Raw genomic sequence first — 72,089 nt, forward strand, 5'->3', positions numbered from 1 at the left:
AGAACCCCAATTAACATAGATGCCACAAGAAATTTTGAATTTGATAATACTATCCATTTGTTCTTAACAAATGAAAATGTTCATAATCATAACAAAAAAATGCTATATACATTGAAACATCCCATTGCACGTAGTATTGCAACAAAAGTAGGAAGTGTACATCAAGCAGAAGATTTTTCAAATGATGAACTTGATCCAGAGATATTGATCAACAAGAATTCAAAGGTGATGTTGACTTCAAATATTTGGATACAACTAGGACTTGTAAATGGAGCTCTAGGATATGTTCGAAAGATTATCTATAAACCAGGAAGTTCTCCACTTGAACCACCGTCATATGTTATGGTTGAATTTCACAATTATATAGGAATACTATTTGAAGATCATCATCCAAATATAATTCCAATAACACCAATACAAAGGGTCTAAACATTTCAACTACCATTAAGATCGACATGGGCATTGACTATACATAAATCTTAGGGGTTGACTCTATTAAAAAACACAATTGATATAGGACCAACAAAAAGAACAAGATTGACATTTGTGGAAGTGTCTCGAGTAAAGTCTCTGGAAGGTCTCAGAATAATGCCAACATTCACATATGATCATTATGAAAAATGAAACTTGGTAGACAACTTGCAAAGTGAAAGACTGAAGAAAATAGATTAAATTTTTTAGAAGATAATTGATGTAATATATCTTTGTTGAAATTCACTTCCATGGCTTTTAAGGGCTTCAATATAACATATTATACCTCATAGCTTCTTCTCATAATATCTTACATAAAAATACATCTATTGCATTGTATATAAATAAACTTAGATAAAATACAAACAACGGTAGCATCCTAACATTATAAAAGAAAAAAATAGAAAAAAATAATAAGAAAATTAAACATAAATGTTAAGCATTACATAGCAAATGTTTTCTTTCCTTCAAAGCCAACTCCATCAAACACATGAAATACTGATATTGTACATAAATAAATAATAAATTAATTATAAATAATATGACATAAATTACCATTAATAAACCGTGTCACTTATATCAAGCAATTTTTTTATAAATTTATCTAATCAACTCAATATAAAGTTCATGAAATTCCTTAAGGGACAATCACAAATTAGTTATCCCACAAAGCCAAAAAAAAATGCTTGTTCTCAGTTATTTAATAAGAAATGAAATATCTATATTGTTAGATTTACAATCACCACACCAAAAAAACAAACAAACATCTATGTAAAAATATTATCATTGCATAGTAACAAACTCTTTATCATTATTTATAAATATCAAATATTCACTAAAATATATTACTTAGATTTCTTAAAATATAGATATGCTAATGTAGATACTATATTTATCTTTGTATATAAAAAAATAAATTATTCCATTACTTAACTCTTAATTATAGCATAATATTCATGTCGGAAGATAAAAAGATCTGTTATCAAAATTGTCATAAGACAACATGAATTCTGTAGCCAACCTGAAAGACAGCTTTTTTCAATCAAGTGAATAGCTGCTGACAAATTTTAACCCCCAGCAAAAATTGTTAATCGTCAATCAAACGAAATTCCGAATCTCGGGATGGACAAAAATACAAAGGGATATAATTCAAACTAGTACAAAACATCAAGTGGAAGAACTTTCATAAGGAATCTTTCACATTCATTTTTCCATGGATGCCCACCAACAATCTAAATACAGATGCTTTCCGTTTTTGATGCCCAAAAAATTAAGGTTTTATTTTTCTTCTACAGTAAAAAAAAAAAAAAATATCAGTTTTTGCAGCATGATGCGGCCTCACGGAGATTTGAACCCTGGGTCGCAGGTTCGCAAATCCGCGTTTATTTTCTTGGCAGTGTTCTTAAGCTTAGGGTTTCTGAACGCTCTTCCTGCCCGGGTTAGTTTTCTTTCCTTTTACGGCAAAAGCTAACTAAAATCATTCTTATTCACACGCTCAGTTTTTTTGTAACATTAGAAGACATGGAATCACTTGTGGGCATTTTCTGTTCGAAGAACAATTAAACCGTTTGTAATTTAGTCGTTGCCGTTGCTTTCATTGCCTTCGATCTGAAGTATGCCGAGTTTCTGTAATTTTGAGAATTTTCGTTGTTTTTATTTCACAGTACTTATTTGACAACCTCGTAAAGCTGTGACATGGAGACTTATTTTTTCCCTTTCTTTTTCTTTTATCAATTTGGTTACGAGCAACCGAGAACGTGCCCAAACAGCTTCTAGGGATGAATAGATCTTATATACACTCACTTGTCCTCTAGGCCTATTCCTGGACGTGTTATTATACGCACTTGTCTGTAGGCCTATACCCTGACGTGTTCCATTCTATTGTGATGTGGGAATTTGAACTTGAGTCGCTTGTTTAATATGACTTCTTGCAAATTGGCAAATCTTATTGTTGAAAATTTTCTACAAAATGAACCAGATGGCAAAAAGGTAGCCCATAAAATATACTTAAATATGCTGACAGTTGCATAACCATTTTACTAACATGAAATTTTTTGATGGCGCTGCATTTAGTTTCCATATGTTTTAAACAAAGAAGTCTGCAAGCTAGTAGAGCCTTCCAATAGACATGTCTTCTCGCCACAAACTCTTCATCTCCATCGAATATTGTACCCTTCAAATCCTCTACTGCAACCTCTCCGTTTGTGTCACATGCAAGGCACTATACTGCATCTTCCTTTCTTGCAATCAAACATCACTAGAAAGAAAATTATCCACACCTCTATTCTTTTTTGCTTTTCTCTTTTTTGGTATCTTTTCAATCTCTTCTCTTATTTCATTCACCTGCTGCTGTAACTTAATAAATTCATCTCTCATTCTATCTCTTAATTTCCTCTCTCTTCTCTCAAGCACAAGAATCCTCAGAATCCATCCAATGACAAATTCCATTTTCTTCCTCCTCTTTTCCATCTTCAACTTTTAAAATCCTCAACACAATCTGATCTTAATGCAAACTGCCTCATGTTTGGCGATCTATTTACACACTCAAGAAAAATTGCTCCACAACTTCTCTATGTAGCTCCTCTTGCAACTTGCTCATACATTCGCAACAAACTCGCATACGTCTATCCTCTACCCAACAAAGATTTTTGGAAGACACGCCTCTCACTTCCTCTACCCACTCTCTCTTAGTGGAGGAACTATGTGCACCTTCTACCCAGCCTCAACCTTTGTTGGAGGATAGTAACAAACTCACACACTCCACTCTTAGGTCCTGGCGCGAGATTGCTTCACGTTCGAAGCTCTATTTGCACGCTCAGGAACTCCCGCTTGGATACCATTGATGTAGGGGACTCCCATACACACCCAAATGCATGCTCTGTTACACTAGATGAAGGGTTACTCTACCCAAGATTAGTCCACCCAATATTCATTGATAGCATAACAAATAGAATAACTAAAAAAATTGAAGAAATAACTTGCCTCTTCTATTTCAATAAAATGAAATACAAATTTTTCAATACAAAAGATTAGCCATTTAGGCATTACAACTATGCAAGCTGGAGCTACAAGATACCCTTCTACACCCCTAGCTACTACTCTTTATCTTTGAAGAGAAGAACTCAACTTGGAATGCTTAAAACTCTATTCCAAGCCTCTATTTATAGTTCTCTAATGCCTCTTACAATTCTCACTACCCATCTAAGAAAGCAATACATAGCAATCAAGAAATGCACCACATAGCCAATAGACGACCTTTCAACTTCCCTAGGAGACCACCTAAAGAGATGTCTTTTCAATTTTCCCAAGTGGTTGCCGAAAAAGGTTTCTTTTCCTATTTTTATGTAACCATTCGATAAATATGAGTGCATGAATTTTCCCCTTGTTCCCACATCCAAAAGAGTATTTTCATGATTTTAGGATTATAGACGATAGAAAAAAGTGTCTTTTCTTGAAAATTATAATTGCCATTGAACATAGGTCACACATATTAAATAATTTTCACCCCCTATGTCCCCTTGGGCACTTTCCTAGGTACATGGAGACCTATATATACTTGCATTTATTTTTAACCGGCTAACCATAATAGAAAATAAAATAATAATATTTTTTGGAAGATACAGTATTGCCATACACCCCTGGATGTTCCTGCATCACTCTCATTATCACTATTTCTGCATTATAGAAGGTTGAAGAAATATGATTAATGACCAATATTATCAGAGCACCCTTAGTTTTACAGCTGTCCATGGGAAGGTTTTACTACAGCCATGTGATACCTATGGGATTCTGACATGTATTGTGTTTATTTTTTCAAGAGTTCACATTCATTATTTAGGTTGTTATTGCAGGGAAATGGGTTGGTTGTGCCAGTAAAGCAGCAACTATCTTATATTAACTACAGTTTGTATCACCAAAGGTTAGCTTTAGTTAGTACTTAAGAAATTAAATTTTGTGAAATTATATATGTTGTTTGTGCAACACTTTTCTATTTGCAGTGCATGTTTGAAGTATCTGACACTTTTCACCGGACTGTATCTTTAAAATTTTCTGCAGTGATATTTTACTACAAGAAGTAGAAGCATTGGTTGCCCGCCATCGAGATAAAATGTCTGTAGGTTACCATTTTCATGCCTTATATAGCAATTCACATCAACTTCATTTGATTTTGAGCATTTTTGTTTGAGCTCATTTCACATACTTTTGACTGGTAGATTTTAATATCTGGCTAGGCAGATGAAGATTTTGAGGTCAATATCAGCTGGATATTCAGCAGAGATTTCGGTTATCACTTTTGCACATGGACAGGAAAAGGCTGAAGATGATCAAAAGATCCGCATCCTTCTTGTATGGTCCACCTTTAGAACATCTTATTTGTAAAAAAGTATAAGAGAGTAAATTTGTAATTTTAAATTTTGATCTATTGTTGACGTCACAAGATGCAAATTATGTAAGTTTACTGAAAACAAATTTTCTCTTGCTTCAGAATTTTGGACAGCATGGTAGGGAAATGATTACATCTGAAGTTGCCCTTAGATTGCTGAATGTTCTGGCTGGAGAATATCATTTGCTTGCCCTAGATGAAAATGCTCAGAATGATATTTTACAAAAGCTCATAATTAAGGTATATACCAATATCTACCAAAAATATCCTTGTTTGGATTTTCTATATCATTTACTGATTTATTTGCTGAAGGGTGTGGAAAATATTTTACATGGTTTTCCCTGTTGGAAATCGTAAAACTTTGTGTGCTCTAGGAAATGGTTCTGTGAATGCTTTTATGCGAACCAGACCAGGGATGCTTTCAGCATTTTGTGATGTATTTTTAATTTTGAAGTTTGTACTACCTATGGTTTGGAGACAATTGCATATAAATGGCAAGGCTTGCTTGATCCATATGCAAACAATTTGTTGTATTGGCATTTTTGGTATAGCTGTCCTCAAGATGAATGAAAGCTCAATGTGACTAATTTGCAGGCAAAGTCCTTTTTACTGGTTTACTAGCATCAACTCCATTCTCATGGCTATCCTCTGTGCTTACTTTCTTCAAAACAGTAAAGATCATTTGTTTGGAAGTATTAATTAAGTATAATCTTCTAGTAAATCAAATTCTTTTAATGTTTTTTAGTTATATAACCTTACGATGTAGGACTTTTAATTAACTCATGAAATACCTAGACATTTTGGTTGCTTAGAATGCCAAGACTGAATACAAATTCAATCTGAATCAGTCATCACTTTCTGGGGCTAAATTTATAGGAAACCTTTTTCACCTTAAAGAGCATTGTTACTATGGCTAAAGAAATTGAAGTTGCAAGATATTTCAAATTGTACAAAATTTGCCCAGTTTAGGGTTACAAGAGGGGTTGGCAGATGCCAATGTTCTTGAATCTTTTTTCTGTAAATTTGTGCACTGCAATTTAACTCTTCCCAGGACTTCTTAAGAGGTTTCTTATATTTTATGCCCACTGAATTAGCAATTCCAGAGTTTTCTCGACTTTTATTGTCTTTGAGAAAGCATATGCACAGTAAAAGATACCCATCAAAGTCTAAGAACTTTACAATTACTAGAAATAAATCATAACAAAAATTTACTGTTGTTCTTCAGATTTTCTTACAACTTCCCATCTAGCTTCTATCCTTTCAAATTCTTATACCCAACTTACAACTTATTTATTTACGAATGCTTTACTATCTGGTGCTTGTTATTTTCAACACTCTTCTTTCTTTTTTCCCATTGACCTACTTTTGGTCATCTGTGGACATCAATAAAATTTCTTTCCTTCTTTCTTTCTAATAACTCGTTACAAAGATACTGATCTTCATGATATCACCACTGCGGAAGTCATATGTTCCTCCATAACCCATTTCTACACTTGGTATCAGAAGACCTTATCATACTCCCTCCCTGACATTGCATACCTGAGTTGCAGTTGTTGATTATAATTAGGGATGGCGGATTCCAATTGCCATGGGCAACATTGGAATCCGCCCAAGGGGGCCAGCCCCTTCCCCAACCTGTAGAGCTGGGCCCTATACCTCACGACATCAAATGAAGATCCCACGCTACACTCAAGCCAACATGCCACCATGTATTGGGCCAACCCTATCCTAATGCTTTCGGTTAAATCCGCCCAAGGGGGCCAGCCCCTTCCCCAACGTGTAGAGCTGGGCCCTATACCTCACGACATCAAATGAAGATCCCACGCTACACTCAAGCCAACACGCCACCATGTATTGGGCCAACCCTATCCTAATGCTTTCGGTTAAATAAATAAATTGAATTCATTAAATCATAATGCAAGCCGACATGATTAAGATTATTATTCCCCATATAAATAAACTCCAACTTCACTCTATCATTCACTCATTCAGTTTTCATCCATGTGAAATATATGTGCCTACCAATGCGAATTCAAGAGGAAGACTACATCTGAAATTAAAGGGATTTATCCCTGTCATATCAGCGAACTACACATGGCAGTTATGGTGCGAAATTCATTAATGAAGAGAGTGAACTAAGGGATAAGGTTGCTGTCCATCAAAGAGCAGACTTCATACATTACCAACCTAGGGTTTGGACCTGATTGCTGTTGGAAGGGTTAAAGGTGCAGATGTGACCACTTGATGCTTGCGAAAGTGCAGTTTTGTGGAGACATTATCAGTCCTAAGTACAAACACCTTCAAGTACTTGAGATAAGTGTTGTAACCCTCATATGAACATAATTCATAATCAGATCTAAGGATCTTTTCTGGCTGGGTTTTTCCTCCTAGGAGGTTTTCCCAGGGTAACCATGTCTTGTTCTTATTTTGTTCATTTCTTTGTTATGCCTAAATCTGGAAAACTATAAATCTTTCACTAATCAACTTAGTTAGAAACTAAATTCTGGTTTTCTAAGTTATATTAATCTGAAAGTGTTAAAAACTAACAGTAGTCCCTTTGCTGTTACCTGTTGCTTTACTGCCAAAAGGCTGTCAAGTTTTTCAGCCAGTTCTTACTTATTTCTTCCCAACTCCAGTAGAACAATAACTCTGTCAATCACTGATTAATCTGAACAGATTTATATTTTTATTTGATAAGCTTCTTCTAGCATATGGCCATACACTCTCTCACAATCTTATCATATCAGACTTGATGCTCTCCTTGATAACTTGATATTAAGAATGAAACAATCTCAAAACTTGTTACCTTCTGATGCAACACAAACTTGATGCTTTATGACATTGCTCAATAAGCTTCTCAGGCTTGATGACAAATAACATGATCAAATAATGTATGCCTTTGCCCAATGCAGGCATCATATGTATGATAACATAAAATTATCACTACATGTCCTTGGCATAAGACCTTGCACCTTTTTGATAGAAACAAGTCTGAATTCCTTAATAACAAACGTGCTACTTCATTATCCAATAGGTATATGACTACTGTGGGACTAACCCGTACAATTCTATGTTTACAAATTTCAATCAAGCCTTTATCACCAAGTTCCAACTAACAGCATGATATGATCGATATTGACAACATTGACCTTATATATGCCGAGTGAATAAACCAATATAACTTTTAGTTGTGGACTTGAAACATGCTTCAATTGAGAGGAATCATAATGATAACTTTAGGTTTAAGTCATTCAAATATTGGACTTATTTTAATATGGTCATTCAGCTTCAACTGTTCAGCAACTACAAATACGTTTGCATGTTGCCCATGTTGCTACAGTTCCTGGTTTTCTGGACAGTTGGTGCATTGTTCATGAAACATTTACATTTTAATACATTCCACATCAGGCTCTGTCTATGCCCTTCTAATGTCACGTCTAAAAATTTCATTACTGTCCAAAAGTACTCTGATTACAAATACATGTTTTTTTTCTATCTGCAAATTGTTTTTTGACATTAGGCTTCATGAGTTTCTATCACAGTCCTTCACACTAATTTGCTCTGCTATCATTTCTGTTGTTCTCTTCATCCATTCTACTGTACTTAAACTAGAGGTATATAATATGCCTCCATTATTCCTTCATCAATCTGAGTCGCTTGTCCTGTATAGTCTGTGCTCTGCCACAGTTTACTGGACTTTCTAAGTCACAGTCAATCAATTAGTTGTCTTCTGTCCAGTCTTTCTGGATTTGACTTCTGCAGGTCCAGGTTTTGACCTGCTTATTTAGAAACCAAAAGCTTCATAAATTTATGTCACATACAATCAATATCAACCATTGCTTGATCCCTGTACTCCTTTTGTTACAATTTCTTCCTCTGCTCCATTATTAAAAAAATTTCTCAGTAGCAATCTTCCAGCCACTGTCTTTCAACGACCTGGTCATTCTCATTGTTCTTGTACACGTTATGTCCCACTATAAATCTTTTCTAACCAAGATTTAGACATTATTTGATGTCCTCACTAACTGCATCTTATTTTGTCCAGGTGCAATCTTCTAGTTCCATGCTCTGATACCAAATGTAAGCTATTAGAGAGGCTGTGTGTAAGTATATAAGAGACAAAGCTTAACACAAATAAAATGAAAAAGTACACATCAATTTCCAGGAGCTTAACAGCAGCTGAATTCAGAATAAATGTAAGAATTGAGCATAACATCCCACAATTGACAGAAAATAAATATGCACATACGTATAGTAGGTCATATATAGAGCATCAAATATCCTGGGTGGATTCTTCAATGGAACCCCAGAACACAAGAAAATAATGAAGAATATATAATTGATATAATGGATGTCACTGTATAGATATAGGTGGGGAAAAGCCATCTATTTATATCCCTATTCTTAATTATGGGCAGGGAGAGTAAATACTCAAGGGACTTTTGTGTTGACATCAATCCCAAGGTATACCATAAGTATTGGTAACCCTATAAGCATGACAAAGCAAGATTTTCAACTCTAAGAAGTGACTGTTGATCTTCAATTTTTTTAATACTTTTCACCTAACTTCGGCTTTCTCTAATTCTAATGCTCTACCGTACAACTAAGTTGCCAGTTTGGGTTTGGGCACTGGTTCGGGTTTGAGAACCTGGTTTGTTGGTTCAGCAAAATTTTGAAAAGGGGTTTGGGTTCGTTTTGGGTTCATTAGTATAAAAACAATGTAAAAATTATATCTATATATATATAGTTCAAGTATCATTGTTTCAAAAATTGGAACTATAGTTTTAAAGTTTAATTATCAAATGGATTCTCTAAATCATCAACATCATCATTCTCATCGTCCTCATCATTGACATTGACATTAGATGAACCAATGCCAATGCCAATGCCACTTGCACTTGTACTATTAATGTTCTCACTTTCCAAGTTCTTAAATGCAACACGCTGAGAAGTGGAAGCATCCAAGTCAGTATGCTCTATATCCCACATCTTCGACTCCCCTTGCTTGTAGTCATGTTGCTTGTGTGAAAGGAGAGGCAAGTTGGAATGCACATATACTAAGTTCTCCAATATTTTTAATTGCAATCTATTGTGCTTTACTGAGTGGATTAAAGAATATGTGTGCCAATTTCTTTCTGATACAGATGAACTAGCAACCTATGAAGAAAAATTAAACAATTAAAGTTATAAAATTACTAGCAACCTATGAAGACAAACTAAACTATAAATAAAACAAACTTGTGATAAAATAAATATTCTTTAGTTAAACTTGTGATTAAATTTTTGATTGCGAGGGGCTGCAGGTTTTGGAAGCATGTGCCATGGAAGTACCACCAACTATGAGCATCCTTCTTAAACCTATGATGAAGAGCATCAACACTTAGCCATTTGCGTTCACAAAATCAGTGAACTCATTTGTAATCAAATCTCACACATCATCTATAGGGAAGAGTCTAAGGAATGTTGCCTTGTACCCCCCAAACACTTCTAAATCTCTCCATGGTGCAAGCCTTCTTGGTTGATCAAGAAACTAATTGCTATAGTACTTTGGTGTCAATGCATAGGCAAGAAAATGTAAAGGAGTGGTCAACTTATTCCACCTTTCTACAACAATCGCTTGCAATTGTTTGAAGAAAGTCTCTTTAGGGTCTTGCTCTTGCTCTTTTGCACTTATGATGCACTTCATCTGCTCAAGCATTGAGTTGATGCCATCATAAACCTCTACAATGCATGGCCTATTCATGTCAGTGTAGGGAATTATGCTCATAATGGGTTCGGTGAAACTAAGGAGATACTTCACACGATCCCACCATGATGTTGAAGTTGTAGCTTCAGTCGGAATCCTAAATATCGACACTGTAGATCAAATGTGTAAGTGGCCTATCTGCCTTACACATTTGATCAATCAATTAACCTTATTAAAACTATTCAGACTTCCTTACATAACCATACTTCATCATTCATGTCAATTCATTTGACAAGTATTATGATAAGTTTGATTATCTATTTGTGTCACAAAGTTGATTATTGTTTATTGAATATATTGGTTTAGTTATGTATTACCATTGTATATCGGGTTAGTGAAATATCCTGATAACTATCATTAGTTAAGTTATCGATTTGGTTTACATGCATCGGACTCTTGGTGAAGAGTCGTGACTCCTTCGTGGGTCTTATATTTGTATGCATTCATTTAGATCGATATGGAAGGGTGAGATAGAAGAGAACATATAAGATAGAAAATATTTATACTACAGCTCTGATACCATGTTAATTCAAATCAGATCCAGCCTAAGGAAAGATCAGATCAGATTTATAAAAGCGAGATTATCCTTCTACTACTGTCTTCAAAATTATCGTCTCCTATCAACATCAAGATGGTGAATGGGATTAGAGTTGAAGACAGACTTGAAGGAGCATCTAACTTCGTATTTTGGAAGTTCATAATCATGCTTGCCTTGAGTGAAAACGAATTAGATGAATTTGTGAAGAAATTTATACCGGAACCAGAAGAAGAAGATGAAAAGCTTCAATGGATGAGAAAGAACAATAAAGCCATGAAGATGTTAGTTGACTCAGTGAAAGACCATATTGTGCCAACTATCTCCAAGATGGAGACTACCTACGACATGTTCAAATCATTAGAGAACATGTATGAGATAAACAACACAAGCCGATCTCTTGCTCTAAAGCAACAACTCCATCATGTCAAAATGACTAAAGGCGAATTCATCACCTCATACTTCATGAGGATTACTGAATTGAAAGATCAACTCTCTACTATAGGTCACACAATAGAGAGCAAAGAACTAACCATGCTGGCACTAAATGGTCTCCCCTCCTCATGGGAGGCATTTATTCAAGGGACAAGTGCAAGATCAAAACTTGCAAAGTTTGATTGATTAAGGCAGGATTGCATTCAAGAAGAGTCTAGATCCTCTATAAGAGGCATTGGCCAAAGCTCAATAAATGAAGACATTCATGTTCTTGCCTCCCACTCCACAAAGATGAAGGGTAAGAAAGGACACTCCAAAAGAAAGAAAGATGAGGAATCAAATGGTGCTCCTATACACAAAAGAAGGAAGGACATTTTAGAAATCCAATGCTTTAGATGTGACAAATATGGTCACTACGCAATAGAATGTCCAACCAGGACTATGCCTCAAGCCTCTATTGCGGATGTTGGTGAGACTATTCCACAAAAGGATTCAGATGGATTCATATTCTGATTTGAAAGAGATAAGTTTTCTTTTGAATGAATAATGTTCATGAATTTAATATGCAGTTTTTTGTTAATTCATGCAATTACATTATGCATGTTATTTGTGAAATAACTTTGTTAGTAGATGTTCACTTACGACAAGCTGCATTTGGATATCTTGTGTTTTAAATTTCTTCAATTTACTATGAGAAATTTGTCCCTTACATTTAGGACATCTTTAGAATCACAGTCTGTTGCTTTTCAGGCTATAGAGTTTTAAAGTTCTATTTGTGATGAAGAGATTGAAATTCAGGAGGGATAGCAGAGGACTTCAGTGGAGATCTTGAGGTTTTCCTGCAGAGGTGAAACAGTTCACTTGTGAAAAACCATAGAGGCACTTGTGCTGGTAATGATAGCATCTCGGGTTACAAAGCCAAGATTGAGACAAGAGGGCTCTCTAAGTGAGAGGGAGCATACTGAAAGGGGATTTTGTTCTAAATCTCAGGATGATCATATTCCTGGCTAGGACTTGATCTTATGAGAGTAGATCCATGGTGGTTTTGGATATAGCACTTCCAACCGTATGAGGATTATACCAGATGATGAGAGGCTCCTAAAGCAAGATATCTTCCATGATTGGGACCATGTGAGCAAGGGATGCTTCTGTGATAGAGGGAGTAGCTAAGAGGATGTGCTTCTATTGATATATGAGGATCTTGATTATATTGGTTCAGAGGGAGTGGACCATGTCAAGATGGTTTCTCTAGTGATCAGTCAAATGACTATGATTCATGAGATGGAGACCTATGTATGTAGGGTGGAAGGCCTTTATGCTGACTCCTAGGTCATGATATTCCTGGATAGATAAATACTTGGTGAGCTTAGAATACACCAAGAGTGATGCAGACTCCAACCTTGTATTTCATGAAAGGTCAAAGCATGTGTAGATCAAGTTATAGACTTGGTGAAAAGGTATGATATTCAATTGAGATACATTAGTACTAATGAGCAAACGGAGCAGACATTCTCACCAAGCCTCTCCAGGATAAAGTTTGTGTACTTTCGAGGTAAGCTTGGTATGGAAGAGAATAAAGCCCTGGCTGAGATTGAGTCTCAGCAACATCAATTTGTTTATATATATATATACTAATGTATTCTTCTTTTCAAAAGATGTTTAAAGTGTAAACTCTTGATTAATGCATTTCTCTTTGAGAGAGACTTGAGGTGTAAGCCCTTTTCTCACCCTCTGATATGGTTCATGGTGTCGTGTGTGACTCCATGACAACATTGGTTTAGTGCTTGATGAGCCCCTGTGAACATTATTGTGAGGTGACAATCTCTCAATGATGAACACTTGTACATCTCACCATTATTGTAAGGTGACGATCTAACAATATTGGTTGGTTAAACCATTATGGTGGATATCATGTGATGTGATATCTATGGATATGCCATAATGGTCGATATCTCGAGAGGTAATATCTATGGATATGCCATAATGGTGGATATCATGAGATAAGCTATAATGGTGGTGTTGTGACGTATTCACACATCGCCCCATTGCAAATATGGACCCCTACTTTTTTGCTTTCTGGGGTTTGTTTCTAGGTCTTTTAGGGTTTTGTCTATTAGCCTTTGCATGCTGAGTGTTGCCAGAGGGATCACTAAGAGAGCAGGCTTTGTTTTAGCTTAAGGTGAGGCAGTGGATGCTCCGGGTTAGGGTCATCTTTGAAAGTCTTCCGTAGGACAAAGTTTTGCTCTTGTTGCTAATTGTGTCTTGTTTGAGTTTGAGGAGGTCAATGAAGCTTGGTGAGTGAATATCATCTTTGAAGGTCTGAGTTAAGTCAAATTGGTGAGTGATGAAGTTTGGAATGTCATCCTGATCTTCAAATGTCCTGAAATTTGGCTGTCTGGAATGTCATCCTGATCCTGAAATTTGACTAAGTTTGGAAAATTGAAGAATCCTCCAAAAACTAGATTTTGCATTATAACTCCTGGACGTCCGAAACCACTCTCAAACATCCTGACAGTATATATGGAATGTAACTTAAAGTATAAGAAATCTTATACTTAAATGTTATATTCCATATATGAATCCTGTCGGAGAGACCAAAATGTCAAATTTTGCTCCTGACCCTTCCAAAGGGTCTAGAGCGAATTCCTCTATAGGACATTCTACTTTGATCCAAACTTAGAACTAACTCATTCCCAGGCATTATTGAGGGCAAAACACTTATTTGGAGTGAAGAAATATGAAAATGAAGTCAGGATTTGAGCATAAGGAGGAATTTCGCTCTTGACCCTTCCAAAGGGTCCAGAGCGAAATTCATATGAGACCCTTTTTTTCTTCACAAAACCTTGAAGTGAATGCTAACTTGGATTGGAGGATGATCGGGAGAGGCCTAATAAGTTGTATCCAAGCCAAAGAAGGGAGGAAAAAGGTGAAAATGAGCCTAAAATGAGAATTTCGCTCCTGACCCTTCCAAAGGGTCCAGAGCGAAATTCACTTTTCCTCTATTTTGCTCTTTGATATGGCCAAGTTTTGGATTTTTGAGGCATGGTTGAGGAGGCTTTGATGCATATTTGCCTTTGAGAAGAGGTTTGAGGCGATGAAGTGGTAGAAATCAACCCAAAAGGAGAATTTCGCTCCTGACCCTTCCAAAGGGTCCAGAGCAAAATTCCCTATAGGTCCTGTCCTTGGCCTAGGTCCAAAGCGAAATCCTCAGTTTGATCCCCTATCTTGCCTAAAATGATGAAAACGACCTTGTTTTGAGCTAAAAGGATGGCAGATGGATTTGATTATTGTGAGGAGAAGTGAGTTTGATCAAGCTTGAAGGCAAAGAGAAGCAATGGAGTGTGAAATCAACCTTAGTCAAGAAGTTCGCTCCTGACCCTCCCAAAGGGTCCAGAGCGAAATTCCAAGAAGACACCCATTTCTTCTTTGTTTGGACCAAGATCTTAGTCCCTTTGGCGTATTTGGAAGTAAATCAACATGTTTTTGCCTTAGGAAGTGAATGAGGGCGAAGGGAATGAAGAATCAAGCCTAAATCTTGAATTTTGCTCTTGACCCTTCCAAAGGGTCTAGAGCGAAATTCTTGCAAACACCTATTTTTCCCTTGGAGAAGGTCAAATCCTTGGTTTTATGGCGTGGATGGAAGTGAGATGATGTGTCCTTGCCTTTTGAGGTGGTTTGGAGTTGAAGGAATGAAGAGTCAAGCCTAGAACAAGAATTTCGCTCCTGACCCTTCCAAAGGGTCCAAAGCGAAATTCCCAAAATCTCTCTTTTCCTTCCATTTTGTGTCAAGCCAAGTGTGGATCAAGGTGGATTGAACTTGAGGAGACCCTTAGACATGCATTTGAATGGCTTGAGGCCACCAATGATCAAGATTTTGAGCTAGAACAAAGATTTCTCTCTTGACCCTTCCAAAGGGTCTAGAGCGAAATCCTAAATAGGTCCTGTCCTTGGCCATGATTTTTAGCGAAATTCTCCTTTTTGGCTATTTTGAGGGTCAAGCAATTGTTGCATGCATGGGAGAAGGATCCAAATAGAGAGTCAAGGTAGATCAAAGTGAGAAGAATGGAGCTAAGTAAGAGAAATCAACCTAAAAGGAGAATTTCGCTCCTGACCCTTCCAAAGGGTCCAGAGCGAAATTCTTCAAACCACCTATTTTCTCCTTGTGTGAAGCCAAAACATTGATTCCTATGGCATGGTTGAAGGTGGAGTGAGGTATTCTTTCCTTGTAAGGTGAATTGGAGTGAAGGAAGTAAAGAAATAAGTCTAAAACTTGAAGTTCGCTCTTGACCCTTCCAAAGGGTCCAGAGTGAAATTCTCAATTTCACCTAATTTGCTCATGATGAAGGTCAAGGTATGGATTCCTAAGCCTAGGTAGAAAGAAGACTAGTGTATGCTTGCCTGGGAGGCATTTTGGAGTGGAGAAATGATAGAACTTGAGGCTAATCAGGAATTCCTTAAAAACTCCATTTTGCTCCAATTTTGCATCAAACTTGGTGTTGGTTGAGATTAAGGGGATCCTTAGACATGCATTTGAACAAGTTGTCCAATGCAAATTTCGCTCCTGACCCTTCCAAAGGGTCCAAAGCGAAATTCTCTATAGGTCATGTCCTTGGCGGGTCAAATCAATGATGTCTTCAGGGGAAAGCAGTTCAAAGGTCAAGTGAAGTGCAGGGCTAAAGGAATATGATTTGAGCCAAGAATGCGAATTTCGCTCCTGACCCTTCCAAAGGGTCCAGAGCGAAATTCCTAAGTAGTCTAATGTTTTGCCTAGGTCCTTGAGTGAAACCTATTCCTTGGCAATTTTGGAGGTTAATGACTTGATCTTGGCGAGGTAATGTTGAGAATAAGGTTTGATTGAGCAACTTTGTCAGAATTCGCTCCTGACCCTTCCAAAGGGTCCTGAGCAAAATTTTTATAGGGCCTGTCCCTGGGAAGGATTCTAAGGCAAATTCTATCTCGATGCCTTCCTGTTAATAATTTAAGGTAAGAAAAGCTATGAACAGGATAAACATATCATGTGTACTTGATCGTCTTTTGGTTTGTTTTGCAGATGGGAGGAGACCAGGCCAAGACAAGGACGACCTATTCCAACCCATCATCATCAAGGACGTCCCAGATGCATAAAGGAGGACTCAAGGTGTTTTGAAGCGTTGGAAGACTTCAAGTGTTCGAGGAGTTGCAAGCTAGCCTCAAGACCTCATTCTACCACATGATGACAAAGAAGAATGACACTTCAAGGCAAGGGATGCTACTGGAGAAAGAAGACTTGATAGTAAGGAGGCCTCATCAAGCATATGGGAATCAAGAGGGTACACTTTTCATCAAAGTACATCAAGGACGAAGGAAGATCAACCAAGGCACAAACGTTAGACAAGGTGGCATCCCAGTCACTGCTCCTCCAGTCGGATTGGTCCACCTCAGCATGTCCAGAGTCAATGTACCTGACTCATCGGGGACAACACAAACTTCGAGGCACCTACCCCTGTTTCCTATTGGTTCTCAAATATTGAATGTAATTTTCTCATTGGCTAGGGAAGTTTGTTATAACAAACCCTAATTAGGGTTTCTGTCTTGTAATCCTAGCCATTGATTCTAAGTCAATCAGAGCTATCAATCTGTAAAGGGCTCTCTATATAAAGCCCTGGCTCCTCATTTGTAAAGGTTAATAGTTAATCGTTAGAGAATAGGAAATAGTTAGAGAGAATAGTCAATAATTCGTAGCATTTTAGAGTAGAGTAGAAAGAGAAGGCAAAGATTGTTGCCAAGACATTGTTGCAAAAGACTTGTAAACTTCATTGAAGAAATGGTGAATTCTATGTGTCCATTCAACAATTTGCATGGTCTCTATACTTCTCAAATTTGATTTCATGTTATTAGATGAGTGGAAGAAATGTGTATGATTGATGGTGAAATTTGTATATCCATACTACTAGCAGTTTGTTGATTGCAAACTATGATTGATGGTGAAATTTGTATATCCATACTACTAGCAGTTTGTTGATTGCAAACTTGCCTTGTGTAGTCAACCGGAATCATTCAGCTTAAGCTTAACTTCAATTATCGCTTCTTCATTGATATGCATCAACCTGACGGTATCTATGCTTGTAGCGGTGATTTGAACATCATAAAGCCATCCTTAGAAGATCGCACAAACCTTGTGGAGATGATCCTAATATGTCAAAGGAAGACTTAGTTAGAGTTTCATCAAAGGTCATCCATTGCTCTTACATTCTTAGTGTTAGAAATAGATCCCGTTTCAACCCTTATCCGTTTTTCCTTTTTCAAAATCAAGGGCCAGTGAAATTCTACGTTCCAGTAACATCCAAAGCAAATCAAACGCTCAGGTCATCGAGTGTAAGTCCCCTTGTGATTCCAGCAAAATCACATCATACCGCGAGAAGCTTATCCACGCGTAGAGACCCTACATACAAGAACCTTGGAGTTACTCCTATTGATCCTTTGGCAAGATCTTCAGCAGTCGGGAAACTTTGTTCAAGAGAGGATAAGGTACCTTGGTATTTTATTCTGTGTTCGCATGTGCATGAAAAACACATCAATAGGTGGATATTACATAAAGAGACATTCATGGTGGATTTCATGTGACGTGAAATCCGTGGACATGCCATGAAGTAATATATTTGAATATGCCATTAAGGTGGATATCATGAGACGTGATATCCGTGGACAGGCCATAATGGTGGGTATTACCTTAAGAGATTTATGGTGGATATCATGTGACATGATATCCATGGACATGCCATAACACTTGATATCACAGTGAGGTGATATCTTTCTCTTCCACATATAGATGTAGCTATTGTGGTAAATCATCACTATGGAGTGATGTAAGGATGAGAAGGATTCCTCCCTAGCTAAGAGGGAGTGTTGAAGTTGTAGCTTCAGTCGGAATCCTAAATACCGACATTGTAGATCAAATGTGTAAGTGGCCTATCGGCCTTACACATTTGATCAATCAATTAACCTTATTTAAACTATTCAGTCTTCCTTACATAACCATACTTCATCATTCATGTCAATTCATTTGACAAGTATTATGATAAGTTTGATTATCTATTTGTGTCACAAAGTTGATTATTGTTTTTATCTAAACTGATTCTATCTATCAAACTATTGAATATATTGGTTTAGATATGTATTACCATTGTATATCGGGTTAGTGAAATATCCCGATAACTATCACCAGTTTAGTTATCAATTTGGTTTACATGCATCGGACTCTTGGTGAAGAGTCGTGACTCCTTCATGGGTCTTATATTTGTATGCATTCATTTAGATCGATATGGAAGGGTGAGATAGAAAAGAATAGATAAGATAGAAAAGATATATACTACAGCTCAATACAACAAGGAGTTAATACTAAGCAGTTGATGTCTATAGCAGACCGAACATATAGCCTACATAGCAGATAGATTGGTTTTCCACCGTGCTTAGTTTGAATTAACACACGAGTCATCCAATATCCTTTACCTAATTCTTGTTGCCCTCTCAGTGCTGCTTTGCTTCCATATAGCCCGATTTTGGCTAATCGCCATAGTACAAAGTGCCATGTTAACTTTCACAAGTTGTCTCAAGACAATTGTGTTAGATGCAAAATGGGTCTCTGCAACCTATAACAAAAATTGAAGCCAAAATGATTAAAAATTAAAGACAAACTTTAAATAAGAATACTTATTACACAATCAAATTATGAGCATTTAAAATAAAAAAATCAGAAAATGTAAAATTAAATTACTATTTCACTTACCTTCAATAGCTCCAAACTTGAAAAAGATCTAAAAATCCCTTGAGACATGTGGTGGTTTGTGATGAACATTTGGATGTCCTTAGCCTCTACATACACCTCTTTGATCCAATCAATTTTATTCCCATTTTAACTTGCTCCTATAGACTTTTTAATTAATAATTTCACACAACACTCGATGCCTACCTTATACAAGACTAACTTTATATAAGACTAGATACTTAGATACTTGAGAAAACTCTAACACGTGATCTAACTTTATATAAGACTTAAGAAAACTCTAACACTCGATGCCTCAAATGAGTTCGCAAGGCCTCTATTTATAGCATTTGGAGGCCAATGGGTAGAACATACATATCCTATTAAGACAATGAAATCTAGTTCATAGGTATATCCCACCAAATTACCATTGTGTATTTTCTTTATTGAGTATTTACTATGAACCTAGATTCTCCAGATAGGCTCTCTCTTTAGAGGAAAGTGAGTCTTGGATGCAGGCCATGTAGGGGGAGATGATGGCTTATGACAGTTGTGACACCTAGTATCTTGTTAGTTTTCTCAAAGGAAAGAAGCCCATTTGTTGCAAATGGTTGGTCAAAAACAAGGCTAAGCTAGTGGCCAAGGGCTACACCCAGAGTGAGGAAGTTGATTTTGGTGAAATTATCTCTCCCGTTGGCCAGTTAACTTCTATCTATTGTTGCTGCTTGTAATTTTGAAATAGAGAAAATGGATTTTAAAACTACTTTCTTGCATAGGGATCTTGAGGAGGAAATTTATATGCAACAACTTGATAGTTTTGTTGTGAAAGGAAAAGAACACTTGGTTTTTAGGGTAAAATGGCCATTGTTTGGTCTTAAACAATCACCCAAGATGTGTTACCAAAAGTTTGATGCCTTTGCATTGAAGTTGGGTTATGTTAGAAGTGAGGAGGATCATTGTGTTTATATTAAGTTTATTAGTGATCAAATATTGATTATTGTCTTGTATGTTGATGGCATGTTTATGGGTAACAACAAGGCAATGATTATGGAGCTCAAAACTCAGCTTTTTGGCACATTTGATATGAAACACTATGGGGCTATTAGATATATCCTTGGGATGGAGTTTAGTAGGTATCGGGTTCACAAAAAGCTTTAGTTAAGTTAGGGTAAGTATGTTGATACCATTTTGCAAAGATTTAATATGCAAGGCTGTAAACTAGTAATTATTCCATTTCTGGTTGGTACTAAGTTGAGTTTAGGCATGTTTCCTAATTTTGATGATGGTTTTGAAGAAATGTCTAAGGTTCCTCATGCTAGTGTCATACGTACTTTAATGTATGCAATGGTTTGCACTAAACCAGATTTAGCCCAAGCAATGGGAGTTTTAACCAAGTTTATGTCTAACCCTAGTAGAGAGAATTGGAATTTTGCAAAAAGGGTGTTTAGATATTTGCAAGGTACTTATGATTATTGTTTGGATTATCATGGTACTGATGACGTGTTCAAGTCATTGGACATACAAGGTTTTGTTGATGCAAATTGGGAAAGTGACTTGGATAGTTGGGGGTCCACTAGTGGCTATGTTTTTACTTTATTTGGAAGAGCAATGAGTTGGATGAGTAAGAGATAACCTACAGTTGTGTTCTCCACCATTGAAACAAAATATATGGCTGCTACACTTGCCTCTAAGGAGGTAGTATAGTTACAAAGACTTGGTATAGGTATTGGTTTTTATTGCAGTGCAGTGAGGATCGAATGTGACAGTTAAGAGTACCATATGTTTGGCCAAAAATCCTTTGTATTATACTCGTACCAAGCATGTTGATGTTCAATATCACTTTGTGGGAGAAATGGTTGAGAATGGTAAGGTCTTGATTGAAAAGGTTTACACTTTGGATAATGTTGTAGATTATCTTATGAGGTCAGTGACCACAGATAAATTCTCTTATTGCAAGAAGGCCATGGGCCTTGATCATTGTATTTAAATTCATTATTTGTGTCTGATGGTTACAATTGCAATTGCAATGTATACTGTTAAGTGGGAGAATGTTAGGATAGGTGACATTAACCTTGTATTCCTGAGTCATTTTCATGTGTCTCCATGTTTTTTGGAGAGTGTTCTAGAGGACATGAGAGATAAAATATTTATTATTTATTGCCTATGACAAATTGGTGCATCCCATAGAGGTAGACACTTGTTAGTGACCATTACAGAGCATTCTGGGGAATATTTCTACTAGGCATCCACTTTTTGGGTAGGGACCATCCAGACTTGCATGTGGTTGCATGTCAATGCACGTTGAGGTGCCATATTTTGCATGTTGTTGCATGTTCTAGAGTGAACTATCGAAGCCGTCGAAGAGTAATGGAGCACCAGGGATTGACTGATTGTGATTGGTTATGGTTTAGGCACCCATGTGAAGGCCATGTGAACATTAATTATTTCTTACAATGTTTATGGGCTGTCCATTAAGAGAGGCTTGGTTTTTTTAGGTGGTTTTAGCTTGTTGTTTTGAGATTCCACAGTGTTTTTCCCTCCCACAAATCTCTATAAATTGGAGTCTTGGGATAGCAGTTTCATATTAAGTTGTAGGTAATGGGGTATTGATGAATAGTAGTGAAGAGTATTGTTGTATACATCTTGTTGAAGATTAAGAATATACTTGCCTTCTTTCTCGTGATTTTAGTAAAAGGTGCTTTAAATGCACACAGTTCTAAGCTAATGCATGATAAGAAAGATTTTGGTTATAGTTTTCCTTGCGATGGTTTGGGATGGGGCGGTACTTGTGATATTTCGGCTTGGGATTGCTTTTTATTTAGTAGTTTTTTGGATGTTGAATATCATTGGATGGGTTACTTTCTATTGTAGAGTTTTTTAGTGAAAGTGTTTCTCCACATAAGTCTAGTATTATCTTTGGTATTGCTGTTTCTATGCTTTTATGTTGAATGTGCAATCACATTATCTACTTGGGTAATCTTTGCTTTCAGATTTGCAAACACTATTTTTAAGTTATTATTGGAGTTTGCTTCACCTTGTTCTCAAGATGGTTGTATACTAGCTGTTGAGTGGAGCATTTAGCAGATACTTGGTATTGTTACGGAGGTGATGGATTTTGATGTTTGTGTTTCGGTTGAGGCATGATGGAGGATGGGAGTGTTGTGGTTGAGATGATGGGCACTTGGTGGATTTTGTAGGTTGCTTTGTTGAGCCTGTGAGCATATAGGAGCTGTTTGAGTCTATTGACATTTTATCTCTAGTGGTTAGTTTATTTTGTTAGAACCCCTTATACTCTTGCAATGTGAATATCAAGTGCAATGTTAGGATTAGGTGTGCTATTCACCTTGTATATTCTAAGGTCTAATGGTTCGTGGATAACTAATTATATACGCTTTTTCAAAATTCATGGTTTGAGCAATGAGAAGTCCATGTTGGGGTGGGATATATATAACTGTTTTATTACTCTTCAAGGATTTGGAAATATTGTTTATAATGAGACATTGAATAGGGGTTACATAGTCTACTTTTAAGAACATTTTTCTACTATTAGTTGGCATGAAGCTGTAATTATAACTTCATGGGGGAGTGCTTAGGAGTTATATAAATGAACTTGCATCATGGAGGTAAAAGATGTGTATGGTAGTTACATTCTACTTTGAAGGCCATTCTCTGGCTGTGGATCATAAGAGTTTTTACCATGGTATTTTGGGACCTTGTTCTGCTTTGTCGCAATGTCTTAAGGTGGCTTTTGGGTCTTCTTGAGTCTATATATTGAAGGCTTGAGCTAAGGCGTCATGTATTATTTTCTTCAGGGTTCCATTGCTGGTTTTCCTCAAAAAATGAAGAGTGTTGATCTCCCCTTTCTCTTGATAGAGCACTAGACCTTGAGAATTTATTGAAACTGTTGGTTGTTGCTGAATAGTACTTTGGTCATGCTTTGGAGGCTGAGTTTTTTTGGGAAGGATTTTTCACAGGATATATCTGTGTCACTCATGTAGTTGCTTTTATTCTTCTCCTCCTCATTTTTGTTCTTGTCTAAGTGCTGTTTATATGTCAGAATGTTGCTGATTTTTTTGTAGATCAGTTACTGTGATTTTCTCCTTGTAAAAGTAATGTGGAAATATTTTTCTGTTTACTAATTAAGTTTTGTTTTGAGTTTAATTGCTAAGAGTTTTGTGGGCATATTTCCTTACAGCCTTGGACTTATGTAGACTTTTCTGCAAGTCCAAGGACGAGTCCCTTGGTTGGCATATTGACTTTCTAGTCCTGGGCAAGTTTGTTTTGATTTATGCTTACGATAGGGCAACAATAAAAATATACAAAACATTACTTATTAACTTTCAAATAGTTGGTATTTATTGTGGGTACAAAATCAACCTCTGGACTACCTTAACTTATTTGTGAATTGATGTACACTTATCATAAACAAAATCTTCCAAACTAACATATAACTTATTGTAGTGTTAGAAGTTAGAACAAAGTTCTTTGTATCCTGTGCAGAAAATGGCGGTGTATTCTACTGCAGAAGCATGCTAAATATCATTTAAATCTATTGGAAAGACAAATATTGCAGCCTACAATACTGAGAATATTGTAGCTTGTAGAACAATGCCTATTTAAGATAAGCGACATTTGGTTATCTTATAACCAAGTTTCACACTTCATTTTCACTCTTAGATTCAAATCTTTTCTTTACGTTTGATGTATGTTATTGACTTAATTGTAAATGAATAGGTTGTACCAATGGAAAATTTGAATGGGCGAAAAATGGTTGAGGCAGGGAAGCTTTGTGAAAGGAAAAATGGTGGGTGCCAATAGTAGTTCATAAAAATTCTGAACCCAGAAAATCATTACATGCATTTTGTGAGATAAAGCTGTATGTTCATTTACAGGAAGGGGAGTTGATATTAACCGTAACTGGAGTGTAGACTGGGGCAAGAAAGAAAAGGTATATGCTTCTTTCTGGTTACATTTTCTTAATAATTCTAATAAAGAATAGGGATATGTTAGTCAATCCAATTTCTGTATCAAGAATCAAGATAGTGATTGATTTTATTTGAGTTCTAGAATCTATTGAATATTTTGACATGTGATGTGACTCCATTTAATTTCTATTGTGTGTTCTACAGTCAACTATGATTGATTGCTGAAAGTTATTTATAAAGGCCATACATGATTCTATGATAACAGGAATCTCATTTCATAGAAAGCACTTTGTAACGAGTTTACCAATTTGAAAATTTGTCAAAATGTATTTGAATTGTCACAGTGCTATGGTCCCTTATCTTAAACTGTTGTATGCACCTCATGACTGTAGGACTATGATCCTGCAGAAGAATATCCTGGAACTGCACCATTTAGTGAGCCAGAAACAAAAATAATGCAAAAACTTGTTCACTCTTTCAAGCCCCACCTTTGGGTGAATGTACATTCTGGCATGGAGGTATTTTTCTTTCTTTCATGCTTCATTTTCATTTCATTCCGGATGAGGTATGATTTTCATTTGTGATTTAATGGAAGGTTCTTCCGCAATTCAGATTTACCTCATAGGGGACTAACAAGATACTTTGTGACATCTGTCATATTTTAACACATATATAGCTACACAACTGTGTTTAGGGCTTTGAAGTAAATTTCACTGTTTGTTTGGTCTTTGATCATGGAAAATGTTAAGGCATATGAATTCCTTAAAATATCAAGGAGGATATTTTAAACCTCGTTAGTTCCTGGAAAGTGCACATGTATTCTAGAATCCAGGAAATCGTTAAGAGGAAACAGACAACAGTGATGAGATATAATCACGGAACATAGATTTCTAGCTAAGAATTTTTGTAGGGCAAGACATTATGTCAACATCCATGGACGACTTGAGAGTTAATATGACTAGCAGTTGCAAGGAATGACACGTGAAGGGTGTAGACAAGGCATCTCCAGCCTTGAGTAATATATTATGTTTAAAGAGAGTAAAAATTTGTGCTGTTGAAGTGATTCAGAATCTACTATACTGCTATTAGTGATCATAAACTCTATCTATTTTGGATTGGACTTTGCTGCATGATCTTGAGCTAGAGTTCAGTAAGACTTGTGATGGAATGTTAACAAAAAAGCTAAGTTGCCAGTTCGGGTTCGGGTTCCGGTTCGGGTTCGAAGAACCCGGTACGCCGGTACGGCAAAATTTTGAAAAGGGGTTTGGGTTCGTTTGGGTTTGTTAGTACAAAAACATGTAAATTTTTTTTATATATATATATATATTTTGATATTTGTGAAGCCTATAAGCATGAATTAAAATATGCATGTCACATAGCATCATATGAACAACAAAACAAACATAAACTTGTAATCATAGCTTCATGATCATACCATAATTGATAATAGCATCACATACATCAAGTTTAATATCAAAATGACAAAATATTCAAGTATCATTGTTTCAACTTTCAACAATATAAACTTAAAGTTTAATCATCAAATGGATCATCTAATTCTTCATCCTCCTCCTCCTCATTGACATTGACATTACATGAGCCAATGCCACTTGCACTTGCACTATAAGTTGGCTCAATTTCCGAGTCATCAAGTGTCAATGCAATAAGCTGAGAAGCAGGAGCATCCAAATCGGTATGCTCTGGCTCTATATCCCACATCTTTGTTTCCCCTTGTGTGTAGTCATGTTGTTTGTGTGAAAGAAGACGTAGGTTGGAATGCACATATACTAAATTCTCCGCTCTTTTTGATAGCAGCCTATTGCGCTTTACTGAGTGGATGAAGAGTATGTGCTCCAATTTTTTTCTGAAGCAGATGAACTAGCAACCTATGAAGACAAAGTAAACAATTAAAGAATAAAAATAAAATTACTAGCAACCTATGAAGACAAAGTAAACTATAAATAAACTAAAACTTGTAAATTTAAAATTTTAATTAATTAAACTTACTTGTGATAAAGTTTTTATAGCGAGGGGTTGTAGGTGTTGGAAGCATGTGCCATGGAAGTACCACCAGCTATGAGCATCTTTCTTGGATCTATGACGAAGTGCATCAACACTTAGACCATTCCCATTTGCGAATTCTATGAACTCATTTGTAACAACATCTCGCAAATCATCATTGGGATATAGTCTAAGAAATGCTGCCTTATACCCATCAGATACTTCTAGATCTCTCCATGGTGGAATCCTTCCTGGTTTATCAAGAAACTAATTGCTATAGTACTTAGGTGTCAAGGCATAGGCAAGAAGGTGCAAAGGAGTGGTCATCTTATTCCACCTCTCTACAATAATTACTTCCAGTTCTTTGAAGAATTTCTCCTGAGGATCATTCTCTTTTTCATTTATAGTGACCTTTATTTTTTCAAGCATTGAATCAATGCCATCATAAATCTCACCTATGCAAGGCCTATCCATGTCTGTATAGCGAATCATGCTCATGATGGGCTCAGTGATACTTAGGAGATATGTAACAAGATCCCACCATTTCTCATTCAATATTCTATCCCTAATTTTTTCTGCCCTCTCAGTGCTACTTTGCTTCCATACAGTCCAATTGGTGCTGATCACCATATTGCATAGTGCCACTCTAACTTTCACAAGTCGTCTTAAGACGATTGTGTTTGATGCAAAACGGGTCTCAGCAACCTATAACACAAATTAATGCCAAATGATTAAAAAATAAAGCCAAACTTTAAAGAAGAATACACAATATAGCTTACACAATGATATTTTTAACATTGAAAATTCAAAAAAATCAGAAAATGTAAAATTAAATTACTATTTCACTTACCTTCAATAGCTCCAAATTCGAATAGGTTCTAAAAATCCCTTGAGACATGTGGTGGTTTGTGATGAACATCTGGATGTCCTCAGCCTCTGCATACACATCTCTGATCCATTTTATTTTTTGCCCAATCCTTTGTAGCATAAGATTGAGTGAATGTACCGCACAAGGTGTCCAAAAGATGTGATCATAGCGTTGCTCAACCAACAAACCAGCAGCTCTACAATTTTTTGCATTGTCCGTTATGACTTGGACAACATTGCGAGGTCCCACAGACTCAATGGCAGAGATGAGAATTTCTGCAATAAATTGGCCATCTTTTATTTGGCCCTCACAATCCACAGCTCTCAAAAACATTGCCCCTTTAGGGGACACCGCTATGACATTGATCAAGGGACGGTTTTTAGCATCTTTCCACCCATCTGAAACAATTGTTACACCTGTCTCAACCCATGAATCCCTTATGGGTTTCAATGCATCTTCAACCCTCTTCACCTCTTTCTCCAATAATGTTCCACGTACCTTCTCATAACTGGGGCCCTTATACCCTCTTGGTGCCTCATTAACACTTTTTATCATTTGCTTCCAATATGGGGAGCGAACAACATTGAATGACAACCCATTTGCATAAATGCACCTTACTATATCTTGATCAGCATTGTCTCTACTCTCATTTTGGAATGCGGTTTCTAAAGCCCCTTTGTTCTTTTACGTGTCAAGGGTGGCTCACTTTGAGGTTCATTTGTGGCAAAGAAGGGGTGGTCTTCTACTACAATACTGGGATTAGAAGGGCCTTGCATTCCCTTTGTTTTCTTTGATGCGGTTTGGTTCAATCTACGGGCTTCCCTCTCTTTTGCTGCCTCATGCTCCCTAATATATTTCATCACTATCTCATCTGGTATAGGTTTACCATTTTTTCCAGGGCATTTTTTGATGCGTGTTCCTTTTATTCCACACAAATGGCCTATCACCCGATAATATGAACTATTACATTCAATATCACATCCATGGCATTTCCAACGGAATCCCCCACCTCCCGGAAGTTGTTTTATAATGTCCACATATTTCCATAAGGGAGAATTTGGATCATTTCTTTGTTTTGCAATTATTTGTTCATTGCCAATGGAGGAAGATGTAGATGCCATTCTAGTTCCTATGGCAAGAAATAAAATAAACATATTCAAAAACAAAAACTAAATAATGAAAAAAAATTCAAGTTTCATGTTTGACAATTTGTGAAACAAAAATAGTTGGAAAAAAATGTTTAAAAACCTACCTCTTGCAGCCAATGGAAGCTTGAAAATGTATGGAAATGATGCTGCAACACTTGTTGAAGCTTCTAAAATCAGTCTTCAACTCCTCCTCTTTGATCTTGGAAGCCAAATTTTGTTCAACCTTTCTTCAACCTGCTCTCATAAAAAATTTGTTTGCAACACAAATGAGGTGAAATGTGTCAATAAAGTGTTTTAGAAGTGTTTTTTAGGTTATAATTTTCACTTTTTAAAAGGCGGAACTGAAAAAAAATTAAAATTTGCTTTGTCTTTTAACTTTATGGGCCGCCCAACCGCCCGGGTTCGACTGGGTCCGCCCGGGTTCGACTGGGTTCAACCAGGGTCGAACCCACCCTGGGTTTTTCGAACCCTGGTCGAACCCAGGTCGAACCGGACCCGTACCACGGACCCGGTCGAACCCGGACCCGTACCAGGGCGTCCCAGGGGCGAACCCGGTAACTTAGCAAAAAAGAAAACAATATATATTAATTTTAAAACGTTTAAGTGACCCGAGAGTTTGCAAGAGACTGACAAGATATTTCTAGTTTGTTTTAAGTCTGGATGTCCAAAGATGAAAAAAGTAATTAACAAAACTTGTGAAATTTGATTAAAAACTTAATAACCTTTATAAAAAATGTTTCTGTTGACGATAAACATGTCATAAACAACCAAACACAATCTATATCTTTCTTTTCCTTTTCCTAGTGTAACATCTGAGCTTAAAACTAGAAGAGAGGTCGTATCAACATGAGGGCAGACTGTATCCTCAAACATGTCTTCATCTTTCTCCGATGTATTGCCTCTCTCCAATTCAGCAACATCTTTATCAGTGAACAAATATTTTGGTTTTGTAATTTCTATAAGCATAGGTCTTAAGAATTTACAGATCGGTTTACTTTCTCCAAAAGCTTTGTCAATGAGGAAAGAGGCTAGAGCGTGAGAGGTTCAAGATGGCGGACTACATTCATTGTTCCCACTCCAAACTAACATATGCGTAAGGGAATATTACCAAAAATACACAAGGAATAATGCCATTAGTGCAATTATTTCTCATGGAGCTCTTGACATGACTGAAAACACACACAGCTCAAATCCCACAAAAATTATAAGTCTTTTTAAAAGTTTTTGTGGAAGCCTTAGAGTTAACACAAGGAATAATCTCAATGCAGCATACTAACATCTTTCTTACATACATCTAATACTATTGCAATATTTGGACACGGCTTTATGGGTGGGCAACCACAACTGTCAAACCATTGTAATTAACCAAATCACTTAATATCAATTACAGTGGTAGATCACAAAGGTGAACAAGTCCAACAAGCAAGGACTTGGTAACTTGGGGGGAAACCTTTTGATAATAACAGGGCAAGGACAACTTATTTATTAGGGTGCACCTAAATAGGCATCCACCATATTTTACAGGGTAGGCTTTTTAGCCTTTGTTCTTTTTAGGAGGTGAGTTTGAGGAGCACTCCATGTTCCAATGTCCATTGTAGTATAAAAACTATGGGAGGTACTATTTTGTATAAAGATTTTGGTGGTTTTGTACCCCGCTTCTTTCATTATGCTGATTAGAGTTGTATACAAAGTTTAGGTGTAACTCTCTATGACAGTCTCAAAGTTACTAGATTGATTATCTCTTTCCAACTCCTCACAAATTTTGTGTTAGGATTAACGTGCCATTTACCTTGCAATTCTATGTATACATTATGTGTCTCCAACGAGATCAACAACAACTCAATTTAAATCACAGTTTATCAGTAGGAATATGAATTTAGGTTCAGAGAATTTCTAAGAGTATGCCAACGGATAAAACATGAACGTTGAGATACAGAAGATAAAAGGGAAGGGGAGACAGATGAGCTTACTTAGATGCCTATGTCAAGTAATAGACCATAAAAAGGGTTGAATGTCTTCTTTTAAAGAAACGAAATTGGCACTTCATTATTGCACATTTTTATGGTTTCTATTTTTTCTTTTTGACCTGTATTTTTGCATTTTCCTCTACATTGTGATTCAAATTTCAAGAAAGATATTCATGTCTTTACATTTTCTAAATCATGTTCCTATTACTAATTTTGCAGTATTTACTTCTAAGAGACTACTTATTTTTCTCCTTGTAGGCTCTGTTTATGCCCTATGACCACAGGAATACTACACCAGATGGTGCCTCAGCAAAACTTATGAAGCTGATTCTACAAAAGCTAAATCATCTACATTGCAAAGACAATTGTGTGGTTGGATCTGGTGGAGGATCTGTTGGGTGTGTGTAGATCCTTATCTCATATCATTACCATTGGAGTTTGTTGGGTGATGCTACGCATTATGTTTTACAAGGGATGAAACTTGGTATGATCTGTTGCAGGTATTTGGCACATGGTACTTCAACGGATTACATGTATGAGATTGTCAGAGTACCACTGGCATTTACATTTGAGGTGAGTTTTTGTTTAGTTTGTTCCGTACTTTGAATAGACTTCAAAATCAAGTTGTAGATGCACCTTTTCATGGTAAAATCTCTTTAGATCTTCACTAATAATGATATAAATAAATAGGAGTAATAGTGAAAGAATGCTGAAAATACATGCAAACTTGTAAGTAATCATTTGTTCTATACAAAGATTTTGTTGTGCTTATGTACATATCAGCATTAGATCGATATGATGAGTTTCAACTCCTGTATTGTTTTGAACAGATATATGGGGACCCAAAGGCATCTAATGATGATTGTTTTCGAATGTTTAATCCACTTGACTCTTCAATCTTTGAGGTAGGGTTTTCAAAGTCCCATACTTAAACAGATTCTACTGAACAGCTTCAATTTTGGTTCCTTTCCCCCAGTTAACTTTTACGTGCTATTATGTAAAGAATTGTAATTGTTTTCTATAATTGTGAGGCTGGGATTTGTTTTTCCTTTGGTGGGAATTGGTATATATTGAAAGTTTACATTCAGTTTCAGTCTATATTTGTGTTGCCGTATATAGTCATCTACCTTCTCTAGCTTTACATTTATACATGATAATTGAATGAAAGAATCTATGTTTCTGTCGTTATATGGGTTTCCACTAACTGTAATTTTTTTTCTGCACTTTCTTGCAGAGCATACTTGATAATTGGTGTACTGCTTTCTTCAGAATGTTTATGATCTTACCTGGTGGACTTTATAATCTATCTACTGAAGAATTTCACACAGTGAAAGATGATATTATATCCATCTCTATGAAACAGGCTAGAAATTCCTCGATTTCCAACAATTTCCATACGAGTAGGAAGACATGGACAAGTGGTCACTCACTCCTTATGACCTCTGATAAGAGGTTTGAGTGGGATACTGAATGGATAAAAACAGTTTCTCAGTTACTTTTTATATCCTCATCATTGTTATTAATTTTATTATTTTGTAAGAGAACCAGGTGTATTCCTTGTGTACAGATTGTTTTTCGCTACTTCCATAAACTGAGGACATAGAACACTGAACCCTGAAACGTTCTCGTCACGTAGGGTCTCGGTGCATTGGTTGATTATTTTTTTTATGTCTAATTTATTTGTTCACAGTTACTTTAGGTCTTTTTGCAAATTCTTCATTTAGACATTTTAACTTTTGTCTCGTTTTGATGTGGAAGAGTGAGCAGTGATGAATACTGTTTGCATGCTGCTTATAAAAGAATCATTGGCAGTGATGAAGAGTAAGCTACTTATCAGAAATTAACAACTAGGTGGATGGGATTAGACAGAAGCACAAAATCTCTTCAAAAACCCCAATCGTTAGTGGGGATACAAACTTCATCAAGGGCCTTACAAACTTCATCAAGGGCCTTAAAGCGCTTCACTGAAGAATAATTGATAATTCTATAGCAATGTCACACCAAGTTTTTGAAACGGGTACAACAGAAAACAGGGGGATTTGTTTTTGGGATGGTGGCCTTTTTTAGGGGAGGGCAATTAAAAAAAGGAAAATTTTAAAAAATATAAAAAACTTCAATTGTTGATATCATAGCAGCAAAAGATCATTTGGGAAAAAAAGGGCAAACCAAAAGTATAAGATTTTTTGAAAAGAAAGGGATAAAATCTGATTAAAAAACATAAAAAATTGTAGAAAGAGGCATTTAGAAAAAAAAAAGGAATTAAGGACATTAACACAGCATAGAGATATAGAGAGAAAATAAAATAGAGTTTTAACCCATAATTATCAAAAATAGATTATTGTTGTCCATATTCATATTGACAAAGCACACTTCATAGTGCATAAATAATAACTAGCACTTGCACTAGAGAGGGTGCAAGGATTATGCTGATATGTTAAAAGTTCATGAATGTTTATCAATAATTGAAAATAATAAATATTTATTTATATGTCACAATCTAGTTTATGAGGTATGATGTTCAATTGATTTAAATATCTAAACAAGTATTTTACAAATTAAAAAATATGGGAATGATTACTATTTTCGAATTGCCCTCCTCTTACATAAGTGATCTAAAGAATTGCTCTTACATAGGTGATCTAAAGAATTGAATTAACTCTTGCGAGTAACATTTCTTCAATTTAAATTAGATATTGTAAACAAACATATTGATTTCCAAAATCCAAAATCTAAAGAAAGGTTTCGTTTATTTGGAGTAAAGCAACCAATATACATATTATACACCAATTATAGTAACAAGCTAAGTCATTATTGTAATTTAAATATTTTGTTGATCATCTAAAGCTTATGACATAATCATTAATATACTCATTACGTTCTTGTACATGTTCAATAAAGAATAAGGATAACGTATGTATCTATATGAACTATTGTATTAATTGGAATCTCAAAATAAAGAATAAAGATCACACATATCTACATAAGCTACTGAAATGCTTTATTTATAATTCATTTTTTTGCAATTTAAATATGGAAACGATTATATGAAGTATTGAGATTATAATACCTCCTTTTATATAATGATAGGTAAATTCATTTTTGAAATTGGATAAAGAGAAGGTATTCAAGAGAGATCTTTATTCTCAAAAGTAAATATAAAACAATTCTAAATTTTCTCAATACTAAGACAATAAGATCATGTGACATATATTTATTCATCAAAGTTGTCATGGTAGGGACCTTCATGAAATGTTTCAATGCTTGAATCACGTTATAAGACAAGGTTGATAACAAATGCCATTATCAATATAATATCTCCTCTTTTCTTCATAGAATGAAATTAGCCATGTAGCATCATTTTTATATCCTTGTGCACAAAATAATACCTTATTATTTTGCACGATTTCATTGAATGCTAATATTATTACTTCCAATATCATATCACTTTTGAAATGTAGAAAGGCTCCTACTCATTATTCTAAAGGTGTGAAACATAAGTTCTATCTAAGAAAATGTGAGTTGTTGGAAGGAGAAAAAAATTAAGGAGGTTATTTTTAAAATGTTTGGATACATTTTAAATAATTTTAATGTAAATTTGAGATAATCAATAGTTAGTGTGGATCATCATTTTTGTATCCTTAGCCATGAAATAATTTAAAAGTGAATTTGAGATAATCAATACTTAGTGTATATCATCATTTTTGTATCCTTATCTGTTGGACCTAGTGAACATACTCAAGTGTTGAATTCTTGCACGTTTGTTCCACAAATTTATTGAATGTAATCATATCAATTTGTTTATCCATTCTGCATTCATCAATTGTTTTGACTTAAAACACATCACAAATAGTATCATACCAGTTGAATTAAACAACATTGCTACTTATCTCATATTATTTGTTAATATTTGCAATAGTGAAATGCTAATACTAATCCCCATTTAAACCTAAATTTTAATTCATCCTCCCTTTTGACTTGATATTGCATAACAAGGAATTACTCCATGAGGAGTTTCTACATGTTTCTCCATTAATAATATATTACCCAACGTAACATATCTCTAAATAATTTATAGCATAAAGGAGTTAAAAACCTACTTTGAGCTTCATTAATTTATGAATAGTTTAATATTGTGAATTATAAGATGTATGAATTAAAAGAACCTTTCACAAATAATTCTACTATTCACTTTAAATCTAAACATTTCAATGAAATAATTAGATTAAATGCGAATGTAATAAATCACAAATTATCTAAGAATTATTTTATTATTACTCTATTATCAATCTTTTTATCGACCAATATCTTAGCTTAAACAAATAAATAAATAACCTCTATATTTTTCATTATGCATTATTTACCAAGACATAAGACATTATAGTAAACCATAAAATCTTAAAACAAGTTTTGAAAATAAAATAAAAAATGTTAATGAATGCGACTCCATCCACATTTCAGAATAAATTACTAATTATTAAGGGGCCCTCACCTTTGTACATTTACATTTTTGGAACCTTAATTCATTGACATTATAGTAAAAATGTTAAAATCTTAATTGATTCTCCTTTTCTAGAATAACAAAAAAATATAGGAATTGAAACGCTGCAAAATATTTGATTTCTTTTTTTTTTATCAACTTTTATTAGTGGCATGTAACTTATAAAGAGCAACCAAAATGCTCTCAAGGATTGCACGGACCTTTTCAAGGATACATTGGATGAGTTTAACTGTTCACTCTATACGCATCTAAGTTTAGGCTTTTTTCCAAAGCGATAGAAATATTCATACACGTAGCGACCTTCATGTTCCTCCATAATTTTCTTTCTTCCACGTCCCATTAACAAAAATATATTTGAATTCCCCAAAATCCCAAATTAGAATTCCATTAATCCTCCCCCACGTGTCATTTCAAGCCAACGGTTAAGCCATACAAAGGGGAGCTAAGTCAGGGGAGGAAGGTGTTAGGATAACCGGTGAACAACTGAGACGGGGGGGTGAATCAATTGTTAACAGATTATGAAACTTTAAGCACACAAAACCTTTTACCGGAATACATAAACCAAATACCGGAATAACAGATATATCAATTAAGCACAAACATAAATCATAAACCAAATACCATGCATCCACCACACATAACACCAATATTTGTACGTGGAAAACCCAATAAAGGGAAAAAACCACAGTGGGAAGCCTACCCACAGTTAGATGATACTTCTACAGTAAGTATGTGATTACAATAAGGGTCTTGCAAATGCGAGAAGGCCAACAACCTAGAGCGCACTGCTCATCACAAAGGAGCCTCATTGACTACAAAAGAAATCCAGACTACAATCCGGAAATAAGAATGAATTGCAAGAATAACATCTCCTATGCCTGAGTACAGTTCCAATTAAGCTCAATGCCGGAGGTCTTAAACCTCTTAAACAAACCCAATTCGATCACCTATGATCGACCAAACCTTCTGCATATGAGTACAACTTTATTCGCACACAGATAATCCCATAACCATAAGCCCAGACCACATGCCACAATCTACAAAGAGATCTTACATCATATTTATACCAACACGAGAGCTAAACAATTAGGTCGGCCACCTACAAGATGATATGATAAATCCATTACATAAACCCACAAACCAATGATAAACCAAGTCAGCCTAAGACCGAAACAACATTAACCAAACAATAAATCCAACCGATAACACATCAGGAGCATCCGCCAACACGTTACATAAACCGGTCCATAACCTAGCAGAATAAGACCAAACCTAAAACAGGTCACTATAAGCCAAATGAAATACCACCAATCAACTGGAACACAAACACGATAACCATCAACATCCTGAAAACCTTCTAGAAGCCGCACCAACACCACTTATCGAATTCATCAAAATATCTTCAACGAAGCACTGTCGGTAAAACCCTTACTAGTAACCAAAAGGCTTACTAGAACATATGATAGCTTCCAGATCACCATATCCTGAACCAACTGAATGTGACAAGCATTTGAACCACATGAATGACCGAACCAAACCAATTCCACCAATCAGAATATACCGGAGATAAATCTCCTGATCATCATCAAAGTCCAACCACTCTATTGAAATCCGATATACAACCAAAGAAGCTAGTGTTGACATCAATGAGAAACATCAATGCAACACATAATCAATTCCTCCAAATTGCCAATCGTCTACCGGATTCCGGTAGACTGGTTGGACTCTGATAATGATCAAGAGATTTGTCTCCGGTATATTTCGATTGGTGGAATTGGTTTGATTCGGTCATTCATGTGGTTCAGATGCATGTCACATTTAGTAGGTTAGGGATATGGTGATCCAGAAGCTATCATATGTTCTAGTAATGGTTATCGGTAGGGGTTTTATCGGTATGCTTCGTTGAAGATCTTTTCATGAATTCGATAAGTGGTGTTGGTGCGGCTTCTAGAAGGTTTTCAGGTGTTGATGGTTATCGTGTTCGTGTTCCAATTGATTGGTGGTATTTCATTTGGCTTATGGTGACCTATTTTAGGTCTGATCTTATTCTGCTAGGTTATGGACTAGCTTATGTAACGTGTTGGCGGATGCTCCTGATGCATTACCGATTGGATTTATTATTTAGTTATTGTTGTTTCGATCTTAGACCGACTTGGTTTATCATTGGTTTGTGGGTTTATGTAATGGATTTATTGTATCATCTTTTAGGTGGCCGACCTAATTGTTTAGGTCCCAGGTTGGTATAAATATGATGTAAGATCTCTTTGTAGATCGTGGCATGTGGTCTGGGATTATGGTTATGGAATTATCTTTGTGCGAATAAAGTTGTAATCATATGCAGAAGGTTTGGTCGATCATAGGTGATCGAATTGGGTTTGTGTAAGAGGTTTAAGACCTCCGACATTGAGCTTAACCGAAACTGTACTCAGGCATATGAGATGCTATTCTTGGAGTTCATTCTTATTTCTGGATTAAAGTATGGATTTATTTTGTAGTCAATGAGGCTCCTTTGTGATGAGCAGTGTGCACTAGGTTGTTGGCCTTCCTGCATGTGCAAACCTCTTATTGTAATCACATACTTACTGCAGAAGTATCATTTGACTGTGGGTAGACTTCCCACCGTGTTTTTTCTCTTTACCGGGTTTTCCACATACAAATCTTGGTGTTATGTGTTGTGGATGCATGGTATTTGGTTTATGATTTATGTTTGTGCTTAATTGGTATATCTGCTATTCCGGTATTTGGTTTATGCATCCTGGTAGAAGGTTTTGTGTGCGTAAAGTTTCATAATCTGTTAACAACTGATTCACCCCCCCTCTCAGTTGTTCACCGGTTATTCTAACAATTGGTATCAGAGCTTGGTCCTCTCTGCAGAAGCTTAAACGCTCGAGGAAGATCCTATGGTGACTAATCATTCAACTTCAATTGCTTACCGGAAGGACAACCCTAGGCTTGAAGGAACAAATTACAGAGTATGGAAGCTTTGGATGGAGACTCATCTAAGATGTCTTAGAAAGGAGATATGAGAGATCACTGAGAAAGGTTATACACCTTATGATCTGGCATCTGGCAACCCTCCTTCGATAGACTTGGATAAGAACATTGAAAATGACTGTAGAGCTAGAGAAGCCCTCTTGAGCGTCCTTTCAGATCAGCAGGTAATGGGATTAAAAGACAAATCATCTGCAAAAGCTATATGGGATAAGTTAGAGACTTTGAATGAAGGTGACCCTACTGTTAAAATTGCTAAACTTGATGGTTACCGGGTAAGGTACGAGAACCCGAGAATGGAGGAAGATGAAAGTGTTACAACTTTTATTGAAAGAGTTAATGAAATTCGTAGGAATTTAATGTTGTGGTGGATCTTTGAGCGAAGATGAGATTGTTTCTAAAGTATTGAGATCTTTGCCATCTGCTTATAAAATGAAGGCTATTGCAATTAATGAGCTGAGAACCATGTCTAACACTTATGTTAATAGGGACACTTTGGTTGGAAAGTTATCTGCTTTTGAGCTTGAAGAGTTTGGTCCTCAAGGAGCTACAAAGACACATTCTGCATTCAAGGCATCTACATCATCAACTGACAAGAGTGATTGGAAAGCATTATATGTGAAGGAACTGGAGGATATCAAAAAAGAGGATGAAGAGCTTGAAGAACTTGAAGCCCTATTTGCTAGAAGAGTACCTAAAGGTCTGACATGAAGTAAGTATGAAGGAAAATCACCTTTCAAATGTTTTGCATGTAATAAGATAGGTCATTTTGCATCTAGATGTCCTGAGAGGAATTCAAGACTTGAGGATAAATCTAGAAGATCTTTTAGGCCTAACCATAAATATTAGAACAAGCATAAGTACAAGAGGAACACATATAAATCATGCTACTATGCGGATGAGGAAGGTGTAACTGATGATTCTGATGATGAATCGACAAAAGATTCAGCTTGTGGATCCGACAATGGAAAGTAATGGGTATTATTGGCTATCAAGGAAGATAATCTGGAACCTTCATTCATAATAGAGAGAAGGCCCTTGTTGCTAAGGTTGAAGACAAGGATGAATGGGTGATAGACAGTGGATGTTCACATCATATGACTGGAGATAAAAGGAAGTTTCTATCTTTGCAAGAATTTGATGGTGGTCTGGTCATATTTGGAGATGACAAAGCATGCATGATCAAAGGAAGAGGAACTATATCATTGGATGGTAAGCATGACACTGATAATGTTTATTATGTTGAAGGTTTAAGGCATAATCTTTTGAGTGTAAGATAGTTGGTGGATAAGAGATTTCAATTATAGTTCAAGGATGGAAAATGCAAAATCATTAACAGATTTGGATTGGAGATTGCAACCGGTACTCAGACTAAAGGTAACATCTTTCATTTGAACTCCAGTGAGAAGACATGTTTGATTGCACATATTGATGAGAGTTGGCTATGGCATAAGAGGCTGTGTCATGTGAATTTTGATTGCATTGTAAAGATCCGTTCAACTAAGGCAGTTAGAGATATACCTAAGATTGTGAAGCCTCTTAATCTGGTATGTAAGGAATGTCAAATGGGTAAGCAAGTCAGAACTTCTTTTAAGAGTATTCAAGACAAATCTAATGATGTTCTTGATCTTATTCATATTGATTTATGTGGTCCTGTTAGAATAAGAAGTTTTCAGGGTGATAGATATTTCATGTTAATCATTGATGACTATTCTAGAATGATGTGGGTTACTTTTCTAAGGGAGAAATCTGAAGCCTTTGAAAATCTCAAGATCTTTAAAGCTATGGTTGAGACAGAGATAAGATTGAAATTCAAATGCTTAAGATCCAATTAGAGTGGTGAATTCACATCCGGTGAATTTAACAGTTATTGTGAGAAACATGGGATAAGGACACAGTTGTTTGCACCCCGTACACCTCAGCATAATAGTGTTGTGGAAAGAAAGAACATAACTATCTTGGATGCGGCTAGATCTATGATGATGGAAGCTAATTTTCCACATATCTATTTTAGAGAAGCTGTGAGCACAGTTTACACATTCAATAGAGTTCATATCAAAGGAGACACCGGTAAGACACCTTATGAGTTATGGCTTGGTCATACACCTACAGTTAAGTATTTCAGAATCTTTGGTAGTAAATTCTATATCACAAGAGATGATTCCATTGGAAAGTTTGATCCTAGATGTGATGGAGGAATATTTCTTGGTTATTCTAATCAAAGCAAAGCATATAGATGTTATTACAAAAGATTGCAGAGAATTGTGGAGAGCGCTAATGTCAAGGTGGATGAGCAGAACAAAGATCAAATCAGAACTTATGAGAGGGAACTAGAAGTGGAAATGGTTATAACTGAATCGGTAGCACATGTACCAGAATAGAATGTTAAACCAGTTACCTTGGCAGTATCAAAAAATTCAACAGTAACTGAAGATCAGAGCAAGGAATCAGAATTTCAGAAGGCTCCTCAGTATGTAAGGTTGAATCATTGAGAAGATTAGACCATTGGAGACAAGAGCAAAGGAGTAATGACAAGAACAAGGTTGGCAGTTGAAGAGGTATGTTTAATTTCTCAAATTGAATCGGCATCAATAGATGAAGCATGTAAAGATGAATGTTGGATAAAAGCTATGGAAGAGGAATTGGATCAAATAGAAAAGAATAACACGTGGAGTTTAGTTCCCTGACCTAAAAATAAGAATGTTATTGGAACTAAATGGGTTTTTAGGAATAAATTGAATGAAGATGGACAAGTTGTGAGGAACAAGGCTAGATTGGTTTGTAAAGGATATTCTCAGAGAGAAAGAATTGATTATGATGAAACTTTTGCTCTGGTATCTAGGATTGAAGTTGTGAGATTATTTCTTGCTTATGCTGCCCATAAGAACTACAAGGTTTATCAGATGGATGTTAAGTGTGCATTTCTGAATGGAGATCTTGAAGAGGAAGTTTATATTGAGCAACTTGATGGTTTTTCACTTTCAAATGACAAAAACATGGTTTGTAGATTAAGGAAAGCTTTATATGGTTTGAAGCAAGCACCTAGAGCTTGGTATGCTAGATTGGACAAATATCTTTTGAAGCTTGGTTTCACTAAAGGTAATGCTGACAGTAACTTATATTATAAGATCACTGATAATGACATATTATTTATTGAGGTCTTTGTTGATGATATCATTTTGAGAGGTGAGAATAAGTTTGTATGGAATTCTCCGATAATATGAAGAATGAATTTGAGATGTCTATGATTGGAGAAATGAGATTTTCCTTAGGTTTGCAGATTACTCAGACTGATAAAGGTATTTTCATTTGTCAAACTAAGCATGCTAGAGAGTTGTTGAAGAAATTTGGTATAGAAAATTCTAAACCGGTTGGTACCCCTATGGTTACTAGTGAGAAATTGACAAAGAAAGATGAATCAACTCCGGTAAATCCTACAAGGTATAAATCTTTGATTGGAGGTCCGTTATATTTGACTCGGACTAAACCAGATATAATGAATGTTGTTTGTATTGTATCAAGATATCAAAGTGATCCTAGAGAGAATAATGAGAGTGTAGTGGAAAAGATTTTTAGATACTTACAGGGAACAACTGAATATGGTTTATGATATCTTAAAAATGATGATCCTATGGATATGCCATATGCCATCTACATGACAATAATAAGATTGGAAAAATCTAATAAATATCCCAAGGCCCTCATATTTCTCTTGAAACCAGGGATTGAATTTCTTGATTCTCTAGAGGGAGACTGGGAAGAATCTTGTTGCAGTAGACATGGTGAAGTCCGCTATTAAATAATTCATCCACCTATGTACATTCAGTAAATAAATGCTAGAAGAATTTTGTCAAATAAACATATGCAAAAGTGTAGACAAGCTCGTAGGTTGTTTTGGATGCACCATATGTAAACAATGAATCAAACTGCCCAGCTTCCCTTCTCCGCATGAAACCAAAATGCCTCAAGGGAAAGGGAACCACACCCAATCTGTGTCAGATCGAGCAATGAGGAATATGGAAATGCATCGGTCATTTGTGCTCATCAAATTGATTACACTTGAGGAAAAATTCATGAAGAATACTGGTTAGATTACGTTGCAGCTTATAAGAGGCAAAACAAATTGTTAAGTGGGGTGGGTTGAAAAAAGATACGGCCAAGTGCAGAGGAAGAAAGGCGTGGTTCATCACCAAAGAAAGGGGGCTGTGCAAGGGAATAAGACAGACAAAAATCAGAAACCTGCGCACAAATAAAGCAAAGAGAACAGAGGAAGGGGTAATTAATGCAGAGACATTTGTGTTGAGAAGTCTTATACCATCACAGGGTTTTGTACTTCTGATTTGATTGCCCTATCCAGATCTGATTTGATTTGGAGATCAGATTTGATCTGATTTAAATGCGTATTCAGTTTATGAGCTTGTATTTTGACCATGTTTCTTTATTTTGAACTATCTTTCTTTACAAAGATTAGACACAAGTTGCTAAAGATTTGATTTAACAGCAAGATTTGATTTGATCTATTGAAAATTTGCATATAATTTCCCAGCTCGTTTTTTGATGGAGTTTAGCAAGCAAAAGAGAGGTTTTCTCATTTTATTTTTTGATGGTGTTTACCGGACAACAAAGAATAAAACCATAAACTCGTAGAAGAATACCATACACCGGCGTGAGACAGATTTTGCTGAGAACCCCATGCAATAAGCCTATCGGCTAACTAGAGGTGACAATTGTATAAAGCTAACATGTAAATTGAGTACAAAGTTCCAAAAATTCAAATGTAGCAAATAACGGCTAACTAGAGGTGACAATTGTATAAAGCTAACATGTAAATTGAGTACAAAGTTCCAAAAACTCAAATGTAGCAAAAAACTCCTGCCACTACAAATAGAGTTATGCTAGAAGGTGGGAGGTGTTGATGATGAAGCTCTCAGGTAAGAATTTGTCCTAACTTGTTCAACAAAATGAGGATCCACGTTGGCTTTTATTAGGATCTCAAAATTCTTTGGCTTAATAAATTCATCATCAATGACAATCTACTTAGACTTTGGATCAATCTCATCAAGATCAATTGTCTCATCATCTTCAATAGCTCTTATTTTTGTCCATGTAGAACTTAGTTTTTGTTTTAAAAGTGAAAAACATAATGAATACAATTTCAACTGACTGCAAATATATTAATAATATAACCTTAAACTTTATTTAGCTTTAAGTGAAGGTTGTGGTAAACAAATACCAAGCCATTCATTTGTTGTCATGTTAGGCAGTTGTGTTTCTTAGAATGTATGTGTTAAAAAATACTTCAAGTATACTCACAAGCAAATGAGTTGCATGATTGATTCAAAATGCATCTTGCTATGCATCTAAGATTTTGGGTTTTATGACCAAAAAAATTCATCATTGTATTGAAAAACACATTATATGAAGGTGATATCATGTAAGAATATTTTAAAATCTTAACACTTTTAATTATCATGTCCACAAAATAGGGATTGTCAAAAGTTTATAGATTCTACTTTGTTAGAAGGTCTTCTTGACTTTCATGACAACCTTAGATGAAAGAAAACCACTTGCTTGTTTGTACAATGACAATTTTGTCATAGTTGCATGTAATTGTTCTAAGTTTGAAACATTTTCTCCATGCATATGAACATTTTATGATTTCAATATCTCCATGTCTAAATGAAGAGTTATAAAACAACACTGGATTGAGATAGTATCCTACAACATGTAGAGGATAGTGTATCCATCTATCATATTTTCTATCAATTATGTTCCATAATAGTATATACATGTTTTTGTTATTTTCCATCCTACACCTCATCACCTTCTTGGAGGTCTATTCATGGCCTCATACAAATATCTCATGGGGGATTTATCTCCATCCACTAATCTCAAGAATTTTACTAGAGACTTTAAAATTTTTACAACTTGCTTAGTTACATCCCAAAAACTAGTAGAGTACATGTATGTTGACACTGCTATGCTATTTGCTTGATTTGTGAAGCTATGCTCCATACACTTGTTTGAAAGAAACATTTGTTTCAAACTCATTTTTTGTTGGAAATTTTTTTTTTAGTGCAAATGTGTTGCAATTCTTATCACCCCAGTTGAACTAGTTGCTTGCGCTAAGTGAAAGAGTGCATCATACACAAAACGTTTGCGTGATTATAGATAAATTTGATAATTGTGTGAGCATTTGAAATTCTTCTTTAACTAATTCAAGTTTTACAATGTCCTTTATGGTTAGATCAAGGCAGTGTGTTACAAGGGTAAAAAACATGGAGGGGTATTTGTGCGACAAGTCTCCCACCAACAATACAAGCAACAACATTGTTTGTAATAAACCGAACCACATTTTGTAGTCCTACATCCATGACCATTAGGTCAAATATCTCAAACAATGTAGTTGCAAAATTTGATTGTATCTAATGCATCCACATATTTAAAAAATATCATGCTAATATCATAAGAGATAAAGAAGTTGATGAGGGTTTGGTTCCTTCTATCTACCTATCCATCTAACATAATAGTGCAACCACTATTAGCCCACTCTAATTGATGTTTATTAATAATCTCTTTAACATCTTATACTGCATCATTGAGCATACAGATCCTCAATGTCCTGTAAGATGAGATTTGAAACCTACAACCTATAGCTACAATAACATCCACCATACCTTGCAAATATGGAGACCTAACAACATGGAATGACAAGCTAGAGTAGTACCAAATAATTTCTATCACCTTATTTTCTTTTTCATGGACATTCTCCCCCCATCTTAAACTCTCCAAAGTTGTTTGTGCTCTTGGTGTAGTACGAAGTGCAAAGAAATAATTAATGTTTTATCCACTTGTGTTTGGGCCACAAGTTGTAGAAGGTGTTGACTTAGATTCCTTGAAATACTTGTGCACCCTTTTCCCCATCCAAGCGATTAATTCTAGCATTTGTAGAATTATAATCTATTTCAATCTTAGTTCTAACTTCTCATGTCTTGCCTTCAGAAATTGAACCCATAGCTTGTTTTGGCTAAAATGTGACATCTGCAAGGCAAAAGTTGCAAAAGTTGGTGTTATTTCGTGCTTCTTTTGTCAAATGTCATTTGAAGTGATATTTTCACTACTAATTTCACTCTAACATCAGTTGCATTTACCATACTAAATATTTTTGACATAATATTATGATCAAGATGTAATGAAGTTAAGTAGCAGAACAACTTCTTACACAAAACTTAAGAGGAGGGTAATGCAAAAATTTTACAGATCATTACAACAGTTATAGAAACTTAACAAAAATAAACATAATATCATGCATACCACAACATAGTGTTTACATGGGGAAAACCCTTTTAGAAGAAAAACCCCACACTCCAAAAGCAACTCAATATATTATTCAGCAATCAATAATAGATTACAATATACTTGCAACGCAAGCTCTTCGCAAGAGTATCACTAATTAGAGACTCATAGATAACTCAATAGCCACAATAATTTTACACACAACCTCTATCTCATGCACCTCGTATATAGGATATACAATACAAGAAATTGCCAAATGATATTACAAAACCATGGGCTAAAACCACCCAATAAAGTTGAGCTGACCTTATCTCCATTCTAGATGCCCTATGACATGTCAAAACACACATCAACGTGTGTTTATCCCTTTTATAGCTCATTTATGTGTCCAATACAATTTATATTTCCTAGTTTAGGAGTCCAAACTCCCAGAGGCCATAACTTGTGAACGGGGTATCTGATTGACGAACCGTTTGATGCGTCGAAAAGATTGTGAAATGATCTATCACCTCATAAACCACTATTCTGGTTATAACCACTTTTCAGGGCATCTTAGAGGTTCTAAATTCCTCAAAATTAAATTTAAACCTTTCATCACACCCTCCAAAAATGAAAACTTTAATATCTTCAAAACTAGCTATGATCTTGTGACGAAAATTTACTGGCATGCTTATCCAGCCAATCCAAAGCTTTGGGGAGAATTTCGCACCATTTCGTACTCAAATGAAAACTTACTATAAATAGTAACCTCATATAAATGCAAGGTTGAGACACCATTTTCCCAACATTCTCCCACTTGTCGAACACCTTGCAAGAGCAAAGGGAGTATCAACACAATAAATTAATTGCTAGGGGCCACAAGGCCCATAGACTTTGATCACCATTTGAACTTATCTGTGCTCACAACCTAAGTTAAAGAATTTGTAACATTCATCAAAGTCTCTACCTTAAACAACTTCACCATGCCATCTTCGATCATATATTTGAAAAAATGATACTAAACATCAATGTGTTTGGTCTGAGCATGAAATGTCAGGTTCTTAGCTAGGAAGATCGCACTTTGAGTGTCACAATAAACTATCACTGCACCTTTTTTTATTCCAATATCTGAACACAATCTCTTTAACCAAATGACTTCTTTACAAGCATAAGTACCTGTCATATACTCTGCTTCTGTAGTGGACAAAGCAACCACAACTTGTCGCTTATTCATCCAACTAATTGCACCACCAAATAAAGTAAACACATAAGCACTAGTGGATCTTCTGCTATCAGTATCTCCCGCCCAGTCTGAATCCACATAACCATGAATATCAAGGGAGATCATGTCTCCAACCAAATTACCATGATAACACAAAGAATACTCTGAGGTACCCTTCAAAGATCTGAAGACTCTTTTGACTGCATCCCAATGAACTCTACCGGGATTAGACATATATATAGAAAGAACTCCCACTGCTTGGGCAATGTATGGTCTAGTACAGACCATAGCATACATTAAAATTCCAATTGCACTCTGATAAGGCACTCTGCTCATATCTTCCATCTCTGATGGAGATGTAGGACAATCTGAAATAGATAATTTTGTTCCAACTCTAAAGGGAACACATAATGGTCTACAATCCTACATGTTGAACTTTTGTAATATTGAATTCACATACTTACTCTAGCATAGCCATAACTCTTTGTTCAATCTATCTCTTCTAATTTCCATCCCAAGAATGTGTTTCGTTGCACCAAGATCTTTCATTTCAAATTTAGCAACAAGCTAAGACTTTAGTTCTGAAATCATACATTTCCCTTTACCGACGAATAACATATCATCAACATATAATGCAATGTATAAGAAATGATCACCATCAGATCTATAATAAACATAGTGATATGATTTACAATGTTCAAATCCAAAATTCAACACATATGTATCAAATTTTTGGTACCACATCCTAGGACTTTGTTTGAGGCCATACAAAAATTTCTTCAATATACAGACCAAATTACTTTTACCTTTCACCACAGAGTGCTCTGTGATGAGTTGAGACATTGTCATATTTCTATCCTCAGAACTCTTGAGTTTTTGTCATCTTTTGATTTACATAAGTAGTAGTGATGTATTGGAAGTTTACTATATGTATTCCATATGTTAAGCCTGAACGTAGTAAATCATGTTTTATCTTTGCCAGTTTATTCTTGCAGCCGTGTGATTTATTCCTGTTGCCATGCAGATTGTTTAGGGTAATATCATATGTGAAATTAATAGATGTCTTGATTAAATAAAATGCATATGTATTTTCTTGTATGTTATTTCTTTTGTAGTGCAGGGAATAAATGATGCTGTGGTGGATGTTCGCCTATCATGCCAGTTGAAGGAAAGGATACTCAAGAAGATGACTGAAGATCAAACTGCAAAAAAGATGAAGAAGCGTAAGGAACGACATACGAGGAGAAATCAAATGATACTACCGATGTTTAACTTAGGTGGACATTGAAGTTGTAAATACCGCCACAGTATGTTATGACTGTGGTTTGGTTTAGATCTGCGTTTCCTGCAGCATAACTCTAGCTATCTCCTTTCTTAGTTAATTATCCACCTCTTCTTTCCAGCGTGATTTGTGTTGTCTGTTGTAGATGATTTCTTTTTAATAATAAGCTCTTTATCTTCTCGGCGGTTAGATAGAAAGAGAAGAGAAACAGAGCAGAGGATTTTTCCTAAGTATTTTTGAGTTTTCTTTTCATATTGCATCATGTAATGACTTCCAAAGAATGATGAATAAAAAATATGTTATTCTGAGCTTTTAGAGTTGTTTTTGGGAAGCCTGGTATCACTCATCTAAGGGGGCCCACTTGGTGAGTGTTCCTGTGCATTTGTTAAGATTATTTTTCTTTCCTTAGCTACAGTAGACATTTTTGCATTGATTGTTCCTGCAGCCACTGGAAATAGATCCGCTGACTGTTCCTGCAGCCAAGCCAAAGAAGAGTAATTTCTATTTTTCAGCATTGAATTTATCCAGTATTGCTTTTATGAATTTATACAAAAGTTTTCTTGTAGCCTTTCTATGGTTTCAATTCTTGCTTACCTTTTCCGCATAATGTTAGTTGCTGCAGTAATGTAGAATAGCTGTCGCAGGAACTTAGTGCATATATAGTGCAGACCCATTTCAAGTACTACGTCTCTGGGTTGACAATCAAATGAACACTAACTATGAAAATAGTGACTTTACCAAATGAATGTCCAAACTTCGGGTTGAGACTTCAACTAGAGTTATTATTCTTATTGTTGGGTTGAACATTTTTTGCATCGTTGTCGGGGATGGTGTCAAACTAAGAACCTGTTATGGTTATTGTCTTTTCAGTTTTTAGTTAATTGTTTTTTGGCATACCTGATTGTTCGAAAAAATTGCATGAATTTGCATGCATAGGCGAAGAAGAGATGTTCTAGGTAGATTTCTGCCCAGTCATCCTAATCATGCAGAAAATAATTCCTCAAATATAAATCCTTTTGCTAAACTTTATCAAACCCCAAAGAATTTGAACCATTCTGAATCTGAATTTCTAGAAGGTAGTCTTCAGTTCCTCTTTGGACCTCAAGAAGAAGAATTTCATATAATAACTACCCCCACAAGTCCAATGCAAGGAAACCCACCTCTTGGTGGAAATAATCCACCACAACCACCCGTGGACCCAACCTTTGAGTTCCCCATATCTGATCAGCATGATAATGCTAATATCAAGAACATTCCAGCTTCTTCCCTCCCTAAATTCTATGGATTGGTGACAGAGGATCCAGACACATTTCTGTTTGAGTTTGATGTTCTCTGTAGGAGTTTTGACTATACTACAGATGCCCATAGACTCAAAATATTTCCTGCCACCTTGAAGGAATCATCTTTAAGATGGTTTATGAGCTTGGGTAGTAGCACAATCAATACATGGGATGAGATGAAACGATTGTTTCTTGCAAAAAATAAAGATTATTGTAGAGACATGGATCTTCATGGGGATGATATCTTTAGAATGACACAGAAAGAAGATGAGAGTCTTGACGATTATCTGAAGAGGTTTTTGTTTAGTGTCAAAAAGTCCAAACATAATACTTTAAATGAAGATTCCCTCAAGTTGATATTTTTGAGGGGAATCAGTGATGAATGCACTGATTCTTTGGATCTTATGGGAGGAGGTGACATTACACAATCCACATGGGCTGAAATAGGACAAATTTGTAAGAAGTATTCTAGATCTACTTCTAAGAAGAACAGGCGTTTCAAGCCAGGAGCACCTTCATCAACATCTGGTACTGGAGTTTCTAGAATGGAACTTAGCCATTCATTGAAGGAATTTAAGGAGGACATCATAAATAATTTGGCTGCTCAGTTGGATACACTTTCAACTAAGAAGAAGCATGAAGAAGCTGATGCATTTCTTGCAGAATTTTGCCCTAATTGTAGACAGCGAAAGAAGGATTGCAGATGTAAAATGGTTGCAAATGTGGAGGTTCCTGACTTCAAGCCAATACAAGGTGAGGATGAGAAAGTCTTCTATGTTTCTCAAAGAAGGCCAAATTTCCAAAGACAAGGTATGCCTCCGGATCCACTTTCTTTTTCTGGTTATAGTGGAAATTCTTATGTGCCAAATAACCAATGGCAATCACCATATGCTCAAAATTTTGGTAATTATCAAAATTGGTATTGTTCTCAAGGCCAAGGGCATCATTTTGCTAATCAAATGCCACAGTGGCAGCAACCACAAGGAAATTGATATCCGCCTCAGGGCCAAGGAAGTCAGTTTCAAGGGAATTAGCAACCTACTCCTCAATGGAGGGGGAGTCAGCCATGGACTGCCCAATCTTCTAGTTATCAACAACCTATTTAGCAGCCACAACCGCCTGCAATAATGCTTCCTCTTGCAGCCACTGTTGTCCTGCCTAAACCAACGCAGTTGCCCACTCAACCGATGCCAAATCCTAATATTAAATCTCAACAACAACAAAAACAACAAGCTTATTCAACTGGCCTTAATCAATACCCAACCTATTCTCTATCCCTAAGTGATATTCACCTTCGATTTGGGACAACTCTGCCTAATCTATCTCCTCCAGTTATCACTGAGGTACAAGAAGAACATGAAATCTCTAATCCAATAGATACAATACCTCAGAAGAAGATATTACCGCCATTTGCCCAGAGATTGCAAGAAAAGGAAGTTCTCACAGAACAAGAGCAAGGTTTTGATATTATAGATCAACTGAAACATGTTTGTGTTAAAATTCCATTGTTGCAAGCAATAAAAGATGTTCCTATATATAGCAAGGCATTGAGAGAAGCATGTCTAAAAAAACCTGGTAGGAAGAAGAAGGATCCGCAAACAATGCATGTTATGGGTCAACTGGCAGATTATATGTTAGGCAAGGTTGCAATTCCAAAATATTTTAATCCAGGTAGTCCTGTTGTAAGTATAGTCATTAATGACAGTCATATAAGAAATTTTTTAATTGATTTAGGGGCAGCCATTAATGTGATGACAAGAGAAGTAATGAAACAACTTGAAATCAATAGTTTGATAGCTCTACAATGAGACCTGATGGTATAATTGAAGATGTGGTGGTTATTTTGGATTCCTGGGAATACCCTGCAAACTTTATGATTCTATCTCCAAAGGCAACACTGAGAGGATATCCGGTGATTTTGGGAAGACCTTGGCTTGCCACGACTGATGCATATATTGGATTTAGATCAGAGGATATGACTATTTTAAATGGGAACTCTACAAAAACATTAGCTTTGTATTCCCCTGCACAACCCCAATTTGATCAAGAACAAGTCGTTTGGCCTATTTTGGGAGAAGAATCTGAGGGAGTTGACTCTATTAATCACCTTATGATGATTGATCAAGAGCCATTCATGCAATTACACGATGAAGACTCAATTCTTTAAAAAATCTTGATAAATGAGTTGATACAAGAAAAGAAAATGCAGGAGTTGGTCCCGAATATTGCAGATTTAGACTTTCCTGCAGCCACTGATGTATTGCATACTTTGTTGACGCAGGAAGTCTGTATTTCTCATTTTTTTGATATGTCCCAAATTGATCTTACTACCAAGATAGAGGTTGATTTGAATAAATGTTTAAATATCAATAGGGATCTTTCAGATACTCAAAAGGGGGCCCTCGTGGACTTGCTGAAATGTCATAAAAATGCTTTTGCATGGGATTACAAGGATATGCATGGAATAGATCCAACACTTTGCACCCACTGTATTTATATAAAAGAAGAATGTTGCGCACTCAGACAGCCTGCAAAGAAGAATCAATCCTACATTAAAAGAAATAGTTAAAGAAGAATTGCAAAAGTTGTTAAAGGCCGGGTTTATCTATCCTATCTCTAATAGCCAATGGGTATCACCTTTGGTAATAGTTCCTAAGAAAGGAGGAAAATGGAGGGTATGTGTTGATTATAGAGCCTTGAACTTAGCAACAAGAAAAGATCATTTTCCATTACCATTTGTGGATCAAGTATTGGATTCTTTGACTAGTAAAAGATATTTTTTATTTCTTGATGGATTCAGTGGTTACAATCATATTCAAATAGCCCTAAAGGATCAAGAAAAGATAAAATTTACTTGTCCTTGGGGCACATATGCATATTTTGTTCTTCCTTTTGGGTTGTGTAATGCTCCAGCCACTTTTCAAAGAGCAATGATCAATATTTTTTCTAATATTTATCAAGACATCATGGAAATCTATATGGATGACTTTACAACTTATGGTTTTGAATTTGAACAAGCATTAGGGAACCTGAAAAAAGTTTTACAGTGATGTGAAGACTATAGTTTGTCATTAAATAGTGAGAAATGCTTCATCATGATGCAGGAAGGAATAGTCCTTGGTCATCATATCTCTAAAAAAGGAATACAAGTAGACCCAACAAAGATTGAAGTCATTCAACATATCAATGCCCCTGTGAAGCAAAAAGATGTAAGAATTTTCCTTGGTCATGCTGGATACTACAGAAGGTTTATCAAAGATTTTAGCAAAATTGCAAATCCCTTATATTCACTACTTACCAAGGATATGGAATTTAAATGGACCTCTGCATGCATTGAATCTTTCTTTAAGCTTAAGCATGCCTTGACCCAAGCACCAGTTCTTAAAGGTCCAAATTGGTCTTTAACATTTCAAATTCGTACAAATGCATCTGATTATGCAATAGGGGCAGTATTAGGACAGAAGAATGACAAATTGGAAAGTGCAATATATTATATTAGAAAGAACTTTCAGGGACCTGAGTTGAATTACACTGTCACTAAAAAGGAAATGTTAGCTGTTATATATGCACTCAACAAGTTCAGGCACTATATCACAGGATATCCCATATTTGTGCATACAGATCATATTGCAATAAGATATCTCATGAATAAGCCTTCAATTACTGGTATATTAGCTCGTTGGTTATTGTTGATGTAGGAATTTGATATCACAGTTGTTGATAAATCAGGGAAGTCTAATGTGGTTGCAGACTATCTTTCAAGACTTCAGTTACAAGAAGATTCTACAGTAATAGATGATGCTTTTCTAGATGAACATTTATTCCTTATACAGGCTCACACTCCCTGGTATGCTGATATTACCAACTATTTAGCTGCTACTAAAATGCCAATTCATTTCTCTCCTAAGGAAAGAAGGTTGTTAGTAGAAAAAAGTTTTAACTTCTCATGGATTGTTGATTGTTTATTTTATACTGCGCCTGACCAAGTCATGAGAAGTTGTGTAAGGGAAGATGAAACATATGATATCCTGCATGCATGTCATGATGAGCCATGTGGAGGACATTTTGTTGCCAAAAGAACAACACTCAAAATACTAAATACAGGATACTATTGGCCCACATTACACAAGGATGCAACACAGTATACAAGAAAATGTGACAGATACCAGTGTATGGGAAGACCTACCAAATCTGATGAGATGCCATTATATCCACAAATATTGGTTGCACCATTTGATAAATGCGGATTAGATTTTGTTGGCCCAATTGATCCACCTTCTAATGGCAAATCCTACATTTTGGTATGTACAGATTATGTAACAAAATGGGTGGAAGCTCGTGCCATGACACATGCAAGAGATAATAAGGTGGTTGAGTTTCTTTATGAGGAGATATTTACAAGATCTGAAGTACCAAGAGAAATTGTATCAAACCAGAGCCCACTATTTACTTCAACATTGACTGCAGCTTTGGTAAATGAATACAAAATAAGGCACAGAAAATCTACTCCATATCATCCACAAGCTAATGGACAGGTAGAGGTTACAAATAGGGAGCTTGAGGCTATTCTTACCAAAACAGTATCCGTTCATAAAAAAGAATGCATTCAACAATTGAATGCTTTGGACGAATGGAGGAAAATGGCTATCCAGCAGACATAACTGATCCAAAATCAGAGAGCAAAATGGCATGATAAATATATCAAAGAGAAAGAGTTCAAAGTTGGTGACTAGGCACTATTGTATGACTCCAGATATAAATATACTATGGGAAAGCTGCAAACCAGATGGTTAGGACCATATGAGATAGAAGAAGTTTTCAATAATGGAGTTGTTCATTTGACCACAATTGACCCTGTTCGGTTTAAGCTTTTGGTGAATGGTCACCGATTGCGTCTTTATCATAAGTCGGCTACTAAAGAGGAGTTCCTGCAGCAATTTGCCAAACCGGATGAAACACAGGTTCCTGCAGTGACTGATAAGGTTCCTGCTGCAATTGAGCAAAGTAATGAAGGTAAGGTTCTTGCAACCACTGTAGTGAACATGCTTGCCGCTTCATCATAAATATTTCCATGTCCTATGGGAATATTCTTCTCCATAAATAAAATTTCATCCACGTCATCCCATCCCATTTTCTTATCTATCATTTCATTTCATTTCGCTATCATTTTTGTACGACTGCAGGTATGTACATATTGTATTTTATTTTAATTACTTATTTATGATTTCATTATGATTATGCCTTCTTGAATATGAGTACATTCCCCTAAATCTTGTCATCTTGTGTGGACATGTGCTAGGTTAAGTTGGCGGGGGGGGGGTGTTTTATGGTTCGGTTTCCAAAGTTAGTGATTATTCGTCCTTTTCGGTACTTAGAATTGATTGCTTGTCATCATTGTTTTTAACAAGATATTATTTCACGCAAGGAAGTAATAAATTCTGCCGCCAAATTTGGAAATATGTATGGAATTTTCAATTTTCAAGTCCGTGGGATATTTTGGTTCTTCGTTTCTCAGCTACAGAGTGTGCTATACTAATAGAGCAAGAAATGGGTGGAGATCTGATTTGCCATGAACCAACAGTCCATGTTGCGTTGCTGTAGGATGCTCTGTGTGAGCATTATTTTAGACACCATGGCTGAATTGATTACTTTTTGAAAATCAGGGATTTTAATGAAGAAATTGCTGCAAAATTTATGCATTCCTTCAACGAAGGAGAAGCTACGGTTAAAGGTTTAAGGGTCATTTCTACAAAGCAGTGGATAGATGAAGTTACAGGGTTACTGCAGGAAGGAGAATTGTTTCCAGAATCAAAAGACACAAGGAGCGCCAGGGCAGAGTTTATACTTCCCACAGATGGACCTCTAACGGTGGACAAGCAAGGAACCAGGAGGGTTTCCCTACTAGTAGAGTGGCCTCAGGTAGCTTTATATGTCATGAAATACATTACTTGCGAAGGGAGGTATTCAAATCTACATTCACCACATTTTAAATTACTTAGTCATCTACGGCATGGCCGGAGGGTGAATGTCCCTAATTTTCTATACCACCTCATTTCTACAAGTGCCCAAGAAATACAAAACAATGGAAGTCGTTATGTCAGCCATCATGATTTGATTAAATTGTTCGTAGAACATCCTCTTAGAGACGTTTCATAGATGGAATGAGGGGTATTTGAGGACATATTGCAGTTTAGGGTTGAAGATGCTCCTATTGAAGATGCTCCTATTGTAGAGGATCCACCAGTTGAAGAATAAAATATTGCAGAACCCTCTTCTCCCGTAGTTTCTGTAGAGAATGATTTGCTCATTTTCGAAAGAGCTGCAGTTATTATGGAAGAAGAGATGGTTGAGGCAAATGTGGAACAACCCTCCACTTCTCTTCAAAGTGATTCACCAATTGCTAAGAGAAAAGGGAAGGAATTGGAAATAAATGAAACAGATGAAGAACCTATGGTTCAACCACATGCAAATCAAATTTCTCTTGCAACCAAGAGGCGTAGGTCGAAAAGAAAAACTCCTACAGCAGAGCAACAGGTAGAAACCATTCCTGCAACCACTCCAAAGGTTTATACGAGAAGAACACAGAGTAGGACCCAGAAGGCTCGTCCAACAGGTGATCCAACAGAGGTTATTTCAGTGGAAACATGAGAAGAAGGGAGCCCTGCAGATGTTGAAATCCAAGAAGAAGGTGATGTAGATAGACTGTCAAATCTTGCTTTTGTGGCAGAGCAATTTGAGGAAATTGTCGGAGAGATTCCATAGCAGTTTGAGGAAACCGTCGAAGAGATTCCACAACAGCTTGAGGAAACTGTTGAAGAGATTCCACAGTAGGTTGAGGAACTTGTTGGAGAGATTCCACAACAGTTTGAGGAACTTGTTGAAGAGATTCCACGAACTAAGGTAACACCTATTACACCTCCATCATCCCTAAGTAGTTTATCCATTGCGTTAACATTTTATAGACAATGGGAAATAGAGAGGGCTAGATTGCGAGGGATTATTGACAAACAACAAATAGAAATTGAAAAGAGGGATAACAAAATTGAGGAATTATAGGCTAAGGTTGAAACAATCAGTAGTATGGTCCCCGAATTGATGCAATGTAGGGCACCTCCAAGGGTTTATGCTCTGCATTTAAGGGAGCGGTATTTAAATTTCAAATTGAACCGCATTGTTAGGGACCTTAGCCCCTCTTTAGAAACCCCTGAGGAATTTTATTATGCTTACCAGACTTCTCCAACAACTGTGAAAAATTTGTTATGTGAATTCTATTTACATAACTATGTTGTACCTTCAGATAGTGAGTGGAATCCTTTGTTATATATTGGTGATATCCATATAAAAGCTTTAATGTCATGGATTCAAAATGAGATCAACATGGGGGCACAAGCCAGAGTATACAAAGATTTTAAATTTGACTATCCATTGCCATTGAGGAAGGAAGCAAAAGAGCCAAGAGTTCTTTATTATGAATGGCAGAAATTTCTGGTAAGAGATGATGTTAGGAAAATACTGCTTCCAATGAGGGAGGAAATATACCAGACATATGAGCATTTAGTTCAGACTGACAGTGCGGCTGCAATAGATGGGTTAACTCAGCGCTAGAATAACTTACTAGAAAAATTGAAGCAGGGAGAACCTCATTGACTACAAAATTTTTAGGCAGCTATGCAAAGAGCCCACAAATATATACAACTGGGTAGAGAGAAGGCCAATAACTAGTTACCATTGATCTTTCAACCTCCTATTCTTATGTGGCCACTATTGGGATGTAAGATTACGGATGAGCCCTATGAAGTAGTTACAGAAGAATAAACCAGATGGTCTAGGCTGGAAAAGATGAAAGGATTTTATTGGAATTTAGCTTTAGGAGGAACAGGTCAAGGAACCATTGGTGATCTGAGAATTAGTGCAAGAGTCAGAAATTTCAAGCTCTTAAAGTTGGGGGGCATGATGAGTTGAGACATTGTCATATTTCTATCCTCAGAACTCTTGAGTTTTTGTCATCTTTTGATTTGCATAAGTAGTAGTGATGTATTGGAAGTTTACTATACGTATTCCATATGTTAAGCCTGAACCTATTAAATCATGTTTTATCTTTGCCAGTTTATTCCTGTAGCCATGTGATTTATTCTTGTTGCCATGCAGATTGTTTAGGGCAATATCATATGTGAAATTAATAGATGTCTTGATTAAATAAAATGCATATTTATGTTCTTGTATATTATTTCTTTTGTAGTGCAGGGAATAAATGATGTTGCGGTGGATGTTCGCCTATCACGCTAGTTGAAGGAAAGGATACTCAACAAGATGACTAAAGATCAAACTGCAGAAAAGCTGAAGAAGCGTAAGGAATGACATAAGAGGAGCAATCAAGCGATACTACCGATGTTTAACTTAGGTGAACATTAAAGTTGTAAATACCACCACAGTATGTTATGATTGTAGTTCGGTTTAGATCCGCGTTTCCTACAGCATAACTCTAGCTATCTCCTTTCTCAGTCAATTATCTGCCTCTTCTCTCTGATGTGATTTGTGTTGTCTATTGTAGATGATTTCTTTTTAATAATAAGCTCTTTATCTTCTCGACGGTTAGATAGAAAGAGAAGAGAAACAGAGCAGAGGATTTTTCCTAAGTATTTTTGAGTTTCTTTTCAAATTGCATCATGTAATGACTTCCAAAGAACGATGAATAAAAAATATGTTATTATGAGCTTTTAGAGTTGTTTTTGGGAAGCCTGGTATCACTCATCCAAGGGGGCCCACTTGGTGAGTGTTCTTGTGCATTTGTTAAGATTAGTTTTCTTTCCTTAGCTACGGTAGATGTTTTTGCATTGACTGTTCCTGCAGCCACTGGAAACAGATCCGCTGACTATTCCTGCAGCCAATCCAAAGCAGAGTAATTTCTTTTTTCAACATTGAATTTATCTAGTATTGCTTTTATGAAATTATGCAAAAGTTTTCCTGTATCCTTTCTATGGCTTCAATTCTTGCTTACCTTTTCCGCATAATGTTAGTTGTTGCAGTAATGCAGAATAGCTGTCGCAAGAACTTAGTGCATATATAGTGCAGACCCATTTCAAGTACTATGTCCTTGGGTTGACAATCAAATGAACACTAACTATGAAAATAGTGAATTTACCAAATGAATGTCCAAACTTTGAGTTGAGACTTCAACTAGAGTTATTATTCTTATTATTGGGTTAAACACTCTGGTTGTGTCATATAGATATCTTCCTCCAAATCACCATGAAGGAAAGAAATTTTCACATCCATTTTCTCAACCTCTAAATCGTAAGCAGTAGCAATAGAAAGTAAAAATCTAATGGATGTCATTTTTGCAACAGAAGAAAATATCACCATAATCAACACCCTTAACTTGAGAGTAACCTTGCTTTATACTTGTTGATGCCTCCTTCTGAACCAATCTTTTTATTGAACACCCATTTACAACCAACATGTTTCCATCCTTCTGGCAATGGTACAAGATCCCATGTATCATTCTTTTTCAAATCTGTCATTTCTTCTTCCATAGTAATCTTCTAGGATTCTGCATCTTTCATACCTAATGCCTCTTCTACAGATCTATGTTCATCTTCATCCACATTAGTATTCAAAGAAAAAATACATCTCCAATCATCAGGTGAATACCTTTCAGGTGGTTGTCTATGTCTTGTATAATTTTGAACAAGTTGAGTTGGATATTCTTCCTCCTCTTATAAAGATTCAGAGTTAGATGAGCTCTCCTCAACTTCTTGCCTATGAAGTGGTCTCAATTCAACTCTTTCACGCGTAGAAGGGAATTGAATCACATCTTCATGTTTAGTCTATTCTAGCTGCAATGTAATAGAAGGAGACTTAATTTCTCTAAAAATAACACAGCTACTATGAATTACCTTTTGTGCAACATGATCACAAATCTTGTATCCTTTCACACCATAATTATAACCGGTGGACATACATTTCACAACCTTGTTCTCCAACTTTGTTCGATTTTCCTTTGGCATATGTGCATATGCCTCACAACCAAAAACTCTAAGATGTCTCAATGAAGGCTTGTGACCTGACCATGCTTCCATAGGCATTTTATCAACACGAGATAATGTAGGAGACCTGCTAATCAGTTAGCAAGAAGTGGCAACAACTTCAGCCCAAAACTTTTGTTCTAGACCAACACCACTCAACATACTCCTAGCCTTCTCCATGAGTGTCCTGTTCATTCTTTCTACAACTTAATTCTCTTGTGGAGAATATGGAGTTGTCTTCTTTCTGTTAATGCCACAATCTTTATAGAATCCATCAAAATAATTAGAGAAAAATTCACCTGCATTATCAGTCCAAAATTTAATTTTCTTTCCAATCTATAACTCAACCATTGCTTTAAATTCTTTAAAACAACTGAAAAACTTTAGATTTGCTCTTTAGAAAGTATACCCATGTCCTACTAAAATCATTAATAAATGAAACATAATATGTGGATTTTCCAATGGAAGGAACATCTAGAGGACCAAACACATCAGAATGAATAAGATCCAAAACACTACAAGATTTATGAGAAATCAAGTAAAACTGAAAGCGATTTTGTTTTCCATAAATGCAATGCTCATAGAAATCAAAGTCAAGATTACAATCATTCAAACCTTCAATAAGGTTTTTATTTTTCAAGGTCCTTAGACCCTTCTCTCCAATGTGGCCAAGTCTCTGGTGCCATAACATAGTCTTCTCTATAGGTAACTTTGCTTCAAAAGAAAGAGCACCCTTAGGTACCCAAAAGCCATGTCCATCCGCTTAAGGTGAAACCCTCAAATCTTCCGATAAAGTATCCACATATTTACTTTTTATAGAAGTGCTATTAAACTCAATAGTGTATGCCTCTAGCTTATACAAAGTGTCAAACATGACACCTCTAGCAATCACCATAGCACTATTAATCATCTTACGACCCGCATCAGAAAAAACTACCTGCACACCCGCATCTACCAGTTTGCTTACAAATAATAAATTTCGTTTTAATCTAGGTATATGTAGCACACCACTAATCCTTTTTATTATAGCATTAGGGAACATGATCCTAAATTTACCATGACCAACAATATCTAAATGTGAATCATCACCCAAGTACACCTTACTTCCAATAAATTCTTTATATTCAGAAAACTAATCTCTATTGGAAGTCATGTGAAAAGATGCACCTACATCAATTAACCATGCATCATTACCTGCATGAGTAGCCATTGAAGCTAAAATCAATGCATAAGCATCTTCCTTATAGGAATCAAAATCAGAATCAAACTTCTTTTTCTTCTTCTTTTCTTCTTTGCACTCCTTATGAATGTGACCTGAATTACCACAATTCCAACAAATGACTTTGGACTTTCTAGGAGATTTCGATCTCCCTCTAGATTTGGATTTATTGCACTTTTCATTCTTCTTGGATTTTTCCTTATGTCTTCCACAAATAGTTAGGGCTTCCTTCAAACTGATGGATACCTTCTTCCGCATCTTTTCACCAAGTTGGGCACCACCACATCTTTAGGCTTGAAAACAATAGAAGTACTACTGATAGCCATAACAAGAGAATCCCACAAATCAGGCAAAAAACAAAGAAACATCTGACATTTCTCCTCCTCATCCATCTTAACACCAACAAATACCAATTAAGCCACCAACATATTAAATGCTTTCAGATAGTCTCTAATCCGTCCACCCTCTTCCACTCTCAAGGAATACAATTTCTTCCTCAAGAAAATCTGATTCAATAAAGATTTCGCTTGATACATTTCACCAAGCTTAGTCCATAATTTTTTTGCAGTGTTCTCTTCATAAAAATTGATTAGAATAGAGTTTGCCAAGCACAATCTTATTAGACCCTTGGATTTACGGTCCATTAAATAATATTGGGCAGTCGCAATAGGATATGAGGGTCTTAAGACATTCGCATCAACAACATCCCATAGATCACGATTTATTAGTAGATCCTCCATCTTCAACTTCCACATCTCAAAATTCCTTCCAGAAAATTTCTCCACCTATATTCTCCCTGACAAACTTGCTATTTGAAAAATTCCCGCAACACGATCAAAAGGTATCTTCTGCACAATCTCCAACTCAAATCTAGATTAGTTCAAAAAACCCAACAACCCACAACTGAAACCAAATGTGGTTGGTCTCTGATACCCCTTGTAAGGAAGTTAGGTAGCGGAACAATTTCTTACAGTAACCTTGAGAGGAGGGTAATGCAAAAATTTTGTAGATCGTTACAATAGTTACATAAATCTAACATAAATAAACATGATATCATGCATATCACAACACAATGATTTACATGGAGAAAACCCTTTCGATAGAAAAACCCCACTTTCCAAAAGCAACTCAATATATTATTCGACAATCTTTATAGATTACAATATACTTGCAGAGAAAATTCTTCACATTAGTACCACTAATTAGAGACTCAAAAGTAACTCAATAGCCATAAGTCTCTTACACACAACCTCTATCTCATGCACCTCATATCTAGGAGATACAATACAAGAAACCGTCAAACAGTATTACAAAACCATGGGCTAAAACCACCCAATAAAGTGGAGTTGACCTTATCTCCATTCTAGATGCCCTATGACCTATCAAAACACACATCAACACGTGTTCCTCCCTTTTACAACTCATTTATGTGTTTGATTCAATTTTATATTTCCTATTTCAGGAGTTCGAACTTCCGGAGGCCATAACTTATGAATCGGGTGTCGATTGACGAATTGTTTGATGCGCCGAAAAGCTTGCAAAGTGATCTATCACCTCGTAACCCACTATACTAGTTACACCCACTTTTTAGGGAATTTTAGAGGGCCTAAAGTTCTCAAAATTAAATTTAAACCTTTCATCGCACACTCCAAAAATGGAAACTTTAAAATCTTCAAAAGTAGCTATGATCTTGTGACAAAAATTTATCAGCATGCTTATATAGGCAATCCAAAGCTTTGGAGAGAATTTCGCACCATTTCATGCTCAAATGAAAACTTACTATAAATAGTAACCTCATGTAAATGCAAAGTTGAGACACCATTTTCCTAACACAAGATTCAAATTTGCAAAAGTATTTTAATAGTTAGTTTATATAGTGATGCTCACCATCGTGGAAGTGAAGTTTTATCTTTAGATATTTTTTAAGATGTGCATGAAGTTTTTATATTAAAAAGAAGTTTCTTGTAATAGGAATTATGGACAATCTTTTTTTTAAGACTAGGAACTATTTTTTTAGAGGCTACAAATCTATAAAATGGGTCTAGTTTTTAATAATTCCTAACTTTTGTATATATAGAAAACATCTACAAAAAATATTGAACGAAAATGAAAGAACGTGCATTTAGAATATTCGTGAACACAACTTTTCTAGCGGACATACCCATTTGGGGTAGAGAACTCCCTTAAGGAAAGGACATTTGCAAGGACACTAAAGAAAGAATACCTAAGATAAATTCTTTTAATTTTTTTAATTTAGAAATTATATCAGCATGGCTTATGTTTTTGATATTTGAATAAAGAACCCAAAATAGTCTTATAGTAGTAATGGGTAGGAGCCAAGATTTGACCACTGATAAGATGGGCACTAGCCCAATTCGAGAGAGAGAGAGAGAGAGAGAGAGATTTGTAAAACCGAAGCTCTAAATCTACAATAATACAATGAGGAAAAATTTATCTGTTTGTAAAGACATTATTTCTCTTGTTCATGAACTCTTGTTTTAATATATTTCAGCAATGGGTGAATTTATATCCACCCATATCTCAAAGCCTCAAAATCAACACTTTTTCTTATCTAATGATTAAATTTTTATTTCTAGATTAGTTAAGTTTCACTTTAGTGCTTTCCAAGTCATAATATTTTATTTTAAAATATAAGATACAACTATTTTAAGGTAAAAAAAAATTAATATGAGTTGCAAAACTATAGTGTGATCTTCAATTTTCTCTTCAATATAGATCATCAATGGCGTATGTGGCTATGAACTATCATTCCCTTTCTAGTTTGAAGTTAGGATTATTACATTATACAAGCTTATGGTAAACTTACAACTACATATTTGGAGGTCACATAAATTATTAACTATGTGTGTTAGATAAATCTTTCTAACTAAATCCATTTCATCATAAAAGCCACAAAAGTCAATCTATGACAATAATAATAGTGCCTATTTCAATTTGGATGAACAAAACCTCCTATAGTTAAATGGGCTTTCACGTGGAGTTCAATGTGATTGAATATCACTATGACAATAATCAAATTGTCTAAACCTTAATCATCATGAAATATTAATAATAATGATATTTTAATATATTTGAAATTGCACAATAAAATAAAAAAATATACATAATTATAACTAATTCTTAAATAAAAATAGATACATACTATATTGTCAATTATAATAATTATTTTGAACAAAAGTTTACTATGATGACAAGACTATGCACATACCTACTAACCTATCAGTTCAATTGCTACTATTATTGTTAACTCTTAAAACAATATAATGATTTTTTAACATGTAGATGGCATTTGTGGAACCTATAGAAGAAGATTGTGGTTTAGTTTAGCAAATATATTACCAATTGGTATAAATGTAAATGTGTCCAATACTAATGACAATAATGAACAAACCTATAAATATCATAAAAAATGTGTGATCCTAAATTAAGGAATGCTTTTATAGCTATATTACATGGAATACCTATTTGATTAATCACGTCAATATCTTTAAATACAAATAAAACCAGCATTGCATTTGAGTACGCAAGGCATTGTGGGGAAATACCTCTTGCTCACATCTAATATGTCAAGTCTGATGGGAATTGAGGTGTCTCAACCTTAGCATTTTTAAAGTATTTATTTTGCATTTTCCCATATGGTTATGTGGCAGTTATATTATTGAATAATTGTTCTCCATCATAAGGGGCGGGAGTCTTATAAGTTAGCACTTTTGCCACATTTTGGTGCCTTTAAGAACAAGTTGTTACTTGCCAAAATATGTCCATCAAGTGGTATGGCATGGGAAGCCTATTTTTAAGGATGTTATAATAGATTTTATGACAATTGTAAAGGCTAAAAATGGTTGGATCATTTTGGAAATAAGAATCTATTATTAAGGCATGAGTAAGATGATCCTTACATAATTTATGGATAGACTATGATGCATGTAAGAGTATCTCCTATTTTGGGGGATTCTTATTGTTGGGAAATAAGATGTTGTACACCTTGCATAATAATGTTATAATTGTAATATTTATTTATTATGTGATGTTGCGCATGGATTTGTAACATGTAGAGATTCATTGAGAATATTCTCGGGGCCACTTGATGAGTGTATTGTAACATTGGGATTATTATATTATAATGATTTAATATTGGGGAAAGATATTTAAACTTTGAGAAAACTTAGTACCCAATATTAAATATGGGGTTGAAAGGGTAGTTAGCACATGGTTTTGTGGCACACAGTTTTACTTTACCACTAATTGTTTTTGTGTGAGCTTGGGTCTATATAAGCAAGCACATGTTTAGTGGTTAAGGTTGGTTGGTGGTTTTGGGTTGTCATTGCATTGAGTTATTTAGAGGATTGCATTTGTGAAGCATGGCATGGGATGTGTGGATTCATGCCTAGAAACATGGGAATGCATAGGAGGGCTTGATGGTTCGAAGGTATTCATTGTAACTCTATGTTACTTTATGATTGATTAAACAATGGAGTATGGATGGTTTTGGACGCTGGGTTTTTCCCTCGTGAGGGTTTCCCATGATATATCTTGTGTTATCTTGTGGCTTGTCTATTTGATCTTTGCATCATGGTGATTATGTAAGCTTGTATGCATGCTTTTCTCTGCATCATGGTGATTATGTAAGCTTGTATGCATGCTTTTCTCTCATGGGTTATGTAGGAAATGGATTATTAGAATGTGGGTTTAAAGCATTATTTCCTAACACTCATGACAACCTATAAAAAGGTATAATGTCATATAAGAGACTATGTTTGGCATGTAGGGGTTGTATGGATTTTTACCATGGTATTTTGGAACCTTGTTTTGACCCATGTTAGTGTTTAATGTGGTTTTTAAGTCCCCATGAGTCTATATATTGAGGGGTTGAGTTGGAAACAAAATAGAGTTTGTTCAATTTTTGCTTTGTAGGTGTTATGTTGTTGGATTGAAGACTTGAGAGGAGTTTAGAGTGTTGTATTATAATCACATATTGTTGATATTACAAGTCATTTGTATCTTCTTGGTGGAGTTTTTTCTTGAAAGGGTTTCTCCGCATAATCACAGTGGTATGTATTCAAATTTCTATGGTGTTCTCTATTTGTTGTTATAGTTTATTTTATTTTTATTTGGCAAACACAATTAAATCTAATTTACAGTTGATTTGTAGCTTCTTATATTGTTGTCCACCTCTTATTTTCTAATATTTGGTATCAGAGTTGGTTAGTTATATGTCTTCAATGATAGAAGGGAGTCTTTTTTAGCATTTGTGGGAGTTTTGGTTTATCTATTTTTTGTAGATTTGTTTTCATACCATGATTGCAACTTCATCTCATATGGACATAGAGAAATTCAATGGAATGGGTTATAAATTGTGGAAGCCAAAAATGGAGGATCTCCTTGAAGAACGAGATCAATGGGTGGTTGTGATAAATAAAATTGTGTCTTTCTGATTCTATCGTTTTAAATGTGTCAAAAGAAAAGACTACATATGCTTTATGGAACCGAATTGGTGAGGTCTACCAAGCCAAAAGTCTAGTAAACAAACTTTACTTTACATGAAAATTGTTTTCTCTTAAGATAAAGGAAGGTTAATCAATAGCCAAGAATTTAAATTTCTTTAATTTTATTTCGAGTCAATTAGCCTCTACAAATAGTCCACCCGAAGAAGAGGATAATGCATTATGCCTCTTTGTCCTTTACCTAATTCATGGGAAAATTAAATTCTTGCTCTCACTGCTAACCTCAAAGATCCAAAGATGGATGCTCTTGTGGGATCTTTATTGGAACAAGAAATGGGTAAAAAGTCTATAGACAGTTCGGGTGAGGCTCTCAATGTCCAGGGAAGGCCTAAAGAAAGAGGGTCTAAATGAGATAAGAATGAGCCTAAGAATAAGTCTAAGGGAAAATTTAAAACTCTTTGTAAAAAGAATAAGCGAAGTGTTGGAACTACGAAAAAGAGTGGACATGTTAAGAAGGAACACAAGAATCCAAAGAAATAGATTGATTCCTCTATAAAGAAATCCTCAAACTTATGTGATGATGCTTTGATTTCTTCCCTTCATGTTATGACTAAAGAACATTGGTTAATTGATTCAAGATGCCCATACCGTGTGACTCCTCATCAAGAGTGGTTTTCCACATATGAGAAGTATGATGGAGGAGAAATCTACCTTGGTGATAATTCTTTATATACTATTGTTAGAAGGGGTAAGATTCAGTTGTGTTTTGGTGATGCAAGAATAAAATCTCTTTCAAGTGTTTTGCATGTCCTAGGTTTAGAAATAAATTTAATTTCAGTTTCTATGTTGAATGATATAGGATTACATGTAACATTTGACAAGCATGGTTACAAATTGGTAAGAGTAAAATTGGTGGTAGGAAGAGGGACAAGGAAGGGGACTCTATTTAAGCTTGAAGCCACTATTGTTGTTAAATCTTCAAATATAACCATATCTAAAAATACTTGTATGTTGTGGCATCATAGATTGTGCCACATTAGTGAGAATGATTTAAAAACTATTTTGAATAAAAAATTGTTAGATGATTTTTCTTATTTTGATGAGAGTTTTGAATTTTGTGAAGATTGTGTGTTTGAAAAATAAAATAGAAAATCATTTCCTTCGGGCATTAATAAAAATTAAGAGTGAATTGGATATTATTCACTCAGATGTTTTTGGACTAGTGGATATTGAAACAATTGGAAGATCTAGATATTTTGTTTCCTTCATTGATGATGTTTCTAGATATACTTGATTATATTTATAAGGCATAAACTTAAAGTTTTGACTAAGTTTAAATATTTGAAGGTTTTAGTCTAAAAGAAAAACAAATTGGAAAATTAAGGTTTTAAGAACTGATAATGGAGGGGACTACTTTTCTAAGAACTTTGATGAATTTTGTAAGCATGCAATAATTGTTCGACAAAAAATTACTCTATGTACTCCTCAATAGAATGTAGTGGCAGAAAGGACGAATCAAACAATAATGGAAAGAGCTAGAAGTATGTTAACTGGTTCAGGTCTTGATGTATGCTTTTGGGCAAAAGTTGTAAGTACTGCTCGTTACCTATTAAATAGATATCCTTGTAAGGCTCTTGATACAACACATTATGAAGTATGGCCAATTAAGAAACCTTATGTTTTGCATTTAAGGGTATTTGGTTAATAGGCTTATGTTCATGTGGTTTTAAAAAAAAGAGCTAAGCTGGATCCAAAAGCTGAAAAAGTGCATTTTCATTGAATATGATGACAATATTTTTTAGAAATGTGATTTTTAAGGGAACTTAGTGTTACTTATGATCCTAAACAACCAAAAGAAAAAGATAAGGAAAAGAGAGTGCATTTTTAAATTAAGTAGGAAAGTGCACTTTGAGAAGAGCAACGAGATGGGCATGAGGGTGAGGCTGAGGCTGAAGAAGATGAGGATTCAGAGGTAGTTATTGACTAGACTAATGAACATAAAGAGGCTGAGCAAGATCAATAACAATGAGAGCCCCATACTCCTATTTTCAAAAGATCCACAAGACAACAAAATTCAGTTGACAAGTATATCCCACCATATTTTCATTGTATATTTGCTTTATTAAGTATTGATGATGAAACTAGATCCTATAGTGAAACTATTATGGCATATGATTGTGATTCTTGGCAGCATGCCATGTTAAAGGAGATGATGGCATTAGAATCATGTGATACCTAGAATCTTGTTTGTTTTCCTAAGGGAAGGAAGCCCATTGTTTATAAATGGGTGTACAAAAAGAATTTTGGGGCAAACGGTTCATTCAAAAAATACAAAGATAGAGTGGTAGTTAAGAGCTACTCCCATAGAGAGAGAGTTGATTTTGGTGAGATTTTATCTCCTATTGCTAAATTGTCCTCTATTAGATTTATTTTATCTATTGCTACAACTAATGATTTTGAGATTGAGTGAATGGATGTTAAAACCATTTTTTTGAATGGAGACTTAGAAGAGGAAATTTATATGCAACGGCCTAAAGGATTTGAAGTAAGAGGAAAGAGACATTTAGTTTGTAGTGTAAAACAATCTCTTTATGGTTTAAAATAGTATCCCCAAATGTGATAGAAAAAATTTGATTCGTTTGTCATGAAATTGGGTTTTGTTAGAAGTGAATAAAATCATTATATATACATTAAATGTATTGATGAACATATCCTAATTATTGTCATGTATGCAGATGTTATACTACTTATCAATAATTTTAAGGCAATGGTTAGTGAGCTAAAAGCTCAAATTTCAAGTGCATTTGATATGAAGGATTTGGGAGCTGCAAGTTATATACTTGGTATGGATATCAAAAGAGAGCAAGTAAACATAAAGCTTTGGTTGTCATAGAGTAAGTATGTTGGCAGTATTTTGAACCAATTTAGCATGTAAGATTCTAAACCGCTAAGAATTCCTTTATAGGTTAGCACTAGGCTTTCATTAGATGTGGCTTAAGAATGATGATGATTTAGAGGATATGTCTAATGTGCCTTATGTTGGTGTTGTAGGAAGTTTAATGTATGCAATGGTTTGCATCAGATTGGATACTACACAACTAGTGAGAGTTTTAAGTAGGTTTATGGCTAACCCTAATAGAGAGCATTGGAATCATGTGTTAAAAGGGTATTTAGATATTTGCAAGGAAATTATGATTATTGTTTAAAATATTTTGGTACTAATAATGTGGATAAGACATTAGACATACAAGGATTTGTTGATGCAGATTAGGTAGGTGACTTAGATAGTTGAAGGTCCACAAGTGGGTATGTGTTTACTTTGTTTGTAGGAGCTGTAAGGTGGATGAGTAAGAGGCATCCCATGATTTCTTATCCACTACTAAAGTAGAGTACATGGTTTCTACCCATGTTTCTAAGGATGCAGTATGGCTATAGAGATTGATAGATTTGTGTGAATGTTGTCATTGATGTCAAACCCGGTGATCTGATTAGGACCGGATGTGGTGTGTTGTTATGGCATTGGAAGTAGTTTTGATATTCCAGGTTGGGCAATAGTTGAAGATAGGTATGTACATGTGATATGAAACATTCAGGCATATATTATCTATTGGAGTCATTTCCAGAAGATCGTCTGCTCCGGAATCTTGTGTTTTTCTTATCAGTGTTTGTATCCAGTTTCAATATCAAACATATGAGTTATATTAGTAGTATCAGTCATATCAGTTGTATCAGTTTGTATTGATTATATTGCATCATGTTATGTTCCATAATTTGTGGCATCTATATCTTGGAGTTAGGAGTTGTTGTGCTTGGAGTTTGTGCTAACGAGTCTGTATCCTTGGGTTCGGTAGACCCATGTTTTGTTCTGATAATTGGGTCACATGTTTGGTAAATGAAGCATGTGAAGGAAGTGTGTAGAAGATTGAGGAAGACCGACTTGGTTATCACATTTTTGGTTGAGGCATGTTTTAGATAACATATTGATCCGAGCAATGCATTATTGTATAAATCACTTGTGCTTGGCCAATATAGTATCTTGGTATATGTTCTTATATATATATATATAGAAGATGTGAGGATGTGAAAGTAGCGTTGTGTGGGAATTGAAGAAGAGAAGAGTGTGTAATAAGAGAGTGTATGTCTATGGTATTCTACAAAGTATATGCGTATGTGATGTATGGTTGAAGAAGAAGTGTGTGAGTGACACAATTGTGGACAAGAGAGAAGTAAGAGTACATGTGAGCAACATATGAGTGAAGGTGTGTGAAGAAGAGTTAGAGTGCAAAAGCTTTTGCAGTAATCCTTTACCGGATCTACTACAAGCAGTTGGTTTAACAAAGTGTTGTCACAGGGGTGCAGTAATCCTTTACCAGATCTGTTGCAGGCAGTTGTGGACAATGTTGTAGTAATCCTTTACCGAATCTGCTACAAGCTTATGTAAGTTGATATCTGAGCTTATATTGGAATTGACTTCATACATTTGGAGATGAAACTTTCCTCAGTTCATTTATTTCTATTGTAGTGAACATTCTGGCAATGAGTCACTTTGTAATCTAGCAGTGAGCCATCGGGCAATAAGCCACCCTTTTTGTAAACACCATATAACTAGTATATTATCTTGAGAGTTAACCCTCTCCGTGGTTTTTCCCATTGTGGGTTTTCCACATATAAAATCCGGTGTTCAATTTGTGATTGTGTTACTTGTTTATCTTGCATGTGTTGTTTCATGTTGATGAGATTAATTGATGAGATTGATATAGAAGTAAAAGTTTTAGAAGTGTGGGAATACTGATTCAACCCCCTCTTAGTATTTTGGTCCATTCAACCAATTCAACAGAGATTGTGTGCCAATATTGGTTTTGATTGTAGGACAGTTCAAGTTAATTGTGATAATCAAAGTGCAATTCATTTAGCTAAGAATCCTATGTATCATTCACGAACTAAGCACATGTATGTGCAATACCATTTTGTTTTTTAATTTGATTATATTAATGAACAAATTGGGGTGAAGAAAATTGACAATTAGGTGAACATTGTAGATTATCTCACCAAACCTAAAAGAAAAGAAAAGTTTACTTTGTGCATAAAGGCCACAAGCCTTGTTTCTTGCTCTTAGTTGATTTCATGATGGTGCAATTTCCCTAGCTCTTTTAAGGTATTTGACAAGTGGGAGAATGTTGGGAATTAAGATGTCTCAACCTTAACAATTTCAGAGTATTTTAGTTATTATTATTTTTTATTTTCCCATGGTTATTGGCATTTACGCTATTAAATAATTGTGCTCCATCATAAAGGGTGTGATTCTTATGAGTTGGCACTTTTGGCACATGGTGGTGCATTTAAAAATAATTTATTAGTTGTCAAAATATGCCCATAAAGTGATAAAATGGAAAGCCTATTTTTAAGGATGTTGTGACAAATTATATGACAACTATAAGGGATAAAACTGGGGTGGATCATTTTGGACATGAGAATCAATTATTAAGACATGCATAAGAGGATCCTTACATAATTTGTTGAGTCTATGATGCATGTAAGAGTATCTCCTATGTCGGGGGATTCTTATCACAACTTGTAAGAAGGCATAATGTCATGTACAAGATACTATGTTTGGCATGTACCGGTCATATGGATTTTTATCATGGTATTTTAGAACCTTATTTTGACCCATGGTAATGTTTTATGGTGGTATTTTAAACCCTCATGAGTCTATATATTAAGGGGTTGAGTTGGAGATAAAAATAAATTTTGTTCAAGTTTTGCTTTGAAAGTGTTATGCTACCAAATTGAAGACTTGAGAGGAGTTTAGAGTGTTGTATTATAATCACATATTCTTTATAATACAAGTCATTCGTCTCTTCTTGGTTGAATTTTTCCTGAAAGGGTTTCTCCATATAATTACAGTGTTATGTGTTCAACTTTATATGGTGTTCTCTATTTGTTGTTATAGTTGATTTTATTTCAATTTGGTAAACACATTTAAATTTCATTTACAGTTGATTCGAAGCTTCTTATATTACTATACCTTTTATTTTCTAAGAAAGTAGTCAAGAAACCCTCAATTTTTCTTTTTCTTTTTTTCTATTTTGTGACCTAGCATAAAATGTTGATGTTTTTTATTAAGGTAAAAATAGGTTTTGAAGGGGCCCCGAAACCCTTTACAAAATATCCTTACAAGATAAAAGCATTAAGAAACCAAAAGGAACATACATAAGAAACACCAGCATAACAACTAGAAAAAACCAGCTAAAAAGCCCCTAAAAACCAGCGAAAACCAACCAAACCAAACAAAGCACAGAAAAGGAACTAATTTATGTTTTTCAAGGCATTAGCCACGTTACTGCTAATCCCATACAGATCTTTGATATTATCCCTAAGATTAGGGATTTCCTTAGCAGACGTCGCAGCAGCTTTCTTCACACTTGCCCTAGTTCTCTTTGCCGCTCCACCAGGCATAGCTTCCCCGCTCCCAGTCTCGATAGCATCTTCATCAATTTCGAGGTCCACCATCGGTTTGGGAGAGATGGAGTTTTCAAGGACCTTAGAAATATCCTCTAGGTTCTTTGTAAAAGCAGACAACATATTCGGGATCATTCCCAACAGGTTTTTCA

General features: G+C 35.5%; 1 protein-coding gene across 3 annotated transcripts; it reads left to right on the forward strand.

Annotated features, from left to right (window-relative positions):
- Window positions 1–1,461: 1,461 nt before the first annotated feature.
- LOC131069791 (metallocarboxypeptidase A-like protein ARB_03789) lies at window positions 1,462–31,919 on the forward strand. Of its 3 annotated transcripts, none has more exons than XM_058005366.2 (12): window positions 1,463–1,909; window positions 4,323–4,390; window positions 4,528–4,585; window positions 4,708–4,818; window positions 4,958–5,095; window positions 24,047–24,116; window positions 24,205–24,260; window positions 24,630–24,755; window positions 30,480–30,619; window positions 30,722–30,794; window positions 31,052–31,126; window positions 31,456–31,919. In XM_058005366.2, exons 1-12 carry the CDS (start codon window positions 1,685–1,687, stop codon window positions 31,822–31,824), a joined length of 1,509 nt encoding a protein of 502 aa, XP_057861349.2. In that variant the 5' UTR covers window positions 1,463–1,684; the 3' UTR covers window positions 31,825–31,919. The 3 variants fall into 3 exon arrangements, with proteins under 3 accessions (XP_057861353.2, XP_057861349.2, XP_057861343.2); XM_058005360.2 differs by having other exon boundaries at window positions 4,528–4,581; window positions 4,704–4,818; XM_058005370.2 differs by lacking the exon at window positions 24,630–24,755 and having other exon boundaries at window positions 1,462–1,909; window positions 4,528–4,581; window positions 4,704–4,818.
- Window positions 31,920–72,089: the final 40,170 nt, after the last annotated feature.

The sequence above is a fragment of the Cryptomeria japonica genome, chromosome 6 (assembly GCF_030272615.1).
Source record: "Cryptomeria japonica chromosome 6, Sugi_1.0, whole genome shotgun sequence".
Taxonomy (NCBI): Eukaryota; Viridiplantae; Streptophyta; class Pinopsida; order Cupressales; family Cupressaceae; genus Cryptomeria; species Cryptomeria japonica.

Bases quoted from the DNA above. Each gene is read 5' to 3' on its own strand.
- LOC131069791 (XM_058005366.2), top strand. From the start codon at position 1,685: ATGGATGCCCACCAACAATCTAAATACAGATGCTTTCCGTTTTTGATG. The intron at 4,819-4,957 runs GTATGGTCCACC...CTCTTGCTTCAG, and splicing joins AAAAGATCCGCATCCTTCTT to AATTTTGGACAGCATGGTAG. The intron at 30,795-31,051 runs GTGAGTTTTTGT...TGTTTTGAACAG, and splicing joins CACTGGCATTTACATTTGAG to ATATATGGGGACCCAAAGGC.